Source organism: Callithrix jacchus, chromosome 1 (assembly GCF_049354715.1).
Source record: "Callithrix jacchus isolate 240 chromosome 1, calJac240_pri, whole genome shotgun sequence".
NCBI classification, from domain to species: Eukaryota; Metazoa; Chordata; class Mammalia; order Primates; family Cebidae; genus Callithrix; species Callithrix jacchus.
In genome coordinates, this window is record NC_133502.1 from 186,878,713 (window position 1) to 186,950,217 (window position 71,505).

General features: G+C 48.8%; 1 long non-coding RNA gene and 1 pseudogene across 1 annotated transcript; one reads left to right on the top strand and one right to left on the bottom strand.

The window, feature by feature from the left end:
• Positions 1 to 14,689: 14,689 nt before the first annotated feature.
• Positions 14,690 to 17,336, bottom strand: LOC118152014 (uncharacterized). The gene is made up of 3 exons (XR_004740384.3): positions 17,146 to 17,336; positions 16,742 to 16,802; positions 14,690 to 16,274 (listed from the first exon to the last, which is right to left on the bottom strand). It is a non-coding gene; the product is annotated as an uncharacterized LOC118152014 (long non-coding RNA).
• A 5,829-nt stretch (positions 17,337 to 23,165) lies between these two features.
• Positions 23,166 to 46,212, top strand: LOC100895795 (transient receptor potential cation channel subfamily V member 1-like; annotated as a pseudogene).
• Positions 46,213 to 71,505: the final 25,293 nt, after the last annotated feature.

The window sequence follows — 71,505 nt, forward strand, 5'->3', positions numbered from 1 at the left end:
AAATTAGCCAGGTGTGGTAGCAGGTGCCTACAATCCTAGCTACTCGGAGGCTGAAGCAGGAAAATCACTTAAACTTGGGACACAGAGGTTGCAGTGAGCCGAGATTGCACCACTGCACTCCAGCCTGGGTGACAGAGTGAGACCCTGTCTAAAAAAAATAAAAAATGTGGACACAAGCTGTAGAGTTAACATAAGGTTGTATCCCTTTATCACACCATGTACTAAAATGAGTGTTAAATATAAAAGTATACAAACATAAGATATAAAAAAATTCATAGAAATTGTAAAAAAAAATAGATGACAATATAAACTTGAGATGGGGAAATAGTTTCAAGCATAAGAGCAAAGCCATAAAATAAAATGTTTACATGCCTGACTACATAAAAGTATATACATCAAAAACATAATTAGCAGAAATAAGACAAATTTAATAAGGAAAATATTTGCAGCATCTGTGACAAATACTTAATGTGTGCCTTAACATAAAAAGAAAATCTCAACCTCACAAAAAAAGTGCAAGCTAAAACAACAATATGAAATAGAGATTCACTGATCACATTGGAAGGGTGTTTAAAAATGGCAATACTTAGGGTTGGTCAGGGTTAGGAAAGTGGGCCTCTCGCGCTGAATTGGTGATACAATCTGTCTAGCTGAGGGCTTGTCAATACTCATAAAAGTGTTGAAAATATGCACATACATATGGCCCATTTAGGAAAAGAGCTGTGTGAAGAACACATCAAATTATCGTTCTTAATAGTGAGAAGCTGGAAACAGCCAAATGGGTGAAGATAGAGGGTTGATAATGCAGTTATCAAATGATGTGTCCATTGCAAACAATGAAGCAGATACATTTATTCATCTGGAACTAAAAGATAAGCAGGCTGTGTTGGGGAGGAAGAAGAGTGGAATTAACAAGAAGGTTCTGGGGTGTGAAGGAGGGCAGAGGAATGAGTCTCGATGAGCAGGGAACAAGCAAATAAAGGGGAGGCCAGCTCTGGCAGGGAGGCTGACTCAGGCCCAGGCATTCTTGTTTTGAACTCGTCTTTCCGCTAGTAAAACTTGGCTAATGAGTCTTGCTAACCAAAGTACTGAACTCCCCCAGCACTAATTGGCCGCCTCCACTCTGTCCCAGTTTCTTCCAGACTAAGGACCAAAAAGAAAGTAAGTTTCTTTCCATGCATCCCTTCCCTCTGGCCTTATTAGCAGAGACACTAAAGACTATCAAATCTCCAGCCTTCCCTCAGCGCCTCAGCGGCATTATCCTGAACTCTCATCTGGGAGCTAATTAGGGATGCTGTTTGTGGAACTTGTAAGCACTTAACTCCCCAGTCCTAGCCCTGGCTGCCTCCGTGGGAACGTTTCTTCTTTTATTTTATTTTATTTTTGGTGGGGAGGAAGTTTTGCTCTTATTACCCAGGCTGGAGTGCAATGGCGCGATCTTTGCTCACCGCAGCCTCCGCCTCCTGGGTTCAGGCAGTTCTCCTGCCTCAGCCTCCTGAGTAGCTGGGATTACAGGCATGCGCCACCATGCCCAGCTAATTTTTTGTATTTTTAGTAGAGACGGGGTTTCACCATGTTGACCAGGATGGTCTTGATCTCTTGACCTCGTGATCCACCCGCCTTGGCCTCCCAAAGTGCTGGGATTACGGGCGTGAGCCACCGCGCCCGGCCTTTCTGTGGGAACCTTTCCATGACAACTTGCTGGATGCTGTCTCCCTAGGCCTCATTGAACTGGGGAAGTTGGCAAAGTTTATCAATGAGTGGCTGCTTATCTAACACGCCAAAATATATTGAAGTGGTGTGGAGCCCAAGAGATGAATCCTGCTCCCTCCCAGTGTGGGAGACACTGTGGCTTCTACATGTCTCAGTTCTCCACTGGCTCCTTCATGGAAAGTGAGGGCTCATGTGGGACAAAGGGCCTAGCACTGGCCAAAGAGCTAGAGTTTTGGACCTAGGGAGATAAATTCTTACTCTGGTTTTGATTAGAGAGAAGGCACAACTCTAGAAACAGGATAACTCCTTCAACTCAAAACCCAATGAAATCTCAACCTGTTCTACACTATACTTGTCAACTCAGCAATTCTGTACCTCAGTTCATTTAGTCCTCAGAATAATCATTTCAAGTACATGGTATGATTCCCATTCCTGTCTTATGGATGGGAAAACTGGGGCCCACAGAGAGGAAATGATCTACCCCGTGTCACACAGCTAGCAAGGAGCAGTGTTAGCCCAAAACCCGGGCCTCCCAACTTCTCAGTCCAATGCTGTGTTCCTTTGACCAAAGTTGACTCAATGCAACAAGGTGCATGAGCTTCCCAGCTTGCTGCCTGCCACACAGAAGATGCTGGATTTGTATTTATTTGTCCTTATAGTCTGGCCTTGACAACTACCTGTAAATACCAAATAAAAGTAACCCTTTCAGACCCCTGTCTTTGCAATTCAAGATTTTACAAACATATTCTAAAAGAGGTTGTATATTTTCTGGCTGATGTTCCAAGACTCTTTCCAAAGCTCATCTCTTTCTGTTTTACTTATTGCTACTTCTCAGGCCTTTACATCTCTTCCTGGCTACTGTCACCACCTCCAATTCAGGCCTCTCTCCAGTCGCTGAAGCCCAAGAAGGAGCTTCTGCCTGTAAAATCCACTGTGCATAAAGGTTTCTGGGTTTATCCATCTGTACTCAGCCATATTACCTGTCCATGTAATGGTCAATAGTCTCTTAATCCCTGCAGTTTTTGGCATCCTGTATGGGCTTGAGTATTTATTATGTAGTGGGTGAATGAAGAAAACCTGAGATACTTGGAAGTGACTGATTTTGCAGATAAAGAATCAAGACATGAACAGATCTGTAGTCTAAAAATGGCAGAGACTGAATTAAAACTTCAGCCTCCATATATTGTTTTTAAGGTTCTCTTCATTCAACTGTACTGCCTTTTGCATTTCTGAGACCCATTGCACCCACAGTCATTATCACTCTGTTTAGTTTTGAATTGTTTGCTGATTAACTGGATGCAGGGGGAAGACAAAGCTACTGGACCAGGAGTCAGCACCTGGAGGCTGCTCTACCTTCTAACTCTATGGCCTCTGGCAAGTCACCTAACCTGCCATCTGTGAATTAAGTGTAATAAAAACTGGCCTTCCTATTTTCTAATCCTGACCCCGGTTGTCACTGTGGGTTACATTCAACTGTGCTAAAAGTTCAAAGGAGAATGTAGATTTTAAAGTTGCTTTGTAAATATTGTTACATACTAATAAAATGATAAAATAAAATATACTATTGTTATAATTCTACTGAGTCCTAATAGAGCTTTTCTCTGGACTGGACACAGATGGTAAGATAAATGTGAAGAAGGAGGTATTGTTGAGATGCGTGTGAGATCATCTCCAGTAAACATATGTAGATGCCCATGGTGTATAAAGTGACATCTGCTGAGCTTGACAGATGGATCGTGGGCGTACTCAACAGTTCACAGTTGTGTTGAGAACTCACAATGTCTGAAACATGTTTCTTTGAATATGAGCTATCTCAGTTAGGATGGCTGAGCAAAAATATTGCTAGAAGTATCTTTTGGTGTCAGGAATCCATGGACTTGTATTTGCATAGATCGCACATCCATCCCAACCAGGATGAGTCACCACTTTGACTGGAAGTCCATATAAAGATTCAAAGCTATGCAACAAGGAAGTGGGTGCTGCGGGAACAGGTTGTTGATGGTGGTGCAGGATGAAGGGTTGGTGTGGAGTGGAGGGTGAAATTTCAGTCTTCAGGGATGGGAGATCGAAAGAGGAAAGAAAGTCTACCAGGGTTATTCTCTGAAGGATGAGAATGTTTGGTTTGACTTTTAACTTAGATGAGGAGAGACGGACAGGATGACTGATGACTACTTCATGTTTCTTCCGAGCCTCTGAATCTTGATCAAGTGCACAGGGTGGCCTTGTGTTGGACAGACAGGCAAACTTACTAGTTTTTTCAAAGGTGAGGATGGCAGAGGACACTCTGAAGGCTGGAGAGAAAACGCTACAGTTGACTCACCTTACCACTGCCCACTCCATTTTCACCATGAGCACTTTAAAAATTTTATTTAGTTAGTCATTGACAATTGGAACCTAATCAAAAAGAGCAGCATAGCAAAAGAAACCGTCAGCAGAACAAACAGACAACCTACAGATTGGGAGAAAATATTTACAAACTATGCCTCTGACAAAGCCTGATATCCAGGGAACTTAAACAAATCAACAAGCAAAACTCAAATAATCACAGCAAGTCTATGAACAAGGAGGCGTTGCCCGAGGCTGCTTTCCAGTATGGTTTCAAAATGTCCGAGGGCGGAAAACCAGGTGCTTCAAGGAAACCAGTGACAAAGCCGAGCTTGATTGCCAGTGGAAGGTTAGTGCAATCATTGGAAGAGGAAGAAGATGGAAGCTGTTGGGGTTGAACTCAAAAGACCAAAATACTAATCTCTGGTTACAACCAGAGACTCTCCACAAGGGTACACTCCACGCTGTGTTCTTTCTATAAGTTCCAGAGGTTGCAAGATGAATTTCTGTGGATGAATATAAAATTGTATTGTGTAATTACTTGGTTCCATTGAAATTGGTTAACCTGCACACACACACAAAATCAAATAATCTCACTAAAAAATGGGCAAAGGACATGAACAGACCCTTCTCAAAAGGAGACATACAAGCGGCCAACGAACCCTTGAAAAAGTGTTCAGCATCACTCTTCATCAGAGGAATGCAAATCCAAATCACAAGGAGACACCACCTCACACTAGTCAGTGGCCACTACTAAAAAGTCAATAAGCAACAGATGCTGGCAGGGCTGCAGAGAAAAGGGAACACTTCCACATTGTTGGTGGGAATGTAACTTACTGCAGCCACTGTGGAAAGCAGTCTGGAGATTTCTCAAAGAACTTAAAACAGAGCTACCATTTCGCCCAGCAGTCCCATTACTAGGCATATACCCAAGAGAAAATAAATCATTCTACCAAGAAGACACAAGCATGCATATGTTCACTACTGAGCTATTCACAATAGCAAAGATATGGAATTAACCCAGGTACCCATCAATGGTGAACTGGGTAAAGAAGATATTATACACATGCACCCAAGGAATACTATGCAGCCATGAAAAGGAATGAAATCATGTCCTTTGCCACGACATGGATGTAGCTGGAGGCCATTATCCTAAGCAAATTAACACAGAAACAGAAAATAAAATACCACACATTCTCAGCAGCACCAAGCTAAGCATTGAGTACACATGGACATAAATATGAGAACAAGAGACACTATGAACTACTAAAGAGAGGAGGGAGGAGGTGTGGGCTAAAACACTAGCTATCAGGTACTATGCTCATTACCAAGGTGATGGAATCTGTACTCCAAACCCCAGCATCACGCAGTATCACCGGGTAACAAATCTGTGCATGCATCTCCTGTATCTAAAGTAAAGGTTGAAATTTTAAAAATATATTTATTTAATTTTTTTCTTACAAAACTCAGTGGAAAACTTGGAATAATACCAGAGTAAATGGAGTAAAAACTGAAAGTCATTCCTCATTTTCCACAGCCCTCCCCAGTCCTGTTCCCCTCCACAGAGGGAATCATCACGTGCAGCTTAAGAGTTTTCTCCAGGACTTTTTCTGTCCATGCCCTGCTTACATCAGCATCACTTTCCAGATTTCATAATATAGGGTATACAACTTCCCATGTCAACACCTTCACTCTTCTTTTTAAACAAATGCATGCTTTTTACTTAAATTGTTTATGTAAAACATGAATTATTTATATTGGCATAGCAAGGTTAAAAACTCACTTTAGAAAATGAATCGCCGGGCATGGTGGCTCACGCCTGTAATCCCAGCACTTTGGGAGGCCGAGGCGGGTGGATCACGATGTCAAGAGATTGAGACCATCCTGGTCAACAAGGTGAAACCCTGTCTCTACTAAAAATACAAAAATTAGCTGGGCATGGTGGTGCGTGCCTATAGTCCCAGCTACTAGGGAGGCTGAGGCAGGAGAATTGCTTGAACCCAGGAGGCGGAGGTTGCAGTGAGCCGAGATTGCACCATTGCACTCCAGCCTGGGTAACAAGAGCGAAACTGCGTCTCAAAAAAAAAAAAAAAGAAAAAAGAAAATGAATTAAGGAAAGGCAAACACTGCGACACAACTTACCATCATTCATCTATTATTACTCCCCTCTCTGTAATGTGCTCCCAAGCCTTTGGATATTTTAGAATTTCCCAACCTGTAGTGTTATGCTCAGATTTTGCTAATTAAATGCTCCATTTCTAATTTTTTGCAAGGAGATACTTCTTTGGTTTTAGCTTTAGGGTATATATATTTTTTTTTTGTGGAGAAATGATATTGCAGTTCATGCACAAAGTCAGGAAAACTTCTCCTTGTTATGTCAAATTCAATGATTGTCTTTATTTCATCAGAAGAAAATTTCTTTTTAAAAAGAAATTCTCTTTCTATCTTTATACTATTCTAATATTGGGACCTTTAGCATATTTTGAGAATATCTGGCAGTCTCAGTGACTTCCCATGTGGAAGACAAATTTCTTATTTTAAGTCATGCTTTCTCTTGTCAGCTCACCCACAAGACGGCTTGAACACCAGCTCTCTCCTCAGCACTTTGTTGTGTGTTTGGATGACATAATAAAAGATGTGCATCTCATCCTTAAGGAGATTATAACTTAGCTGGGGAGACCAAAAGAAGCCTCGAGGAATACAGAGAAAATTATGATGCTGTCCTACTGTGTAGGCCACACTTTTTCGGAGGAGATTAAGAACATTGAATACAAGCAAAAGGATTCATGAACCACCTAAATCAGCACCTGTGGTCGAAAGTGAAGATTGGGCTGGGTGTGGTGGTTCACACCTGTAATTCTAGCACTTTGGGAGGCTGAGGTCAGGAGTTCGCAACCAGCCTGACTAACATGGTGAAACTCTGTCTCTACTAAATAAAAAAAATTATCCAGGCATGGTGGTGCGCACTTGTAATCCGAGCTACTTGGGAGGCTGAGACAGGAGAATAACTTGTACCTGGGAGGCGGAGATTGCAGTGAGTCAAGGTTGCACCATTGCACTCCAGCCTGGGCAATAAGAGTGAAACTCTATCTCAAAAAAATAAAAGAAAAGATGAAGATTGAGTGGAGAAGCCAGGAAGGGATGACAGAAGACCTTGCATACCTGAAAATGGTCTAGATTTGATCACAAAGACTTGGGAGCCTTTGGCAGATGAAATGACATGGAGCAGACATTGGACCATGAGATTAATGGGGCAGTGTAGACAGCACTGAGTTAGGGAGGAGCCCAGGGCTCAGAAACTGTTGGATGGAGGCAGCTATCTGTTAGAGGACAGTGGTATAAGAGAGTCCAGCATGATGCTCAGTGGGACCCGCGGCTGGCCAGATGTGGAGAATGACTGTGGATGCCTCTGTGTTCTGAGATAATCTCAGGCCCCTTAAGAGTTCTCTGCTGCCCTTCTCAAATAATTAATAAGCATGTCAGGCAAGGCCCGTCTTCAACTTCCAACTCTTTGACCAGGAAGTGCCTGAAGGATTTACAGAATAACTTCTAGAAATGGGCACTACAGCACATGAAATTGACTATCATTCTATTATTTCTCTCTAGAGTGACATAGTTTCACTCTGTTGTTAAAATCTCAGGTTCCAGTACTTACTCACCGATAAATTGCAAATGATGTTCCCCTCTAGTCTCCCTTCTTATCAGTCTCCTCACCTTTACTAATTATCTGTGCATATTGAACAGTATGTCCAACATAAATCAGTGTATTTTGCCATTAAAAATAAAACTTACACCCGGGCGCAATGGCTCACGCCTGTAATCTCAGCACTTTGGGAGGCTGAGGTGGGTGGACCACACGCAATCAGGAGTTCAAGACCAGCCTGGCCAATATGGTGAAACCCCGTCTCTGGTAAAAATACAAAAATCAGCCAGGCATGGTGGCAGGGGCCGGTAATCCCAGCTACTCAGCAGGCTGAGACAGGAAAAACACTTGAACCCAGGAGGCTGAGGCTGCAGTGAGCTAAGATCACGCCACTGCACTCCAACCTGGGCAACAGAGCAAAACTCCATCTCATAAATAAATAAATAAATAAATAGTTATTAATGCTTCTTCTCAGGGAACATATAATGATACATTAGTATGTTTCTGGTGGGGACCTGTCAGAATCGGCTCATGTACTGCCATGTACCTGTGTTGTCCCTACTAATAAGTAGCAGAAAGGGGCCACCAGTTTTGGGAACAGGTGTTTGATAGCGTTGCTCTGAAGATGTTTGCAGGGTGCTCTGACAGGTACCTACACTCTGCTCCTAGCATATGTCAAGCCCAAATTTAACTTTACAATACTAGACTTATTTCTTAAAGTAGAACCTTTTAAAAACCACAAGAGGTCGTGTGGTGGGAGAGAAAAACAGCCAGGAACATAAAAAGAGGAAAGACTTTTGATTTTGACTACTAAAAGGGCTTTATTTACACAACAAGGCCATTTTTTTATCAGTCACGCAGAACTGAAGAGCAATGGCTATTATCCCATGCTGTAGTTGGATAGCTAAGATTCTTCTTTTCCACCATGACAGCCTGGGTTCGTTTCCTAAATCAATCATGTTCCAGCTTGATACTTGGTACTTCTGAAATAGCAGGAATTCGCCGCAACTTAAATATGGTAAGGAGATTAAAAAATGTTTTTGAAGGAGCTCAATGGTTAAAGTCAGCTTAATTAAAAGCTAACATTCAAGGTGTGTATGTGTGTGTGTGAGCGGGGGAGGGGGCGCCACACTTGCATGTCTGTATTTAAAATATCTTCTTTTTTTTCTTCCTAGGACCTTGTCTTTTTTTTGTTTGTTTGTTTTAATTTTTATTTATTTTTTATCTTTAAGATTGTCTTTTTTTTTTTTTTTTTTTGAGACGGAGTTTCACGCTTGTTACCCAGGCTGGAGTGCAATGGCGCCATCTCAGCTCACCGCAACCTCCGCCTCCTGGGTTCAGGCAATTCTCCTGCCTCAGCCTCCTGAGTAGCTGGGATTACAGGCACACAGCACCATGCCCAGCTAAGTTTTTGTATTTTTAGTGGAGACGGGGTTTTACCATGTTGACCAGGATGGTCTCGATCTCTTGACCTCGTGATCCACCCGCCTCGGCCTCCCAAAGTGCTGGGATTACAGGTTTGAGCCACCTCGCCCGGCCAAGATTGTCTTTTTTTTTTAAGCAGAGTTTTTTTTCTTCTCAATTGACTGAATTCCATTTTCTTAATTTGCTTCTGCTGTCTCTCCTTTCTCTTGCGTTCTGTTGCGTGAGTGATCTAAAATAGTTTATAATAGCCTGGAGTTTCTTAAAGAAAATGGACAAAGTGACAGGCTTCCTTTTGGGAGAAATCTCTGTTTTTTTTCTTGTGGTAAACAATTAAGTTCATCTCAGCTCTTAAAAGAGTTGCTTTTGTATTGTGTCACCTGAATTTTGAACTAAAATAGCTATTGCCACAGAGGCTAACTATTCTTGGGTTTTTAAGAAAGAGTGTAGTTTAGTCATTAGAAGTGTCTTCGATTAAATTTTTTTAAATGAACTGTAAAACAACATGTGATCTAGTCTCATTCTTCTCTTTTTGGAGATGAAAGATTCAGTGTGGGCTCTGCCCAGAGCTCAGAGATCCAGTTAAAAGATAGGTAGTCCCCATTCAAATAGAACTGGTCTGCGCAATCCCATGAAAGATTTCTCTGATTTTATGTTTGATTTGGCATCCATCTTTTATCTCCATCTAGCACCAGCAGACATTTTCTCTCTGCATCTTGTGACATAAATTTTGGTATTTGATTTTCACCTGAATCATCTTCTTTAATATGCAAATTTAAGGCTATTTAGCCGAGACTGCCCAGGGTTGTAAAACAGGTTATCAAGCATTTGAAAGCCTAGCAGAAACATTTATATTGGAACCTCAAGAGAAGAAGAATTTGCCTCATAGGCATTTAATAGTACAAATTTATGGCTGGGCTGGGCTTTTAAAAAGTCTTATCTGAGACTTACCCTTCTGTAGAACAAAGTTTCATTAAAGTCAATTTAAAATCCTATACAAAATATACATATTCTTGCTGCACTGCATACAAATAACCAGGTTAAGTGTAATAAATCAAATCAGTCCTACTATGATTTGTCTTTAGTAAAAAACTGGAGAGAAAAAAAATTATGTTTTCAAACCTATAGTACATCTGTGTTTAAATTCTAGTCTTTCCCAATATTTTTCAATTTTTGCTATTTTCTACAGTTTGGACTGAATTCTAATTTTTCTTGGCTACAAGTCTGTAAAATAATGTTTTCAATTTTTTTCCTTCTTTTTTTCCATTTTTTTTTTTTCTAATTTGTAGTCAACAAAAACTAAACTGTGCGTTTGTAAATCCCTTTGAACTAAAGCTGGACAACTTAAACCTCAAAAGAAAATAACAGCAACCTATTGCCTATATTGATTTTTCAGGATTGTTCTTTGGTTTGTTGTTGTTTTTCTCCATTCCTCCCCCTATTTTCTCTTCAGAAGAAATGAGACTTCACAATCTGCTAAAAATGAACTTGCCTAATAACTTGGGACCTACCCATCTAGGAATAATAGCCATGAGAGATTAGATGAAACCTGAGACCAGAGACTTAGTTTCTTCTAAAATGCTTTTCCCAAAAGATTTTTTAAAAAAGAAAAGGGGGAAAATGTAAAAGAAGGATAAATCTTGGGGCCACAAAATCACTGAGGTAAAAGAAAAAGTCAGTCTAGGAACTTCTTAAGGCAAACCAGCCTCCCATTCTATTCAAAATCCCACTTCTGCTCACTGAGAAAAATGGGTCTGATTGCCTCCTTTGAAGAGGCTAATCAGAAACTCAAAAGAATGCGAATGTTGGTCTCTTACCTTCCTATAGCCTGGAAACCCTCTCCTGGCTATTTCTGATTTCTCTTCTTCTTCTTTTTTTTTTTTTTTCTTTTTTTTTGAGACGGAGTTTTGCTTTTGTTACCCAGACTGGAGAGCAATGGCGCGATCTTGGCTCACGGAAACCTCCGCCTCTTGGGTTCAAGCAATTCTCCTGCCTCAGCCTCCCCAGTAGCTGGGACTACAGGCACGCGCCACCATGCCCAGCTAATTTCTTTGTATTTTTAGTAGAGACACGGGTTTCACCATGTTTACCAGGATGGTCTTGATCTCTTGACCGTGATCCACCCACCTCGGCCTCCCAAAGTGCTGGGATTATAGGCGTGAGCCACCGCGCCCGGCCTGATTTCTTTTCTTTAATTGAGAAATAAGAGTTTTATATATTTCTGGTGTACAAAATGATATTCGTATGTGTGTACACATGATTGGATAATTAAATCAAGCTCATTAACGTGTATTCAATGTATTTTATGTGTGTGGTGAGAATAGTTGAAATTTACTCTTTTAGCAATTCTAAAATATACATTACTACTAACCTATCCACCACGCTTGCAACATCTCTCAAAAACATGCTTCTTTTAACTGGAACTTGTATCTTTGACCATGTACCTCCACTCTCTCCCACCCCAGTCTCATAACGACCATTCTACTCTCTGCTTGTGTGAGTTCAGCTTTTTAGATTCTGTATATAAATGACATCAGGCAGTATCTGTCTTTCTGTACCTGGATTATTTTATTCACCATAATGTCCTTTAGGTTAATCCATGTTGCCCCAAATAGCAGTTTTGTATTTTTTTAAGGCAGAACAGTATTTCATTATTAATACACACACAGCACACACCACATTTTCTTTGTGTATCTTTCAATGCATAAAAACACAGGTTTTTTCCACACTTTGACTGTTGTAATCAGTGCTGCTGTCAGTTTCACAAGTGAGAGTGCAGTTATCTCTTCACCATTTTAAACCCTTTGTATATATACTCAGAAGTGAGATTCCTGAACTGTATGGTAGTTTTATTTCTGATTTCTGGGGGATCCTCTATCCATTAGAGATGACTCATTTTCATTCCCACCAAGAGTATACATCTTTTCCCTTATTTTTATATCCTCATCAACACTTGTTAACCTTCATCTTATTAATGAAAGAAATTCTTACAAGCATGAGATGATAACTTACTGTGATTTCACTTGCATTTCCCTGACAATTAGTGATGTTGAGCACGTTTTTACATGTCTGCTGGCCGTTTATATCTTTCTTTGAACATATATTCAGGTGTCTTGCCCATTTTTGTTATTTTTATTTTTGCTATTATGTGAGTTCCTTACAGGTTGTGAACACTAACTTCTTAGCAGATGTATACTTTGTAAATATTTTTTCCAGTCCTGAAAGCTGACTCTTACTCTGTCAGTTGCATCCTTGTGCATAAGCTTTGTATTTGAGGTAGTTCCATCTGTCTATTTTTGCTTTTGCCTGTGCTTTTGTGGTCAAATTAAAAAAATCAGTGAATAGACCAGTGTTGTGGAGTTTCCCCTCTCTGTTTTCTTCTTGTCGTTTTGCACTTTCACATCCCACATTTAAGTTTTTAATTCATTTCAAGTCAAATTTTCTATATATTGTAAGATAAGGTTCCAATACTATTATCCTGCATGTGGATATCAAATTCTCCCTATATCCTATTTTAAATAAATTGTTCTTTCCCCATTGAGTGTTCTTAGCACTATTGTCAAAAATCAATTTACAGTCAATTGGTTGGTTTATTTCTGGTTTTGTATCTTGTTGCATTGGTAAGAGTGTATGTTTCTGTGTGGTATCATGTTTGGATGACTGTAGCTTTTCAAAATATTTTGAGAGCAGGTAGTGTGATGTCCGACTTCGGCATTGTTCTTTAGCTCATGATTGTGTTGCCTATTGTGATTTCATATAAATTTTAGGATATTTTTCATTCGTGTGAAAAATGTCAGTGGAATTTTGATAAAGATGGCACTGAATCTCAGGATCACTTTGAGTAGTATAGGCATTTTAATAATTGATATTTGGCCAGGCACGGTGGCTCACGCCTATAATCCCAGCACTTTGGGAGGCCGAGGTGGGTGGATCATGAGGTCAAGAGATCAAGACCATCCTGGTCAACAAGGTGAAACCCCGTCTCTACTAAAAATATAAAAATTAGCTGGGCATGGTGGTGCGTGCCTGTAGTCCCAGCTACTCAGGAGGCTGGGGCAGGAGAATTGCCTGAACCCAGGAGGCAGAGGTTGCGGTGAGCCGAGATCGTGCCATTGCACTCCAGCCTGGGTAACAAGAGCAAACTCTGTCTCAATTAAAAAAAAACTGATATTTATTCCAATGCACGAATAGGAGAAATCTTTCCACTTAGTGGTGCTAATATTTCTTTTATTAGTATAATTTTCAATGTACAGATTTTTTACTTCTTTGATTAAATTGAAAGCTGTCTTAATTTTTAAAAATAACTATTGTATATGAAATTGTTTTATTGATTTGTTTTCAGATGGTTTACTGAAAATATGTTGAAAAGCTACTAATTTTTATGTCAGTTTTGTATTTTTTTGGTGCACTTAAGTTTTCCTAAATATATTGCCATGTCTTCCGTAAACAAGGACAATTTTACTCTATTTTTCCTAATTGGGTGTCTTTTATTTCTTTCTCTCACCTAATTTCTCTGGCTAGCTTTGTTAGTACTAAGTTGAAATAGAAGAGATCAGAGCAGACCTCTATGTCTTGTTCCTGACCTTAGATATAAACATTTGACATTTTCACCATTAACTATGATGTTAGCTGTGGGCATGTCATATATAATCTTTATTGTGTTGAAATGAACTTTTTTGTAATTCAACGAATTATAAGGATATTTAATTTTGTCAAATATTTTTTCTGCATCTATTGATGTGATCATTTGGTTTTGTTTACATTCTGTTAATGTGGTCTATCCCTGGGATGCAGGTATTCAGCCATCCTTGCATCCAAGGGATAAATCTCTCATAATCAGTGAATGATTCTCTCAGTGTGCTTTTAAATTCTGCTTGCTAATTTTTTGTTGAACATTTTTACATGTATGCTCCTGAGGGTTACTGACCTATAATTTTTTTCATGTAAAGTTTTCTTTCTGGCTTTAATATCAGAGTAATTATAAAATCAGTTTGGGAGTATTTCCTCCTCTTCAATTTTTGGACTGTTTGAGAAAGTTTGCTATTATACTGTATTACTTTATGAACTTGTTCAAAAATATTAAAATGCTAAACAATTATTGTAAAATACATTCCAGGAAGTGTAGGAGGCAAAAAGAATCAGACAGCGTAATTAAAGCAGAAACCAAGCAATCCACCAGATCTCCCTTAGAAGAACATTCTTATGGAATCTCTAGACAAGAGACCATGAGGCTTCATGCAACTTCCTTCCGTGCAGATGGATTTATAGTAGCCTCATACTAGAGAGCGCTTTCATGTCTGTGAAACTAGTAGACATACTATGCAGTAGGCTCATATTATAAAGAGCTTTCATGTCTCTTCGCTGCTCTCCTAGAGCATGCCCTAAGATTCAACTGCAATAAATTAAATGTGTTAATAAAAAACAATCTTCCAAAATTAGCTACAGTGAAGAAATTATGCAAAAAAATTAGATAACGTATAAAATGCTTATCAATTTGAATAAAAACACTAACAGATCAGTAGTACATAGAAACAGAAAAGGAGATTGGAAAGGCATTTTAAATGTATGACCATAGTGCCTCAAGTACCAGAGCAGTGCCCCATGTTTACCCCAGTCCCGGGGCTGGGCAGTAGCAAAGCTGGGAGCCCAGTGCAGCTATCTGACTCCCAGAGCACATACTCAGCCCAAATTTCACTGTGCCCAGAGGCTCTCTACCCCTGCTACCTGTGCCTCACCATATAATGGCCTGTTTTTTCTGACCTTTAGAATGTTGTTAGCCTACTAGGTTAGGGGCTGCAACCGTCAGGACACAGAGGCAGCTGTGAGGCCATCAGGGGCCACACTACATGTTCCCTCCCATTTCCTGCCTTGGTGGAATCCTGCAGCCCCAGTGGTCACCATTGCAACAGGACATGACACAGATCAGGGCACCATGGTGACAAGTTCTCTGCAGCTGGCCACAAGAGAGCCTCTGCCTCTGTCCCTTTGCTAAGCCCTCACCTTTCCTCCTCACTGATCTGCTCCACTGAATGGAGCCAGGCCAGAAATTGCTCCTCAGACTGAAGGTGATAGTTTTCTGCAGCCATCTGAAATAATTTAAATAAATTGTTCTTTCCCCATTGTGTGTTCTTGGCACCATTGTCTCAGAGAGGACAGTGTCCTCCTAGAGGTAGAGAGAGGAAAAGGCGCTGATAGGGCATGAGTGGAAGATGCCGGAGGGGTCCTGGGGATGGAGGGAGCAGGGGCCAATCTCTGGGGCTGTTTTCCTGAGGGTGTCATTCTCCCCTGCAATCCTATGCAGCCCCAGCCTGTTCTCAGAGTTGGAGGCAAATAGCCCCTTCTCCAGGAATTGGTCCTTGACACCAGTCTCCTTCTCCTCTGAGTGTCAAAACCTTCCAATAAATCTAAGATGCAGAGGATGGAGCCCGGGGTGTCCCTAGGATGTTTCCATGGATGGTCTCTATGTCCACGTCTCCATCCTCTCCCACCATGAGACCCCCAGCTGCTCACCCTCCTGTTTTTCTCATTGCTAGTCACCTCCTGACCCACAAGGAGCCCCGTCTAGCCCCACCCCATGCTGCACCACTGCCAGAGCAACTGGAGCCAGGGCATGTGCACATGACAGGACTTGGACCTGCACTAGGCTTTGGTCTCTAGACGAGGGGTCATGGATGCTGAGGCTCTGGGACCTTTCACCCAGCCCTGTTGTATGACAGAAAAACTGGGACCATGTGTAGAAAGCAAGTGCTCAGCTACACAGGAACAGTCTGCCCTTGGAGGGGCCCAGTTTCAATCTTTCATGGGTGCTACCCAAAAGGAAGGCTGAGGTCAGCTCAGCCCACACCTCATGCAGCTTTGCAGTCAGGCAGCCCCTCAGTGTCATCACTCAGGGACAGGGTCTGACAGCTGCTGTGGAGCCTCCATCACTCAAAGACGCCTTGGGGCTGATGTCTCCCTTCACTGGCCCAGATGCGAGGCTCTCAGGAGAAGTTGTTTTCCGAGTGAGGGCTGAGATTTAAGGGCTCAGTCCAGGGCCCTCTCCTCCCAAGCCTCAGGATCCTGGTTTCCGCTGCACCACTCCCAGGCTCATTCATATCCACATAGTCCTTCAGGGGGCAGTGTCCAGCATTACCAAGTCACTGAAGAAGGTCCCCAGGAAGGGGACCACAGCCTGTGCCATTAAAAGAGGAGGTTAGTGGTTATGAGTGCCCCCAGGTACCCGCCCAAGGCCCTATCCTATGAAATCCCAACAACCCCTGTCCTCCAGGGCCCCCTCCCCAGGTCTCCCACTTGGAGCAGCCAAAGGCCCTCAGCTCCCTCTCCCAGTTATCTCCTTTCTCTCCTCCAGCTGGCCCCCAAGGCCACCAAGCATCACCTAGTAATGTTTATGGTGGGATTTTACCAAGACACAAGGGTATATGGTCCTTAGCCCCACCCTTCCCCATGTCCACTCTGAGCCTAGCTGTCCCAGGTTCTTGCTCTTGTCTGTCTAATGGTGGTGTTTTTGGCCCTGTGGCCACAGCAGGACAGGGCTGGGGAGGAAGCCCCCGCTCTCCTTAGTGTGGAGGCCTTCAGATGAAAGGGCGAAGCCCTGTTTTCTGACCACTTCCACCTCCTCCCTGCCACAGGCTCACTTACCTCTGTCTTTGCACCTCATCAGGCATTTTCTCTCCTGGGTGGCCAACTTAGGGATCCCCATCTGCAAGGTTAAGGGCCCAGCCAGTGAGGTGCTCCTCCCCTTCCCCAGTTACACCCTAACTGCACTGCCCTCAGCCTTGGGGCACTGGGCCCCCAGGAGAGAGGCTAGCTCCTCCTGCACCTGGAGGCCCTGTCCCAGCTGCCTTCACCCCACACCCCAGCACCACCACCCATCAGCCCATCAGAGTCGTGTTCTCTGGAATCTCTTGAGTGTCCACATCTCCAGCCAAGCAGCCATAGCGGGAAGGGGACAGGGTACCCTGGGAGACCTGTTTGAATGGCACTGCCTGTCTCAGCCCACTGGAATTTCTGCCCCATAAACTGCATTTGAGGCCACACTTTACCTCCCCAGTGATCTCCCAGAGGAATGTCCTGCACAAAACTCTCTCTTCATCCACTCAGGAACTGGTCTCCCAAGGCACCATCTCTGGCTGACAAGGCAGCGTCTTTTCTCAGAAAAGGAAGCCCTTGTGTCCTTTATTCCAGTCACCCACACACACCCTCCATTGGAATGGTTCTCCTCTGTGCATCAAGCCCTCCCAATAAATTAAAGACAAAGAGGATGGAGCCAGGGTGGAAGCTCATGCTGTCCCCTGGCCCCATCCCCATTACTCTGAGCAGCTGTGTGCTTACAGTTAGATTTCAGTTGGCACAGAGTTCCATTGCTGTGTACAAACACCTGAAAGCCTCCAGTCAGCTCCAACCTGTTCCTGATGGTTAAAAAACCCAAGTCCTGAGTTAGAAATTTTGGTCTAGAATTCTAGGACAGCTTAGAACCCCCGCCCCCATCAGCCTTTCCCTGTCTCCACTGTCTCTGAACTCCCAGAACCTCCCAGGATCCCTGAGGGTGCATGGCGAGATCTTTAGGGTCCATGGTCCACCCTGGTACTCCTATGGGGAGGATTTTAGTTCAACCTTCCCATCTGGACACTTTACCCCATGTCATCCTGAGCCGATGGGTCAGGGTGCTCTTCAGAGCAGAGAGGATGGCATGGAGCGAGGAGAAGATCCTGAGGCTGAGGCACTCCTGTGGAGGGAAGAGAATGAGCCATGAGGTCTGGAGTTGGAGCCCTGCCTGGTCCAGCCTCAGCCCCCTCTGCTGACCTCTCCCCTCCTGTATGAAGCTAAGGCCCAAGGAGCCACAGGAGGGAACCCCTGAGGCCCATTCAGGGACACACAGAGGAGGATTTTAGTGCAACCCATGGAGGAGCCCAGGTAGGAAGCAAGCAGCCCCCCTGGGGCCATGGGAGTTAAGGTCAAAGAACCACTGGCAGAAAGGGCCAAGGGGATGTGCAGGGCTTAGACCACAGAGGCCAACCCGGGGAGCAGAGAGAGAAGAGCCAGTTCCCATGTGCCCAGAGAGGGAATTGCCAGACACTCCTCTGGCTTACCCTGACCATCTTAATCCAGTGTTCCACCACCCTGGCCCTGGCCCTCAGGCTGTGTTCCCTGAGGCAGGAGCTGGTGACACAGCTGGTTGCACTGTGAACCTGGGTGGTGGTGGCACAGACAGAGGATGCCTTGTGATCCTCAGCCTTTCTGTTTTGCTATGCCCAGATGGAGCTCAGGCATTTTTAGGGCACCACATTCTTGAGGAAGCTCCTGAGGAGGGGTATAGTGTCACGGACACAGGACAGTCCAACTCAAGAGTCCACAGTCACAACATCAAGTGTTTTGGCAGAGTAAGGACCTTATCCACTGGCTATGGAAATGTGCACTGTTACAACTGCTTTTGAAAATTGTGGGCATCATATGGTAAATGTAAAGAAACCAAGTGCCCACCAACAGACACAGACAAAAGCATTGTGACATGTTTATTGTATAGAGAGTAATGCAACGAAGATAATATACTCACTTGTTAACCACAAGCAGAAACATGGGTGAATCTCACAAATAATGTCGAGCAGAAGAACTGAGACAAAAACGATTGTAGCAAGCTGTAGGATTCAGTTTACAGAAAACCACTAGTTACATTAAATTTTATATTTTTGGACATGCATGCACAGTTCGTAAAGCTTCAGAAAAGCAAGCGATTACAGTAAGTTCTGAGTGATGTGGTCTGCGAACATGATGCGCTCAGGGAAGAATTCCTTGCTTTTCTTGGTCGAAGTTACATTGTTTCCTGTCATTAGCCTTAGCGCCAAAGCTGTTCACTCCCTGTCATTAGTTAAACTACAAAGAGAATGAAATGGTTTGAGAAAGCTGGATAGTTTCAGTCTAAACTGTGGAATACATTTGATATAAATGAAACCAACAAAAGTTTATTAACTTACATTGTAAGTGTCTTAATATAGCCACTCAGGACCATTCTGACTTCAGTTCATTTCTCCTCATTTTATGTTTCTCCAAAGCATTCATTATCTAATATGAAAGAACTTCAAAAGCTGTATAGAAAGATGGAATGGAAACATAAAAACAAAAAATATATATAAATTTCATTTTTCATTTTTTTTTTATGAGACGGAGTTTCACTGTCGTTGCCCAGACTGGAGTGCAATGGCATGATCTCGGCTCACTGCAACCTCCGACTCCTGGGTTCAAGCAATTCTCCTGCCTCAGCCTCTTGAGTAACTGGGACTACAGGCGCGCACCACCATGCCCAGCTAATTTTTGTATTTTTAGTAGAGATGGGGTTTCACCTTGTTGACCAGGATGGTCTCGATCTCTTGACCTCGTGATCCACCCGCCTCGGCCTCCCAAAGTGCTGGGATTATAGGCGTGAGCCACCGCGCCTGGCCCTAAACTTCATTTTTCAACATAAGCTTCATCAAGGTCAAAACACATTTGAAATTAATGATGCCAGCCACTTACTCCATCCTTAAGAACTGGAAATTTAACCATGTCAATGCAGTCTTTTTTACATTCTTAAATTAAGACAAATGAATGTCTTGTATAGATTTTTTTTTCATGATTAAGAAACAAAAAGAAATCAGAAGGAGCCAAATAAGGACTCTAAGGTGGGCGCCTAATGATTTCTCATTGAAATTCTTGCAAAATTTCTCTTGTTTGATGAGAGGAATGAGTGGGAGCATTCTCAGGAAGGAGAAGGACTCTCTGGTGAATATTTCTTGGGAGATTTTCTGTGAAATATTGGCTAACTTTCTCGAAACACTCTTATAATAGGTAGGTGTTATTGTTCTTTGCCTCTCTAGAAAGTTAAAAAGCAAAATGCCTTGCACATCCCAAAATGTTCTCATGACTTTCGCTCTTGACTGGTCTGATTTGCTTTGATTGGCCTTCTTCCACCTCTCAGTAGCTATTTCATTGATTGTATTTTGTCTTTAGGGTCATACTGGTAAAGCCAGGTTTCATCTGCCGGAACAGTTCTTCAAGAAACACTTCAGGATCTTGATCCTACTTGTTTACAGTTTCCACTGAAGCTCTGGTCTTGTCTGCAGCTGATCTGGGTGCAAGGGTTTGGATGCCCATCAAAGGGAAGGTTGGCTCAACTTAAATTTTTCGATCAAAATTTTGTAATCTGAATCAGTTCAGATGTCTGTGTTGTTGGCTAGCATTTCTGCCATTAATCTTCAGTCCTCTTCAATTAGGGCACTAATAAGATAAATTTTTTCTCATAAATGGATGTGCGTGGGCTTCCACTGTGGACTTCATCTTCAGCATGGCCTTGTTCTTACTTAAAACAAAATTCTGACTTCAGACAGTCCATTTATTCTCATTTTACTTTTTCAAAACCATTCATTACCCAACATAAGAGAACTTCCATAACTTTTGGTAAAGCATCAGTGATTTCATTTTTCTTCCACCCAATCATCAACAGAAATTACTGATTTCCCTGGGTCATTGCTATCATAATCTTTTCCCAAAGCATCAATAATTTTACTATTCTTCCTCTGAGGCATCAAAATAAATTATGTTTTGCTATTTTAGCAGAATTTCTGTTGCTCTGATAAGGGCTGTTTCTAAATTGATATCCTTGTAGATCTTGTTCAGATATGTTATAGCAAATTAATATGAGTTTATTTTGGTGCAGAAATGAAATCCACGCATAGCTCTTTCATAATATGCATTTTCCATGAACTTTGTGAAGTCTCTCCCTATATTCTATGTCAAGGATGTGTTGTTGCTACTGGAATGTGTGCTCTCTGAAAGCAAGTGAGCTCTTGTATGTGATCTGGCACTTACACAGGTTCATCACAGGTTTCTGTTGTGGAACTTGAAAGAATTACGAATATAAAGTCAAATGATCCATTCAAAAAGACAGTGGGGGCTGCGCACAGTGGCTCAGACCTGGAATCCCAGCACTTTGGATTCACCTGAGGTCAGTTCAAGACCTGCCTGGTCAACATAGTGAAACACTGTTTCTACTAAAAATACAAAAATTAGCCAGGTGTGGTAGTGCATGCCTCTAGTCCCAGCTACTTGAGCAGGGAGGGGATGTTGAGAAAGGAGAATTGCTTGAACCCAGGAGGCAGAGGCTGCATTGGGCTGAGATCATGCCATTAATTGCACTCCAGCCTGGGTGACCGCAAAACTGTCTGAAAAAAATAAATAAATAAAAATAAAACAAAACAAAAAAAGAAAATGGGGGAATAAAAATGTCTCATATGCATTAAAAAGTAACACTGCGTTTCAGGAATGCCAATTCAGAGCACAGTGTAGCCTATTCAACAACTGTCACTCTTACAACCTAGTACATAAACACTTATATCTGTTCACTTTTTTGGGTCTTCATTTTTCTTGTAAGAGCGCCCATCAATATGTGAATGAAATATCAATGCTTTTCTTTTTTTTAATATAACTTTTCTTTGTAAGAGACAGGGTCTCATTCTGCTGCTTGGGCGGGAGTGCAGTGGCAATATCATTGGCGGCCCTGATTGCTGGGGCCATGAGAGTGTGAGCCAGCCTCTGGGGCATCTGCTTGCTTGCTGGGTGGTAGAACCGGGGGAGCAGTGCCCTGGCTGAAAGCAATGCACATGGGAGCAGTCAGGATGCAAGCTGATGGTAGCTGCAAGCTGCTTGGCTTGCGTAGTAGTTCCCTGGCCCACGAGACGAACCCCAGCTCCTATCCCAGAAGTACACAGTAGATGCTCCATGAACTCTTGGGCCGGGAACATGTGGGACAGTCATGGGATGGGAAAGAATGGGAGAGTGTGTGACTGCAGCACCGGGGACTGAACCAAGGGCTTTCGGTACCCTGAGGTCTTGGCCCTCTCCTATGGAGTTGGGGAGATGGGAGGAACCACCTGTTGCATGGCCATCCCTACCTGGCAGGCATTTGGCAGCCCATTTAAATCCTCCTGAAATGATTTCTGGTCAGGGCGTGGTGGCTCATGACTGTAATTCCACTTTGGGAGGATAAAGCGGGCAGATCACGAGGTCAAGAGATCACGATCATTCTGGCCGACATGGTGAATACCCATCTCTACTAAAAACACAAAAATTAGCTGGTCGTGGTGGCACAGGCCTGTAGTCCCAGCTACTCAGGCTAAGGCAGGAGAATCGATTGAACTTGGGAAGTGGAAGTTGCCACTGCACTCCAGCCTGGCGACAGAGCAAGATTTTGTCTCCAAAAAAAAAAAAAAGAAAAAAATTCTGAAAGGACACTGCAGCAGAAGCAGCAGTGGCAGGAACAGCAGGCATGGCCACAGAGCCATCACAGAAGAGACAAGGGTGTGGCTGCAGCAGCAGCCTGCGAGAGGGAGCCGGAGCTGCTTTTAACAGGAAGTGACCTAATTCCCCAGTACTCCCCTTTGCAGGCCAGCCCTTTTGCACTCCTAAGTCTCCTTCCAGGTCTTCCTGCCCAGCCCAGCTCCAGCCCCTCCATGTATCGGGCCCAAGTCATGGGCTGTCCTGGGATCACTTCTCTCTGCTCTCAGCTATCAGCTGTGCCTAGTCCTGTGGGGCTCCAGCAAAGGTACCTTCAGGGGAGAGAGGGAGAGAGGAGGCCTTCCAGAAAGACACAAGGAGGCCATGAGGAATGTGGGTCTCCATGTACCCTTGGGCCCTTTGGGAGTGGCTAGGGGAATCCAGGCCCACATCTCCATAATCTGAGACCACTCTAGGGTGGAGTCTGCATTCTCACTTGGAAGATCTCTGACAGAGTGGGTACGAGCTGCTCAGCCAGAAGACCCTCATGCCCAATTCCCACACCCTGCCCCTTGCCCCTCAGTCTCAGGCTCCCCCTCCCTGAGCCTGCAGGGCCCCACCTCAGGCCCACCTCAAGTTTGGCCACAGCTAGGCCAGAAAGCAGAAGCCGGCACAGTGAGGGGTGCTGGAAATAACTTCTCTGGCCACCACCCCTTGCTTCTGGCTTGAAGTGGGAGAGAAGAAAGCTGATCTTCCTCCTTTCCACCATCCAAGGCTTGTGAGAGATGAGGGATGCCCCAGCCTTCGTGGAGCACCCATGGAGGGAGAGAAGCAGCCTGTGCTGTCTGCACTGGTACAGGCAGGCTCGGTGGCGTAAGCCTGTAGGCCTAGCACTTTGGCAAGTTAAGCAGGAAGGATCCCTTGAGCCCAGGAGTTCAAGACCAGCCTGGGCAACACAGCAAAAGTCCATCCCTACAGACATACATACCTGCATACATACAAAAAGAGGGAGGAGAGTTGGGCTGGAAAGTGGGACAGTGAGCGGGGTGGCCCTGTAGGTTGCAAACTCACTGGGGTCTTCATGGCTCTGGGTTTTTACCCAGATTTTGTGGTGGTCCTCAAGTGATGGAGTCTCAGCTACCCCTTCTGTAAAATGAGGAGAAGAGTGAGGTTTGGAAGGCAAAGTCACCATGGAGGACTCAGAGGAGATTTCCCAGGCTGGTTCTTGAAGGTGGCATAGTTGGATTTTGGGAGCCTGGGATATGCCCACACAGGACAGCAGGCCCAGCAGTGAAAGCACATAGAATAGCCTGGAAAATGTTCTGGATGGAGACTGGGGGTGTTGCGGGAATAACTAAGCTGTTAGGGTTCTGCAGAGCCTCAAATCAAAAATCAGATTTCACAGAAGGAAATGCCCCATCCCATCTGGGAGGTAGAGCTGAGTCTGCAGCTCCCCAGCCTCTATCCCCTCTAGTTCTGGGAGGCCCCACTCTTTCCCTGGCCACATACACAGCAGCAGGTTTGGGAGCTGGAGTCTTCCTGAAGCCCCAGTGGCTGAATGATCTCCAACCCTGTCTCTCAGATGACCTAGCCCTTTGAAAAAGCCCATTTCCTTCTTGAAGCCTCAGCATCACAACTTTGGTGCTCCCTGTCTGCCAGCAGGATTAGAGAAATAATAATAAATACAATTGCTATAATTTTTCCAGTGGTGACTCAACACCAGCCCTATGGAGAGAAATCATGAATGTAATCCCGATGTATTACTCCCCTATGTAGTGCCAGGAACAGAGTGGGGCCACAACCCTATCACTGAATCCTCAGAGCCCTCCAGTTGGAATGTGAGAGTAGGGACTACTGACCCCACTTGGTAACAAAGAAATGGCTGATCAGAGAGAGAAGGCAATTTTGCCACGGACGCACAGCTGGTGGCTGAATGTGGATAGAGAACATGGGCTGTTGTCTGCCATTCCCAGTTCAGCCTGGCTGGGGCTATGGGAGGGAGATGTTGATCATTATCCTGTGACCAGCCATGCAGTGGAAGAGTGTCTGAGCTGGAGTTATTTATGGGGCATGTCTAGACTATGCATATTACAGGACCAGCGCCTGGGAAGGCTTGGGGGCTCTGAGGTTAAGGCAGGAGAAGTGTCTATTCATGTCCTTTGCCCACTTTTTAATGCAATTATTAGTATTTATCTTGTAAATTTAAATTCCTTATGGATCCTGGATATTATGTCTTTGTTCCCTTTTCTCCACAACCTCACCAGCATTTAATTTTTGACTCTTTAATTATAGCCATTCTGACTGGTATAAGATGAAATCTCATTGTGGTTTTGATGTTCATTTGTCTAATGATCAGTGATGTTGAGCTTTGCTTCACATGCTTGAGGCCCGCAGACATCCAGGGGCTTAACTGTCTCTGTGTGATGCTGTGCCTCAGTGGTCACATTCCTGAGGGGGCATTCTGTGACTTTTCTCTCATTTCACCGAAGCCTTACAATGGCTTCCATCATCCCCACTGTACAGATGAGGAAACCCATGCTAAAGACAGATGTCATTTGCCCAGGCCCTCACGGTAAGTAGAAGTCACTACTTAATGGTACAAATGCTCCCTAGTAAGATGCAAATACACAATTATGAACGGATGCAATCCTTTTTAAAAGGAGAGATTTGTTGACACCAAATACCAGCAGGGAAGAGAAACACACAGGTTCCATTTTCACTTTCGCACAGAAGGGGGCACATGTGGTTTCACTTAGGAAGTTGAGAACGTGAGAAACGGAGTGTTTAAACGTGTTACTCACAATGCAGAGTACTAACCGCTACGGAGAATCACGGCCTTAAACGCATCATTCAAAACCAGGAAAACAACCGCTAGCAGAGGCGCCAAGCAGCACAGAGCTTCCAAAACAATTCAGAAAAGTGCACACACCGCAGAAGCATTCCAGGGTCGGCAGCACACAGGTGGAAAAACATACAGTTAAGATTATGGAAGGAAACGCTGAGAATTAAGATGGACGGGTGTTTAATGTCTCATGTGAAAACACGGCGCCTACAAAAGACACTTCCAGAACAAGCGACTTAGGAGACACAACCAGGTGCGCGGAGATCCAGCAAGCAACTCGAACGAAAAGGAAGGGTTGTAACATTCACATTCATTTCAAAGTGTCTTCCTTTTTTTTTTTTTTTTTTTAATAGAGATGGGGTGTCACCATCTTGGCCAGGCTGGTCTCTAACTCCTGACCTCACCTGATCCATGAATCTCGGCCTCCCAAAGTGCTGGAATTACAGGTGTGAGCCACCGCACCCGGTCCCTTTGATTTTTTCTCTTGAGATGGAGTCTCGCTCTGTTACTCAGACTGGAGTGCAGTGGTATGTTCTCAGCTCACTGCAATCTCTGCCTCTCAGGTTCAAGCCATTTTCCTGCCTCAGCCTCCTGAGTAGCTAGGATTACAGGTGTACACCACCGCGTCCGGCTAATTTTTGCATTTTTGGTAGAAATGGGGTTTCACCATGTTGGCCAGGCTGGTCTCGAACTCCTGACCTCGTGATCCACCCACCTCAACCTCCCAAAGTGCTGGGATTACAGGTGTGAGCCACTGCGCCCAGCCAGAGGAGTAGCTTTTATGTCATTTTTCCCCCTTTTAGTTTGCCTTGGGGTTACCTGTGTCCTTGACAAGCTCCGAAGGACTGAAGGCTGAGCAGAGACCAGGGTATGAGACGGGGTCGTTTTCTGGCCTGCAGTTAGCTGTCCCAGGACTCTGTCACTGCCAGCACTGAGAAGACCCTCAGGCTCTATGATCGCAGGAGTATCTTTGAAGCCATGGCTCAGAACAACTGCCAGGAGCTGGAGAGCCTGCTGCTGTTCCTGCAGAAGAGAAGTACCTCACCGACAGCGAGTTCAAAGGTGGCCCCGGCATGGGCTCTGGGGAGGTCCCCAGCCCCAGCCGGCCTGACCCGCCCTCTCTCTGTCTTTCAGACCCAGAGACGGGGAAGACCTGTCTGCTGAAGGCCATGCTCTACCTTCACAGTGCGCAGAATGACAACATCCCCCTGCTCCTGGAGACCGAGAGGCAGACGGACAGCCTGAAGGAGTTCGTCGATGCCAGCTACACCGACAGCTACTACAGGGGTGAGGAGGGCAGTGGGCTGGGCACAGCTCAGTCTGGCACACAGGGAGCCAGGAGGGCATGGCTGTGCCTGGGCCTGCTGGCTCCCCTGGGTTCCTTACTCCGTGTCCCAGCCACTGCATTGGTGACTCCGAATCCTAGGGGGTCCCTGCCTCCCCCATCTAATGTCTCCTCCCTTGGCCCTGGGAAGTCCCTGCCTCCCCCACTAACTGGAAGGTCCCTGTCCCTGGAAGTCACAGCCTCTGGCCTTTCTCTCTGTGACTGTTCCTTGCCCTGGGGGCAACCTTGACTCCTCTGGCTTCCAACTGGTATCTCGTGTTCCTAGGGGTCTCCTGCCTCAGGGCCTCACTGGGCCCCTTGGGGGATCCTGGCCTGGCCTGGCCTACTGCAGTGGGGGATCCTCCAGGCACTTTCTGCCCAGATCCTCCAGCAGCAGCTGCTGCCCACCCAGAGCCCTTCTCAGCACCTGCCCAGGCAGCCCCGAGGGACTGCGATCACAAGCCCACCATGCTCATCCTCCGCAGGCCAGACGGCACTGCACATCACCGTCGAGAGGCAGAACATGGCACTGGTGACCCTCCTGGTGGAGAACGGGGCAGACATCCAGGCTGGAGCCAACGGGGACTTCTTCAGGAAAACCGAAGGGTGGCCGGGATTCTTCTTCGGTAGGGAAACTCTGTGGCCGACCCTGCCTTTTTGGCTTTTGCTAGGGGGAGGTTTGGGCAGAGACAGAGGGAGTCCTGGCGGGTGGCTCGGGGATAGCTAGATCTCCCTCCTGAGGCCCACCTGGGCCTGCATTCGTGCAGGTGAGCTGTCCCTGTCCCTGGCCACCTGCACCAACCATCTGGGCATCATGAAGTTCCTGCTGCAGAACTCCTGGCAGCCGGCTGACATTGGCGCCCGGGACTCAGTGGGCAACACTGTGCTGCACGCCCTGGTGGAGGTGGCTGACAACACGGCCGACAACACCAAGTTTGTGACGAGCATGTACAACGAGCTTCTCATGGGGCCCAGCTGCACCCCATGCTGAAGTTGGAGGAGCTCACCAACAAGAAGGGGATGATGCCACTAGCTTTGGCTGCTGGGACAGGCAAGATCGGGGTAGGAGGGGTCCAGCCCAGGCTGCTGCGATTCGGGGACGCTGGCATGGGAGGGGACTGTGGGCTCGCTGCGGAGGCTGGCATCACTCTCTGTGCATACGGGACTCTGATTCTGTCCCACCAGCCTGCAGGACTGTTAGAATAAGTCCGAGAAATTGGGAGCCTCGGGTAGAACCCTGCATGGCTGATGTGACTATTTTGGATTTCCAGCTCTGAGTATCAGCAGCAAGACATGGTGGGGCAGGGTGATGAGCGATGGAGGTGGGACAGAACAAAAGCTGTTGTGGTGGGTGCTGTGACTCACGCGTGTAATCCCAGCACTCTGGGAGGCCAAGGCGGGCGGATCACCTGAGGTCAGGAGTTCGAGACCAGTCTGACCAACCTGGTGAAACCCCGTCTCTACTAAAAATACAAAAATTAGCCAGGTGGTGACAGATGCCTGTAATACCAGCTACTCAGGAGGCTGAGGCAGGAGATTCGCTTGAACCCAAGAACCAGTGGTTGCAGTGAGCTCAGATTGCGCCACTACACTCCAGTCTGGGTGACAGAGCAAGACTCTGTTTCAAAAAGAAAAAAGAAAAAGAAAAAGCTGTTGGTGTTTTTCCATGACAAGCAGGAACTGCTTTAGGTGACAACGCTGGTCTCCAGCTTCTGGCCTCCACTGATCCTCCCACCTCAGCCTCCCAAGTATCTGGGATTACAGGCAGAAGCCACTCCACCTGGCTCTCATTTCTTGCATTCTCTTTATTTCTTTCTGGCTTGAGGTTTTTGAGAACGAAACACCATGTCCTTCATGGTGAGATGGTAGAGCTGAGGCTGTGGTGAGGCGATACCGGGCCTGCTGTAGTGCAGGTGGCATCTGAGGCAATGGCTGGTTGATTTTTTATTTTTATTTTTTAAGACGGAGTTTCGCTCTTGTTGCCCAGGCTGGAGTGCAATGGCGCAATCTTGGCTCACTGCAGCCTCCACTTCCCAGGTTCAAGCGATTCTCCTGCCTCAACCTCCCAAGTAGCTGGGATTACAGGTGCCCACCACCACGCCTGCCTAATTTTTTGTATTTTTAGTAGGGACAGGGTTTCACCATGTTGGCCAGGCTGTTCTCAAACTCCTGGCCTCAGGTGATCTGCCCACCTCAGCCTCCCAAAGTTCTGGGATGACAGGCAGGAGCCACCGTGCCCGGCCTGCTGGTTGATCTTAATGGTGGTCAGGAAGGGGGTGGGGACTTGCCTGGGGCTTGGGTGGGGCCACCAGCTGGGCTGGGAAGCAGAGCCGTTGTTGGGGTGCTGTCTAGGGCTGGGCCCCGGCTGGCCTCTGATGGGCTCCTGATCCCCAGGAGCAGGTCTTGACCTATATTCTCCAGAGGGAGATGCAGGAGCCCGAGTGCAGGCACCTGTCCAGGAAGTTCAGAGTGGGCCTATGGGCCTGTGCACTGCTCGCTCTACAACCTGTCCTGCACTGACACGTGTGAGAACTCGGTGCTGGAGGTGATCGCCTGTAGCAGCAGTGAGACCCCTGTGGACGGTCGGGCAAGCCAAGGAGGGCCGCTTGGCCTCTGCACCCCAGCCCGATCCCAGCCCCATCCCAGCCCAATCTCAGCCCCATCCCAGCCCAATCTCAGACCCAGCCCCAGTCCCAGCACAATCCCAGCCCCATCCCAGCCCCATCCCAGCCCAATCTCAGCCCCAGCCCCAGTCCCAGCCCAATCCCAGCCCCGTCCCAGCCCTAGCCCCAGCCCCAACCCCTGCTCCAGCTCCAGCTGGCATCTCATGAGTGAAAACTACTGCCTGGGCCCAGGCCCTGCAGCCTCAGATCCCCATTCACGCCCACTGAGTTTTCCCTAAGCAGAGCAAGCACACACGATGATCATCCCATCAAAATGGAAATGTTGTGGAGGTACCCACACAAAACGGACCCGCCTTTGATACTACATCAGAATGCGTAGTTTCATTTTGCTCACATAAATGGGATCAGGCTATACAGAATATACAACTTTTTTTTTTTTCACTTCATGGTGGGGCTTGTAGATTTTTTTGGGGGCGGGGGGGACAAGGCTTTGCTCTCGTCACCCAGGCTGGAGTGTATTGGCGCCATCTTGGCTCACTGCAACCTCCACCTCCCGGGTTCAAGTGATTCTCCTGCCTCAACCTCCCAAGTAGCTGGGATTATAGGTGCCTGTCACCATGCTGGGCTAATTTTGCTTTTTTAGTAGAGATGGGGTTTCACCATGTTGGTCAGGCTGGTCTCAAACTCCTGACCTCAAATGATCTGTCCACCTTGGCCTCCCAAAGTGCTGGGATTACAGATATGAGCTACTGTGCCCAGCCGAACTTATTTTATCTTATTTTTTGAGATGGAGTCTCACTCTGTCACCCACGCTGGAGTGCAATGGCGTGATCTTGGCTCACTGCAACCTCTGCCTCCCGGGTTCAAGCAATTCTCCCACCTCAACCTCCTGAGTAGCTGGGATTACAGGCACCCACCACCATGCCTGGCTAATTTTTATATTTTTGTAGAGATTATTTTCTCCATGTTGGCTCGGCTGGTCTCGAACTGCAGACCTCAGGTGATCCCCCCGCCTCGGCCTCCCAAAGTGCTGGGATTACAGGTGTGGGCCACTGTTCCCAGCCTATTTGAACTTTATGAAAATCTCTGAATATGAGACATTTGCCCTGAAGCATATTTGTAATGATGGCGTCTGGCATTGTGTCCTCCCCCTGCAGGAGGGCCTCCTAGTTCCCTGCCGCCCTGCCGGACCCAGGCTGGAAATGTGAGAAGTGAGGACCCAAAGGCTCTCTCCTGCCTGCCCTCAGCCCCCATGCCAGGCTCCACCTGAGCCAACTACTTCCCATTACGGAGGGCTCTCGGGAGTGAGTTACGTGGGCACAGTCTGCTGGGCAGTGCTGTGGGCCCTTCAGTGAGCACTTAGAGCTTGTCACTTTCACCCCATTCCCTGCGCCTTTGGGGACACTGAGGCCAAGAGGCCAGGTCCCTCCATGAGCTGCAGCAGTGCTGGGACCAGCCCCGGGCTCTGGCGGCTGCTGGCTCAGACCTCTGGTGAGCCTCAGCTGTCCTGTGGGCCGAGGGCGGTCCTGCCTGGACTGTGTGGGTAACGTAACTGTGGGGAGCACCACAGGCTGGCATGGGTGTGCCAGGCTGCTCCTGCTGCGGGAGGGAACCTCACTTCTCTCTGCTCCCTCTAGAATCGCCACGACATGCTCTTGGTGGAGCTGCTGAACTGACTGCTGCAGGACAAGTGGAACAGATTCGTCAAGTGCATCTTCTACTTCAGCTTCTTCATCTACCGTCTCTACATGATCGTCTTCACCATGGCCGCCTACTACAGGCCGGTGGTCGGCTTGGTGCGGCCAGAGGCTCAGCCTCGTGGGCAGGGCTGCAGGTGGTGGGGAAGGGGCGTGGACATTCCGGGCAGACCTCCCTGACCCCAGGCCCAGGCTCTGCCCTGGACTCCTTCCCGGCTTGCTGGAACAATGGAGGGATCACCTGTGCCCATTTCCCTGCCTCAGGCTGCACTGGGGACCTGCCCCTTCCCTGTTCTCAGTCCCTCTCCTTTAACCTAAGGTTCTGGGGGCTGAGTATGTGGTCACTCAGGTCCCTGATTTCAGAATAGGTGTGCTTGATTAGAAAGCATGCTGGGGCCCGGTGTGGTAGCTCTCACCTGTAATCCCAACACTTTGGGAGCCTGAGGCGGGGGGATCACCTGAGGTCAGGAGTTCGAGACCAGCCTGGCCAACATGGAGAATCCCTATTTTTACTAAATATACAAAAATTAGCCAGGCGTGGTGGCTCATGCCTGTAATCCCAGCTACTCTGGAGGCTGAAGCAGGAGAATCACTTGAACCAGGAGGCAGAGGTTGTGGTGAGCTGAGATTTCACTGTGACACTCCAGTCTTGGAAACAAGAACGAAATTCCCTCTCAAAAAAAAAAAAAAAAAAAAAAAGAAAAGAAAAAAAGAGAAAGCATGCAGGAATTAGGGCTTGGGACATGGCTCACCCCTGGCCTGGGGGTCTGCAGGGATGTGGCTGGTGTAAGCCCAGGGCCCACCATCGTCCTGCTTGCCTGCCCTCTTTTATTCACTCACTTGCTCATTATTCATTCCCTGGATTTAGACTTTTGAGCACTTCCATGCCAGGCCCTGGGCCATCCATCAAATCAGCCTAAGGCCAGACTTTTGCCTCTGCCAAGAGCCGAGAATTCCTGGAACTCCTGGACTGCTCCTTCACATGCCGTACCCAGGCACTTAATTTGCTGCCTTTGTTTCCAGGGCACTTTGCAGATGTACTTTATTAAAATAATTTTTTTTTTGAGACAGAGTCTCGCTCAGTCCCCTAGGCTGGAGATCAGTGGTATGATCTTGGCTCACTGTAACCCCTGCTTCCCAGGTTCAAGTGATTCTTGGGCCTCAGCCTCCTGAGTAGCTGGGATTATAGGCACCTGCCTCCACACCCAGCTAATTTTTGTATTTTTAGTAGAGACATGGTTTCACCATGTTGTCTTGGCTGGTCTTGAACTCATGACCTCAAATGATCCACCTGCCTCGGTCTCCCAAAGTGCTGAGATTACAGGTGTGAGCCACCATGCCCAGCAGCAAATTTGCTTTAAAAACTCAACTTCATAATTGCATGAAATCCTATTTCTATCCACCTGTTAAGGCCACATAATGACTTCCTTTTAAGAGAAACATGCTAATAAGGCAAGCTAGTGAACTAGCGCTTATGAAATCTGGATGGTGACCCACTCCAGGAAATAGCAACTGAAACACAAGGGTGACACCTATGCAGGTGTGCAGACGATCCCTCCCTCCACGATCAGTGGGCATTCCTGACACTTGTGGGAGACCAGGAGCTGGCCATGGGTTGGGGGGCAGCTGGATGCGTATGGCGTGTGGTCTGTGAGAATGCCTCCACCTGTCCATCACCCTGCTGTTCATCACCCTGCTCCCAGCCAGGAGGAGCTCCAGGCCTGCCGGGACACTGTTTGGAAGGCAGCACAGCATTGTAAGATGCTCTGCTTGGCACATAGAGGCTGCCACTTTGGGGAATCAGGCCCACAGTGGGGCCTCCTGGCAGGTGCTCCCCTAATAACACGCTGTCTCTGTGTGTCCTTCCCCTGATGGAGGCTGCGCCTTCTGGGCAGGAGCTATGTCTGCATCCCAGGGCTTGGTACGTGGTCAGTGTTTGTTGAATGAATGAATGATTTCATGGAGTGACCAACTTCCCTGCATCTCACAGCCTCCCTTTAAGATGGAAAACACTGAAGACTATTTGTGAGTTACTGGAGAGATTCTGTGTGTGTTAGGAGGAGTCTATTTCTTTTTCCGAGGGGTAAGTCTTCCTTCCCACGTTATGAGTTTCCATTATCACCAAGACAAGAGCAGCCCTGACCACTCACTCACTTTTTTATTCATCAGACACCTAATGGCCCTGCTTGGGGAGCTCAGAGATGCTGAGCCGAAGATGAGAGCCCTTCAGGCAGTCACGGGTGGGAGGGTGCTCAGGGCGTCTCCACAGGCCCAAGGCAGGCAAGCTTGAAAACAGACACTCCAGCCTCTCCACAGAATGTAATGTTTAATTACAGAGGCAGAGTGGAGGCCTCTTAAGTGAGGATCATGACTGGTAGTTATTTAAGCAATCGAACCAGTCTGTGAAAGCTCTGGGCAATGAAGGAACTCTCCATGCATACTGGAATTGCTTTTGCTTTTTTTTCTGTCACCCAGGCTGGAGTGTAGTGGCGTGATGTCAGCTCGCCACAATCTCCGCCTCTTGGGTTCAAGTGATTCTCCTACCCCAGCCTCCCTAGTACCTGGGATTACAGGCACCTGCCACCACCCACGGCTAATTTTTTTGTATTTTTAGTAGAGACAGGGTTTCACCATGTTGGCCCAGGTGGTCTTCAACTCCTGACCTCAAGGGATCCACCCACCTCAGCCTCCCAAAACGCTGAATTACAGGTGTGAGCCACTGTGTAGGTAAGGAATTGTTTTATTTTTAACTGGAAATTCAAACATGTGGAATCCTTTGCCATTTTTTTTTTGTAATGCAGGATTAATCTTTTCTTTGAATGTGGGACCCACTGTTTCAGATTTTTCATCGCCTTTCTTGCAAACACCATATTTATATCATCTAAGATTTCTGGTTTCAGCTTCTTTAAAGAAGAGTGAAAACTTAGATGCATAAAAAATGTCTGAATGTAGAATTTGAGATGATCGTGGTTGTTTTTTTTTTTTTGGCTCCAGAAACCCTTGTAGTATTTTAATTTTAATTTTTATGAGATAGGGTCCTGCTCTGTCACCCAGGCTAGAGTGCAGTGGCACAATCATGGCTCGCTGCAACCTCTGTCCCCCGGGCTCAAGTGATCCTCCCACCTCAGCCTCTGGAGTAGCTGGAACTACAGGCAGGCGCCACCACGCCAGGCTCCATTGTGATTTTTATCCCCCAATGTTTTTGGTGTAAGCTATACCCATTTTTTTTTAAGTCCCTCATCTTTATGGGATTGTTCTGTCATTGAACTTTGCCTTCACAAAGCCACCTTTCTTTTCACACTCACAGTTCACGTTACAATAAAGCACAATGCCACTGTAGGTAGTAAGTGTGGCGGGATTGGCAAGAGCGGGGTTGAACTGTGGGAGGGAGTGGAGTGTGGGGATGTCCTGGACAGGACTCCTGGCTGACAGTGGGAGCTTCTTACAAGAATTTTTATTTTAACGCTTACTTAAAACTAAGAAAAAAGTATGCTTGGGGGGTGAAAAAATTAAAAAAAAAGTGGCTCATGCTTGTAATCCCAGCTACTTAGGAGGCTGAGGCCAGGAGTTTGAGACCAGCCTGGGCAATGTAATGAGACTCTGATCTCTTTTTAAAAAATTAGGAAAAGGCCAGGCATGGTGGCTCATGCCTGTAATCCAAGCACTTTGGAGGCCAAGGCGGGCGGATCACCTGAGGTTGGGAGTTCAAGACCAGCCTGACCAACATGGTGAAATCCTGTCTTTAAAAAAAAAAAAAATTAGGAGAAGGCCAGGTGTGGTGGTTCACACCTGTAATCCCAGCACTTTGGGAGGTTGAGGCAGGCGGATCGTGAGGTCAAGAGATCGAGACCATCCTGGCCAACATGGTGAAATCCTGTCTCTCCTAAAAATACAAAAATTGGCCGGGTGTGGTGGTACGCAAGTGTAGTTCCAGCTACTCAGGAGGCTGAGGCAGGAGAATTGCTTGAACTTGAGGTGAAGGTTGCAGTGAGCCAAGATCACGTCACTGCACTTCAGCCTGGCGACAGAGCAAGACTGTCTCAAAAAATAAATAAATAAAAGAAAAAAGAAAACAAATTCGGAAAAAAGCACCAATTAGAAAGAATAAAAAAAATTGCCCAATTCGGTACACAACTGATAACATTTTGATGATTTTCCTTCCTGTCTGCACTTCTGGGTATATTTGTAAATCCACTGTGTATTTTTTGTTTTTGACACAGAGTCTCACTCTGTCACCAGGCTGGAGTGTAGTGGTGTAATCTCAGCTCACTGCAACCTCCGTGTCCTGGGTTCAAGCGATTCTCCTGCCTCAGCCTCCTAAGTGTCTGGGATTATAGGCGCCCATCACCACATCTGGCTAATGTTTTGTATTTTTAGTAGAGACAGGATTTTACCGAGTTACCCTGGATGAAGGTCTCGAACTGCTGTCCTTGTGATCCACCCTCCTCAACCTCCCAAAGTGCTGGGATTACAGGCGTCAGCCAACGTGCCCAGCTCCACTGTGTACTTTTAGCAATCAGTACTGATGGGGTCACCTAGTGTTACCCCATAGGCCTGATCCATGCCGTCCTACCCTTTCTGCAATCTGCTTTCACATGCTTCACCACCCCATCATGGCGCCATTTAGGAAGTTTCTGACTGCTGGCCGTCTAGCCACATCAAGCATTGCTGGGGACCTTCCTCTGTCTGTTTACCTGCAGATTCAGTACTTCCTGCAGAGGCGGCTGTCACTGAAGACCTTGTTTGTGGACAGCTACAGTGAGATGCTTTTGTAAGTGACACTTGCACTCATTTCCAGTCCAGTCCCAGGTGACAGCAGTTGGTTATCACGTGAGCTCTCATTTACCCTGGGCCTGGCGCATAGTGGGACCTCAGTGAACATGTTGAAGGAATGGCAGAAGGCACTCCATGGATCTTTGTGGGCCGGGTGGGGTGACTCATGCCTGTAATCCCAGCACCTTGGGAGGCCAAGGCCAGGGGGCGGGGGTGTCTCATGAGGTCAAGAGATGGAGACTATCCTGGCCAACATGGTGAAAAATACAAAATGTCTCTACTAAAAATACAAAAATTAGCTGGGTGTGGTGGCACATACCTGGAGTCCCAGCTACTCTCCAGGTGGAGGCAGGAGAATTGATTGAATCCAGGAGGCGGAGGTTGAAGTGAGCTGAGATTGCGTCATGGCACCCCCACCTGGCAACAGAGCAAGACTCTGTCTCAAAAAAAAAAAAAAAGATACTTGTGGGATGAACGAATCCTGAGGGCCACTCTGTGCTAGGTGCCAGGGATGGATGAACTGTGCTGTGAATTACAATCCAAGTGAGAATACCCTTGCTCACCTTTCTGCTCATTGTCCATTCACGAGGTTGGCCCTGGAATACTGGATGAAACAGACATGGTCCCTGCCTTCAGGGAGTTTCCTGTCTTTAATGGGGTGGGGCTTCCTTGACCTTGGCACTGTTGCTATTTCGGACTGCATAATGCTTAGTGTGGTGGGGGGGGGGCTGCCCTGTGCCTTCTAGAATATTTGGCAGCATCACTGGCCTCTACTCACAGATGCCTGGAGCTCTTCCCTGTCCCCCAGTCTTGACAATGAAGAACCTCTCCAGATGTGGCCAAAGGCCCCTCACTTGTTTGAGGGGTGGTGCCAGAATCGCTCCTGGTTGAGAACCACTGCTTTAGGAGGGGACAAATGAGTGAAAGCACCGTTACAGAACAGTGTGGATGGTGCAGTGGCTCACACCTGTCATCCCAGCACTTTGGGAGGCCTAGGCGAGCTGATCACTTGAGGTCAGGAGTTCAAGACAAGCCTGGCCAACATGGTGAAACCCCATCTCTACTAAAAATACAAAAATTAGCTGGGCTTGGTGGTGGGTACCTGTAGTCCCAGCTACTCAGGAGGCTGAGGTGGGAGAATCACTTGAACCTGGGAGGCAGAGTTTGCAGTGAGCCCAGGTTGGGTCACTGCACTCCAGCCTGGGTGACAGAGCGAGACTGTCGGAAAAAAGAGAGAGAATGCCTGGGCTGAAGGAATCAGGACAGCCTATCCCTAGCCCCTGTAGTCTGGGCCTCTGAGCAGCCTGTGGCCTTTTGTTCTGGGGGCGCCTGGCCTCCCAGTTTCCTGTGATGGAGCTTTCTGCCCCTCCCCTCCAGCTTTGTGCAGTCCCTACTCATGCTGGCAACCGTGGTGCTGTACTTCAGCCACCGCAAGGAGTACGTGGCTTCCATGGTGTTCTCGCTGGCCCTGGGCTGGACCAACGTGCTGTACTACACCCGCGGCTTCCAGCAGATGGGTATCTACGCCGTCATGATAGAGAAGGTGGGTGCCCTCTGCCCCAGGGGGTCTCTTCAGACCTGGCTTACCTTGTGGGCATGGGAGATGCTGTCTCATGAGCTCCACCCATCCACTCTGTCTTGCCCAGGAAGGGGCTGGCTTAGCTCCCAGCCCATTTTCCAAGAATCAAGCAATCTGGCCTTGACCTGGCTGTGTGTGTTGGGTATCCTGAAACCTGACCCCTCTGCATACCAGACCTCCATCTCCCGACCAGAACAAAGGCTATGCGGGAAGAGTGGATGCTCCCTCAAGACCCCCAAGCTGAGAAACAGCAAACCAAACCCTCCTGGCGTTCTCAAGATGCACCCCCAGGCTGACAGGCCCGGCCCTCCCCTCAGCTCCTCCTGTGCCTGGACTCGGCTCGGATGAGCCCGCTCTCTCCTGCAGATGATCCTGAGACCTGTGCCATTTCATGTTCATCTACATCATCTTCTTGTTCGGGTTTTCCACGGGTAATGGGCTTGGTCAGGTCTGCGGGGAGGTTGCAGTTCCTGCTTGCCTGGGCCTCCTGAAGACTCTGCCAGGAGCTGAGTGAGGAGGGTAGGCAGGTGCATGTCTGTGGTGACAGAGAGGGTGGGCAGAGGACACACTGAAATGAGCCGTAGAACTTGGACAAGTGATTCATAAAATATTTTAAGCAGGCCGGGCACGGTGGCTCAAGCCTGTAATCCCAGCACTTTGAAAGGCCAAGGCAGGTGGATCACAAGGTAAGGAGTTTGAGACCAGTCTGACCCACATGGCAAAACCCTGTCTCTACTAAAAGTACAAAAATTAGCTGGGCGGGGTGGCGCATGCCTGTAATCCCAGCTAGTCAGGAGGCTGAGGCAGGAGAATCTCTTGAACCCGGGAGGTAGAAGTTGCAGTGAGCTGAGATCACAGCCTGGGTAATAGAGTGAGACTCCATCTCCAAAAAAAAAAAAAGTTGTGAGTAATTTCCCAGGCCAGAAGGGTGCTCGCCTGTTGTGTAACATTTTGGCTCAGTTGTTTTTTTCAACTTTTAATTTCGACATTATTTCAGACTTCCAGAAAAGTTGCAAGAATAGAACCAATACCTTCTCTGTACTTCTCACCCAGATTCCCCCAAATTATCACATTTATGTTATCACTTTCTCCAGCCCTGCACATGCGTGTGCACCCACACACACACGTATGCCACACGTGAAAAAGACTCAGAGTAAGTTGCAGATATGATCAGCCCTTTACCACGAAACACTTCAGTGTGTATTTCCCAAAAGAAATGACTTATTTTACATAACCACAGCTGAAGGATCACGGGCAGGAGGGTCACATTGATTCACGCTGTTATTGAACCCACAGCCTTTGTTCCAATTTCATCAATTGTCCTACGAAGGTCTTTAGCAGAAAATGAGAATCCTGGATCATGCATTCCGTTCCATTGTTATGCTTCTTTAGTCTCCTTTGATAATTAATTGACTAATTAATTCATTATTTTTCGAGACAGAGTCTCATGCTGTTGCCCAGGCTGGAGTGCAGTGGCGCCATCTCAGCTTATATTCAGGCAATTCTCATGCCTCAGCCTCCGGAGTAGCTGTGATTACAGGTGCTACCATCCCTGGCTGATTTTTTTTGTATTTTTAGTAGAGATGGGGTTTCACCACGTTGGTCTAAGGCTCCTGACCTCAAGTGATCTGCCCGCCTCGGCTCCCAAAGTGCTGGGATGATAGGTGTGAGGCACCGCGCCCGGCCTTAGTCTCCTTTATGTGGGGCAGTTCCTGGGGCTTCCCTGGTCATTTGTGGCCTTAGAGTCTGTAATGAGTAGAGGCCAGTGGTTCTGCACAGTGTTTCTCAACCTGGGTGTGTCTGACGGTTTCCTCATGATTACAGCCAGGCGTGTGCTTTCAGCCAGAGTATCAAGAAGCGCTGTGTCTTCAGTACTTTTTTTTTTCCGTGATCCGCCTGCCTCGGCCTCCCAAAGCGCTGGGGTTACTGGCGTGAGCCACCGTGCCCGGCCCTTCAGTACATGTTATTGGGAGTCACATGACATCTGTCTCACCTCTGGAGACGTTAGCTTTGATGACTTGGTGTTGTAGTTCGGCCAGACTTTTCCACTGTAAAGCTACTATATTTACCTGTGTAATGGATACTTTTCAGGGAGACGCTGGGAGGCTGCGCGAACGGCCAGGCTTCACCCAGGAGTCAGCATCCACTGACAAGTCTTACCTGACTCACTTCATCCCATCACGGGACCAAATGATGACTTTGTTTTTTTTTTTGAGGTGGAGTCTAGGCCTGTCACCTAGGCTGGAGTGAAGCGATCTCAGTTCACTGCACTCTGCCTCCTGGGTTCTGGCAATTCTCCTGCCTTGCCTCCTGAGTAGCTGGGATTACAGGTGTGAGCTACCCAAAGGGCTGGGGTGACAGGCCACTGCACAGCCTCCACATCATTTTTTGAGCACTTGAGTCTGCTGTGATGCTCATCCAAGTCCCAGAGTTACATGGTTCACAGGGCGCACCTTCCCTGTCCCCACCCTGCAGTTTGCATTAGAATCTCTGGCTGGGAGGGATGGGCAGCTGGATCTGAGGGCCCTGCATTTCAGTAGGTACAGAAGGGACTGACTGGGTCAGTGGGGGTTAATGGATACTGGTACATAGAACTGCCGCGGAAGCTCTCAGGCTCTGCGCCCCACTTCCCAAAGAAACATGCACAATGTCCGAAGAGGCCAGTCTGCTCTGAGCTCCTCAGTGCTCAGAGTTGCATAATGGACCTCTAAGGGATGCAGGCAGACAGGGTGAGACGGACAAAGCAGGTGTGGAGCCAGAGCTGACAGGTATGGTTAAGCAGGTTGTGCACTGCACAGAGGTGGTGGCTATATGCACATTGCACATATAGATTTATATATGTATATATGTATTTTTCTAATAGATGATGATAAAGTTCATAAAACAGTATATTGTAAAAAAATTTTTGATGGTTTTAGAGAAGTGCCTTAAAAATAACTTCTCACAAAGGTGCCACATGGCTGAGCAGGAGGGTGTATGTTGGGGACTTGGGGTATTGGCTTCTATGCAGCAGCAACCCACCCTCCCCATGCCTTGTAGCGGTGGTGACGCTGATTGAAGACGGGAAGAATAACTCTGCCAAATGAGTCCACATCGCACAGGTGGCGGGGGTCTGGCTGCAGGCCCCCCGATAACTCCTACAACAGCCTGTACTCCACGTGCCTGGAGCTGTTCAAGTTCACCATCGGCATGGGCAACCTGGAGTTTACCGAGAACTAGGACTTCAAGGCTGTGTTCATCCTCCTGCTGCTGGCATATGTCATCCTCACCTACATCCTCATGCTCAACATGCTGATCGCCCTCATGGCATGAGACCGTCAACAAGATCTCGCAGGAGAGCAAGAACATCTGGAAGCTGCAGGTCGGGGGGGGGGATGGTGGGGGCGGGTGAGAAGCCAGGAGGGCGAGGGTGCTCTGTCCACTGCCTTACATAGCTGGGCACGTGAGCCCTGCAGGAAGCCCGACCAGGCCAGAGGATGCAGCCTCAGCACCTCCCTCTGTGAACTCCCAGCAAGCTCCCCTGGCCAGCATCTGCTCAGGGCAGATTAGCTCAGCTGGTGTTTCTAGACCACATGCTTGGCTGTGGCCTGGGTGGTCCTGGAGGGAAGGAGGAAGAGGGCTCAGCCCACAGGGTGTCTGCCTCAAAGGAGCCTGGTGTAAGGAGGGCACCAGAGGCCAGACAGGGGAGCAGCTAGCATGGGGCAGGGCTGCCAGCTACCTTTCTGAGCCCTGTCGCCAACATCTGCATTCCCCAACTACTAATAAGAAGTTTCGTTCTTATTAAGAAGCACTTTCTCTGTTGTAGGGACTGTACTGTCTGTCCTACCTGAGCTCATTTAATCCTCACAACAGCTCTGGGAAATGGATTCTATTACTGTTCCTTTTTTTTTCCCCCCTGAGACAGAGTTTTGCTCTTGTCGCCCAGGCTGGAGTGCATTGGTGAGACCTCGGCTCACTGCAACCTCCGCCTCTTGGGTTCAAGCGATTCTCCTGCCTCAGTCTTCCTAGTAGGTGGGATTGCAGGTGCCCGCCACCACGCCCAGCTAATTTTTGTATTTTTAGTAGAGACAGGGTTTCACTACATTGGCCAAGCTGGTCTCGAACTCCCGCCCTCAGGTGATCCATCTGCCTTGGCCTCCCAAAGTGCTGGGATTACAGGTGTGAGCCACTGCGCCGGGCCATACTGTTCCATTTTCGAGTGAAGGCACTGAGGCATAGGTGTAGCAAAGCTGGGTATCTGTGCACAAGGCCACATAGCCAGTAAGTGACAGAGCCAGGACCCAGCCCAGGCGGTCTCAGCCGGGGCCCTGCTGTCAGCCCCTTGTGAGCTCCTCAGGGTGGGGTCGGGGGCATTCCGTTTCATGCCTTGGGCTGCCCTGCGTAGGCCCAGCAGGCACCGGTAGCAGCTGGGCAAGTCTGGGCTGGCCAGGCTGGGCTCCCGGCATAGAGCATGTCCCCGCCAGGGTCCGGAAACAAGGCCAGCATGGAGGGCACTGAATACCGGCCCAAAGGCATCTGGAGCTGAGAGAGCCCCTGGGGAGATGAGTCCTGGCAGCCATGGGGCCCTGGGATGCAGCCTCTGCCCCTCAGGCCTCTGCCCTTGCTGTCCCCCTGCAGAGAGCCATCACCATCCTGGACACAGAGAAGAGCTTCCTGAAGTGCATGAGGAAGGCCTTCTGCTCCGGCAAGCTGCTGCAGGTGGGGTACATACCTGATGGCCAGGACAACTACAGATGGTGCTTCAGGTAACGCCAGGCTTCACCCCAGTCGGAGCTTGGGAGCTTCGGGGCTCCCCATGGGCACAGAGGCTGCCTTGGGGCCTGCTGGGCCCGTCATGAACACGGTGCTCTCCCAAGGCCAGCTGTAGGGATGAGGCCCGTCCAGAGCTCAGCTGTGGGTGTGCACGGGACCCATCTGAGATCTCAGCTGGTGGGGCCCAGACACAAAATTCCAGAAAATTCCAGGTGCCCAAAGGGGTCGTCTAGTGAGCAGTGTCAGAGCCTGCCATCCAATATTTAAAGTCCGTGGGCCTCCAGGGATGGTCAGAGATCACATCTTTGGGGATAGTGTCCAAAAATCAAGTCCTCTCTGCCCTCCCTACCCACTGTGTCCTGATGTGTGTGCTTCTTGGGCTGGGCCTGTGGGCAGGGCGCTCAGACCAGGAAGCTGTCCCAGCTCTCAGGCTTCCCTGACCCCTCGCCCTGCAGGGTGGACAAGGTGAACTGGACCACCTGGAACACCAACGTGGGCATCATCAACGAAGACCCGGGCAACTGTGAGGGTGTCAAGGGCATGCTGAGCTTCTCCCTGCGATCAAGCAGAGGTGAGGTGGGTGGGGCCGGTGCTTGGCGCCTCCTCGGCTGGTGGCCCAACATTGGCAGGGGGAACCTTGCAGGCCCTTGCCGGGCTCCTCACCCCCCAGGACCTGGGCACTGAGCAGCCCCTGATGTCAGCCATGTGCACGTTGTCCCGGGCTGACGTGAGTGCCTCACACATGCTGATGCAGCTGACGGCACGCTGGGCCCATGTAAGCAGCTGGGCCAGCACCTCCGGCCCACACACCTATCCTCAGCACCCCGGGGGATGCAGCCAGCCCTACCCTGCCTCCTTGTGTGGGTCGCCCTGCCTCCTTGGCCCGGATCCTCACCCTGCATGTGTGCATGCCACGTCAGAGCTCTGTGGGGCTGTGCAGACATGCAGGGTGAGGATGTGTCACTCATGAATACATCCGGGCAGGTAGAGAAGAGGGGAGGGAGAGAGAGGAAAGGGGATGCTTTCAGTAGAAAAACCCCAGGGAGGCCAGGTGTGGTGGCTCATGCCTGTCATCCCAGCACTTTGGGAGGCGGAGGCGGGTGGATCCCCTGAGGCCTGTAGTTCGAGACCAGCCAACATGGTGAAACCCCATCACTACTAAAAAAATTCAAAAATTAGCCAGGCATGGTGGGGGGCACCTGTAATCCCAGCTACTTGAGAGGGTGAGGCAAAAGAATTGCTTGAACCCGGGAGGCGGAGGTTGCAGTGAGATGAGATCAAGTCATTGCACTCCAGCCTGGGCAACAGAATGAGACTCTGTCTCAAAAAAAAAAGAAAAAAATAGAAAAACTCCGAGGAAAATTACTACCAGAAAGAAAACTGTTTAACAGTTACTGGTAAACATTTAATAGAAAACATTAAAAATGTCTAATTGACATTTAAAATGTTTTACTTAAAAGTGAAGCAGGCCTAGTTTATAGTGGACACATTTTGAGTTATAATGACAACCCTGCACACTTTGTTTTGAATTACTTTGTATTTAATTGTAAAAAATTGTGGTAAAATACGTATAATTTTAAGTGTACAATTCAGTGGCATTAAGCGTATTCACATTATTGTACAACTATCACCACTTTCCAGAACTCTTTTTTTTAGATGAAGTCTCACCCTGTCACCTAGGCTGGGGTACAGTGGCATGATCTGAGCTCACTGCAACCTCTGCCTCCCAGGTTCAGACAATTCTCCTGCCTCAGCTTCTGGAGTAGCTGGGATTAGAAGCGCCTGCCACCACACCTGGCTGATTTTTGTATTTTTTTTAGTAGAGACAGGCTTTCACCATGTTGCCCAGGCTGGTCTTGAACTCCTGACCTCAGGTAATCCACCCACCTTGGTCACCCAAAGGGCTGGGATTATAGGTGTGAGCCACCATGCCTGGCCTTTAAAAATTTTTAATTTTTAAAAATCTTTAGCTGCTAAGTTTGTGTTATTTTTTTTTAATTTTTATTTTGAGACAGAGTCTGTCTCTGTTGCCCAGGCTGGAGTGCAGTGGCATGATCTTGGCTCACAGCAACCTCCGCCTCCCAGGTTCAAGCGATTCTCCTGCCTCAGCCTCCTGAGTAGCTGGGACTATAGGTGCACGCCTCCAGGTCTGGCTAATTTTTGTATTTGTAGTAGAGACGGGGGTTTCACCATGTTGGCCAGGCTGGTCTCGATCTCCTGACCTCGTGATCCACCCGCCTCAGCCTCCACAGTGCTGGGATTCCAGGCGTAAGCCACCGCACGGCAGGTTTGTGTTGTCGCAGGAGAGGCAATTGTTTCTGCTGCCTAATGTCCTATCCCTGAAAAACATCTGCTGCCTGTAGGTTGCCTCGTTCTGTGATTGCTGACAGCAGGATGGCTAGCACAGTACTAGATACTCCATTATAGCTGGAAGGGAAAATCCGTTTTATCAAAGGCTCATTTTTAGAAAATTGCTGGAGGCCCATCGGTTTTGCCACAGGCCTTCTGCAGTCATGTGATTTCCCTGAGTTCAGTCGGAAGTTCTCCCCGCGTCACTCCACCATGCTTATTGATGAGTTCTTGGTCAGCTGTTAACTGGTCTGACTTTGTCAGCGAGCTCCCGAAAGGCAGCTTTGCGTGTGATTTGAGCGGCTCTTCAGCGTCACTCTTGCGGATCTTTGACGGATTCGCTGTTTTACTTTGCAGAATTTGCATCATGTTTGCATGACGCTGTTGACAGTTTACAACATTGCACAGACATTGTGATATTTATAAACACATCGACCCAGTGACAGGGATGGACGTGTGAATTGGGACAGAGATGGGGGATGGTTGGAGATTGCCTGACTTCACATTTATAATTTCTTTTCTTTTTCTTTCTTTCTTTTTTTTTTGTTTGAGACAGAGTTTTGCTCTTGTCGCCCAGGCTGGAGTGCAATGGTGCCATCTCGGCTCACTGAAACCTCTGCCTCCCGGGTTTAAGTGATTCTCCTGCCGCGGCCTCCTGAGTAGCTGGGATTACAAGCATAGGCCACCACACCCAGCTAATTTTATACTTTCAGTAGAGATGGGGTTTCTCCAGGTTGGTCAGGCTGGTCTTGAACTCCTGACCTCAGGTGATCCGCCCACCTCAGCCTCCCAAAGAGCTGGGATTACAGGCATGAGCCACTGTGCCCGGCTGTTTTTCTTTTCTTTCTTTCTATTTTTTTTTTTTTTTTTTTTTTTTTGATATGGAGTCTTGTTCTGTTGCCCAGGCTGGAGTGCGGCAGACCTGGACCCAGAATCCAGCTTCCTTGGTAGTGCTCATCACCCAGAGCTGCCCTGGTGTTGAGCCACTTATGGGGCAGGCCTCAGAGTTGTTCTTTGGAGATCTCCTCTCCCTCCCACTTGGGCAGGGAGGAAATGGAGGCCAAGAGGGGCAGGCGATGGGCTCTCTTGAGTCCGCAAACAAGTCAAGCTGGGGTAGAGGAAAAGAATTGAAGGATTGAAGGAGCCACCAGAGTGCATGAGGCTCTCTGAGCAGTTGCGGGAAGAGGACATGGCATGATCCAGCTGCCGCAGGGAGCACTCGCATGCCTGGGCCTCCTTTTATCCCAGGATTTGTGAGGCCAAGAGGCAAGTGTTTTGCTGCATCCAAGGTAGTAATCGTGTTTACCCTTCAGTTTCAGGCAGACACTGGAAGAACTGTGCCCTGGTTCCCCTTTTAAGAGAGGCAAGGGCCCGAGACAGGCACTGCTCAGCCCGAGGAGGTTCATCTGCAACAGTTTTCAGGGTCCCTTAAGCCAGAGGATGCTGAGGTCTTCAAGAATCCCATCACTTCTGGGGGGAAGTGAGGACCTCACACAGAAAGCGCCGTAAACACTGGGCCCCCAACCGCCTCAGGGGGCTGCTAGGGGAATTCCAGTGCTCGATCAGCAGCATGGCCTGGTCCGGGCCTGCTCAGCATGTTCCCAAGTCTGCACTGGACAAGTGTGGGAAGCATTGTTGGAAGCACAAGGAGTGAGGTCCATCCAACCGCCACTTTCCCCAAGTGAACCTCCGAACAGGCTTTCGAGTTCTTACTCACTTTATTCAACAGTGTGGACTGTCAGTCTCTCTGGGACATGTTACGCCCTTGTTTTCTTTTATTTTTTTTCTGAGACAGAGTTTCACTCTTGTCTCCCAGGCTGAAGTGCAGTGGCGCAATCTCAGCTCACTACAACCTCTATCTCTGGGTTCAGGTGATTCTCCTGCCTCAGCCTCCCAAGTAGCTGGCACTACAAGCATGCACCACGAAGCCCAGCTAATTTTTGTATTTTTGGTAGAAATGGGGTTTCACCATGTTGGCCAGGCTGGTCTGGAACTCCTGGCCTCAGGAGACCTGCCTGCCTCGGCCTCCCAAAGTGCTGGGATTACAGGCATGCGCCACTGCACCCAGCCTTCTTTGATTTTATATTACTAGGAGCAAAAGTAAATGAAGCCCAGGAAAACACCTTTGGGAACAAAAACCTTCCTTTGCTGGAAAATGCAGAAGCCTTTCCTCTCTGTAGCGTGCTGGCTTTCCTACCTGCCCAGGGTGGCCTGGGGGGCATTGTTGTTTACTCCCCAGGAAGGCAGGGGAGGCCACTCCCAGCTCTGGCAGAATCAAGCTGCTGCAGGGGTGCCTTCTTCATCCTTCTGGATGATGAATCACAGCCTCAAAAACAGTAGCTCTATCGTTGTTCAGGTAAAAGTACAGAACCACATCCCAAAGGTACCTGGTAAGAACGTTGGAAAGATCTTCCAGATCTTCCATTTGCAGGGCCCCCAATCCTGCCTTCCCACAACGGTGCCTGCTTCCCCTCTATCCATACTGGCATCCTCAAATAAAAGTATACGCATATATACATATATGGTGTTCAGGCTGAAGTTTGTGCGGGGTAACGGGCTGGCATAGCTCACTGGCCCTGTGTAGGCTGCTTGTGCATGTGTGTGTGCACACGTGGGGGTGTGTTTGGCTGTGTGCATGCATACAGATGCACATGTGTGTGTGTGTGTGGCTGTGTGCATGCATACAGGTGCACGTGTGTGTATATGTGTGTGTGCACTATTCCATATGGCTAGGAACCTCTAGCAACTCTTCAGCTGTTACCCGGAGTGAGGACACTCCTTCAGGCCTACACCTTCCACAGTCAGCAAAGTATGGTCCGGGGACCCACCCTGGCCTCCACCTACTTTTTTTTGTTTTGTTATGTTTTGATTTTTTGAGACAGAGTCTAACTCTGTCGCCTAGGCTGGAGTGCAGTGGCGCCATCTTGGCTGACTGCAACCTCCGCCTCTCATGTTTAAGCGATTCTCCTGCCTCAGCCTCCGGAGTTGCTGAGATTACAGGTGCCCAACACCACGTCCAGTCTAATTTTTGTATTTTTTTTTTAGTAGAGACAGGGTTTCACCATGTTGGCAAGGGTGGTCTTGAACTCCTGACCTCAAGTGACCCACCCACCTCAGCCTTTCAAAGTGCTGGGATTACAGATGTGAGCCACCACACCCGGCCATGCCACCTGTTTTTGTAAATAAAATTTATGTTTTTTGGGGGACAGAGTCTCACTCTGTTGCCCAGGCTGGAGTGCAGTGGCATGATCTTGGCTCACTGCAACCTCTGCTTCCCAGGTTCAAGCAATTCTCCTGCCTCAGCCTCCCCAAGTAGCTGGGATTACAAGTGTCTGCCACCATGCCAGGCTAATTTTTGTATTTTTTTTTAAGTAGAGACAGGGTTACACCACGTTGAACAGACTGGTCTTGAACTCCTGAGTCAAGTGATCCACCCACCTTGGCCTCCGAAACTGCTGGGATCACAGGCATGATCCACCACGCCCAGTCATGCCACCTGTTTTTGTAAATAAACTTCTAGTGAAACACACCTGTAGTCATATATTTACATATTGTCTATTGTTGCATTCCTGCTACAATGCAGAAATGAATACTTTCAACAGATACTAAATAGTTTGCAAAGCCTAAAATACCTAAAACATCAAACATGTACTATCTGGCCCTTTACAGAAGAGTTTGCTGACTCTTCCTTTACGGAATAGAGCTTAAGTAACAAATACCCGGGAAGAGAGATCTGTTCCAGACCCGAGCAGCTTGTGCTAGTATCTGTGGAGAGTAGAACGAGTTATATAGTTGTGGAGTTATTGGATGTGGGTTCATGAATGGATGGGTTTTGGCTGAGGCTGGGGCTTGGGCCCTACCAAGAGAGGTATTTTTGGGGGAATACTGGAATCCTTCTTCCCCATTCTTTTTTTTTTTTTTTTTTTTGACCTGGAGACTTGCTCTGTTGCCCAGGCTGGAGTGCAATAGCTTGATCTTTGCTCACTGCAACCTCCGCCTTTTGGGCTCAACCTCTCGAGTAGCTGGAATTACAGGTGCGCACCACCACGCTGGCTAATTTTTGCATTTTGGTAGAGATGGGGTTTCACCATGTTGGCCAGGCTGGTCTCGAACTCCTGACCTCAGGTGATCTGCCTGCCTCAGCCTCCCAAAGTGCTGGGATTACAGGTGTGATTCTCAGTGCCCGGCCCCTCCTCCCTGTTCTCTAGCTTGGTGTCTGCCTGCCCACAGGGGTCCCCACAGAGGAGCCGAGAGCTGGTGCCCAGGTGCCTGCGTGTGACCATGGCAAGTGAGCCTGGAGCCTGCAGGAGGGAGGGGAGGATGTGGGGAGTGTTTATGAAAGTGCTCCATGTGCATCGTCCTTTAAGTCTCCTAATAGCTCATGAAGACACTATTATTAGTTCCGTTTTATAGATGAGAAAATCAAGGTTCCAGCAGTGAGTAAGGCCGCACAGCCAGTAAACACAAGGACTGGATCTGACCCCAGGCAGTCTGACTCCAAAGCCTGGGCCTTAACTGCTGTGTCAGGCTGTCTGGCAGAGAATGTGCAGGGGCAGGCCGGCCTGTCCTGGGCCAGAGGGAGTCGGGAGGGCTTCTCACTTCCTGTGTGGGCCTGGGACTCTGTGCTGTACCTGTAGGCCTTTCCTAGAAAATGTGTGGGTGTCAGACAGCTGCAAACTTCTGCAAATTGGATTCGCTTTATGTGTTTGCTTTTCGAGACAGAGTCTTGCTCTGTCACCCAGGCTGGAACGCAGTGGTGTGATCTTGGCTCACTGTAACCTCTGCCACATGGGTTCAAGTGATTCCCCTGCCTCGGCCTCCTCAGTAGCTGGGATGACAGGAGCCTGCCACCATGCCTGGCTAATTTTTGTATTTTTAGTAGAAATGGGGTTTCACCATGTTGGCCAGGCTGGTCTTGAACGCCTGACCTCAAGTGATCCACCGGCCTCGGCCTCCCAAAGTGCTGGGATTACAGGCGTGAGCCCCGGTGCCCAGCCAGCCTGAGCAGCTTTTGAATTTACTCAGAGCCGGAAGGGATCCTGTGGGTGTACTTTCCCAAAATGAATGATAGAAATTTTTTGTTATTAGATTAGAAACCTGAGATTGTTCAAGGAAGGACATACCCACAATTGGTATGTTTCCCTCCCTCCCTCCCTCCCTCCTCTTTCTTTCTTTCTTTCGAGATGGAGTCTTGCTCTGTTACCCAGGCTGGAGTACAGTGGTGCAATCTTGGCTCACTGCAACCTCCGCCCCACCAGGTTCAAGCGACTCTCCTGCCTCAGGCTCCCAAGTAGCTGGGACTACAGGCACGCAGCACCATACCTGGCTAATTTTTTTGTATTTTCAGTGGAGACGGGGTTTTACCAAGTTGGCCAGAATGGTCACGATCTCTTAACTTCGTGATCTGCCCACCTCAGCCTCCCAAAGTGCTGGGATTACAGGGTGAGCCACCACACCCGGCTTCTTTTCTTTCTTTTTTTTTTAAAAATTCATAAGCTTTATTTTAATTTTTTTTTTTTTGAGACAGAGTCTTGCTCCATTGCCCAGGTGGGAGTGCAGTGGTGTGGTCATGGCTCCCTGCAGCCTCAAACTCTTAAGCTCAAGCAATTCTCCCATCTTAGCCTCCTGAGTAGCTGGGTCTGTATACATGAGCCACCAGGCCTGGCAATTTTTTTCCCCCTGCAGAGACGTGGTCTTGCTATGCTGCTCAGGCTGGTCTTGAACTCCTGGCCTCAAGCACTCCTTCCTCCTTGGCCCCACAAAGTGCTGTATTGCAGTGCCAGCCATAGGACCTGGCCAGCTTTATTTTTAGAGCAGCTTTAGGTTCCCAGCAAAATTGACACAAAAATGATATAGAGACTTCTCATACACCTGCTGTCCCCACATACCTGCAACGTCCCCAACTACTGGCATCCTGCACCAGAGCAGTGCATTGTTACAATTGGTGAATTGACATCGATACATCATTATCATCCCAAGTCCACTGTGGGGTGGTAGCTCACGCCTGTAATCCCAGCACTTTGGGAGGCCGACACAGGCAGATCACCTGAGGTCAGGAGTTCAAGATCAGCCTGGCCAACATGGTAAAACCACGTCTCTACTAAAAATACAAAAATTAACTGGGCATGGTGGCACATGCCTGTAAAACCAGCTACTTGGGAGGCTGGGGCAGGAGAATTGCTTGAACCTGAGAGGTAAAGGTTGTGGTGAGCTGAGATCAGATCGTACCACTTCACTCCAGCCTGGAGAACAGAGTGACTTCATTTCACACACACACACACACACACCCAACAAAAAACAAAGTCCACTGGGGTCACTCTTAGGGGTATAGATTCCATGGGTTTTGACAAATGTATGACCTATGTTTACCATTATAGTATCATACAGAGAAATTTTATTGCCCTAAAAATCCTCCATGCTCCACCCTCTCCCCAAGCCCTTGAGCTCCTGGCAACCACTGACCTTTTTCTTTTTTCTTTTCTTTTTTTTTTTTTTTTTTTGAGACAGGGTTTTGCTCTGTCACTCAGGCTGAAGTACAGTGGTGGGATCATAGTTCACTGCAGCCGTGACCTCCAGGGCTCAAGCAATCCTCCCACCTCAGTCTCCTGAGTAGCTGGGGCTACAGGTGAGAGCCACCACACCTGGCTCATTTTTGTATTTTTTGTAGAGATGGGGTTTTGTCATGTTGCCCAGGCCAGGTCTCAAACTCCTGGCCTCAAGCAATCTGCCCACCTCGGCCTCCCAAAATGCTGGGTTTACAGATCTGAGGCACCGTGCCTGGCCAGCCACTGATCTCTGTCTCCATGCCTTTGCCTTTTCCAGCATGGCATGTAGTCGGCATCATCATACAATACACGGCCTTTTCAGAGTAATTGATTTCACTTAGTAAATTATGCATTAGCGTTGCCTCCATGTCTTCTTATGGCAGGAGAGCTCATTTCTTTTATTGGAGGATAACATTCCATTCTCTTGGATATGCCATGCTTTTTTTGTTTGTTTGTTTGAGACGGAGTCTTGCTCTGTCGCCCAGGCTGGAGAGCAGTGGCACAATCCCTGGCTCACTGCAACCTCTGCCTCCCAGGTTCAAGCAATTCTCCTGACCTAGCTTCCAAAGTAGCTGGGATTACAGACGTGTGCCACCACACCCAGCTAATTTTGCATATTTAGTGGAGACAGGGTTTCACCATCTTAGCCAGGCTGATCTCAAACTCCTGACCTCTGATGATCCACCTACCTCTGCCGCCCAAAGTGCTGGGATTACAGGCGTGAGCCACCGTGCCTGGCTGGATGTACCACTCTATCCATTCACCTACTGAAGGACACTTCGGTTGCTTCCAAGTTTTGGCAGTTATGAGTAAAGTTGCTATAAACATCCATGGGCAATTTTTGTGTGGACCTAAGTTTTCAGCCTCCAAGTAAACACCAAAGAGTGTGACTGCTGGATTGAATTGTAAGAGTATGTTTAGTTTTGTAGGAAACCACCAAACTGTCTTTCAAACTGGCCACAATGTTTTGCGTTCCCACCTGTGATGACTGAGGCTTCCGGTTGCTTCTCGTCCTCATCAGCATTTGACAATGTCAACATTTTGGGTTTTGGTCGTTCTAATATGTAGGTAGCGGTCATTTTCTTCCTCTTCTTTTTTATGTTTCTCTCTCCCTCGCTCTTTCTCTGTGTTTCATTTAGACTTACTAGCATGGACCAATGTGTTGTATGCATTTACACTAGAGCATGCTACGCTTTTGCTCTGATCATATTTCTTTTTCACTTTTCTGTTCTTTTTCTTTTCTTTCTTTTTTTTTTTTTTTTTTTTAGATGGAGTCTCGCTCTGTCACCCAGGCTGGAGTGCAGTGGCACAGTCTTGGCTTACTGCAACCTCCTTCTCCTGGGTTCAAGTTATTCTCTTGCCTCAGTCACCTGAGTATCTGGGACTACAGGCGTGCACCACCACACCTGACTAATTTTTGTATTTTTCTTAGAGACGGGGTTTCGCCATGTTGGTCAGACTGGTCTCAAACTCCTGGCCTCAGGTGATACACTCGCCTCAGCCTCCCAAAGTCCTTGGATTACAGGCGTGAGCCACCATGCCCAGTCTCTGTTCTTTTTCTTTATCAATGTTCTTATAAAACAAAATGGTAAAAACAGGAATGAAAAAAATGTTTTATATCAGGCTATCGATTCATATATTTGTGCTTTTTAAGTGTTTTGTTTTTTTGTTTGTTTGTTTTTTGAGACGGAGTTTCGCTCTTGTTACCCAGGCTGGAGTGCAATGGCGTGATCTTGGCTCACCGCAACCTCCGCCTCCTGGGTTCAGGCGATTCTCCTGCCTCAGCCTCCTGAGTAGCTGGTACTACAGGCACGCGCCACCATGCCCAGCTAATTTTTTGTATTTTTAATATAGACGGGGTTTCACCACGTTGACCAGGATGGTCTCGATCTCTTGACTTTGTGATCTACCCGCCTCGACCTCCCAAAGTGCTGGGATTACAGGCACACGCCACCACACCCGGCTTTAAGTTTATTTTTAATGGACAAATGAAAATTATATATATTAACAACATACAGTGTGACGTTTTGATTTACGTATCATGTGGAAGGGCCACATCAAGCTGTCCAGCACATGCAATGCCTCGCTTTTTGTATGATGAGAGCACTTCAAATCTACTCTCTTGGCAGCCCCCCGCCAAGTCTGTTGCTCTCTCTGTCTTCACATCCTTCCCTCCATCACCTGGAAGCAGGATGAGCCACACCCAGAATCCACTGTGGGCAGCTACTCATCTCTCCTGGGACCCTCTCCCTGCCACTGTTGGGGTCAGGGAAGCCTGCCTGGCTGCCCTCTCCCTCCTTACTGCACCAAGGAGGGCATTTCCTAGAGTGTGTGAAGGGCTGGCCTTCCTTGCTAGCCCCACCCGCAGAGTCCCCTTTCCCCTTCTCCCCTGTGGGGGTGGAACTCATGGGCTTGCTGCTTGGCTTGATATCTGCAGGGTTTGGGAATTTTGGGGGGCGGGAGGGTCTGCTCAATGCTGCCAGGTGTGTCCTCTGTAGGGTGTTTCACAGAGGCAGTGACAGCCCCTGCATCAGACAGATGGAGGCTGCTGGCTAAGGCATCTGCTCTGACCTCAGTCTGGCAGCTGGACATACATGCAGCACCTTAGTGCTGCCTGAAAGTCAGACCTTGGAGGAGTGGGGTTGGGACAGGAACACCCAGAGGCTGCCCTCTCCCTCTCCATCTCCCGCTGGCCTCCCACCCCAGGCCCTGGCCCCATCACCCCTGCTTGTGCCAGTTGGGAAGTTTCCTTCTCGGTACTGCAACCTCTCAGGCTCTGTGTGTTCTGTCCACTGCCAGTGCAGGATCTGTGCTCACGGTGAAAGGTGGGCACAGCATGGCTTCTGGCTGCCACCGTGGGTGAGGAGTTAGACACTGGTGGGCAGCAGCACCTTCATCCTTCCAGGCTCCCAGGCACTGGGGAGGCTGGGATGAGCACTAAAGGTCACCTGTGCACTGGCCATCGGGGCGGGCCACGAGAGGTGGGCACCTGTAGACTGGAGGCCACACACCCCTGTGGCTGCTGTGTGGACGCCAGACACAGGACAGAAACCTCACCCAGCAAGGGTCAGCCAGAGTTCATACAGGCAGAGGCACGACCGTGGTGGGCGGGCTGTGGGGGCTGGCCCAGCCAAGGGGTCCTGTTCCTTTCCCTCATACTGGTGACAGTGTCCCCACCAGGCCACAGGCCATGAACCCTCTGAGGCTGGGCCACACTGCCCTGTGGGACTAAGGAGTCAGGGCTGCCCCAGTGGTCTGGGGCCACTCAGTGGGCTGCAGTCTGGCTTTGTGGCCCGTCTCCGCTCGGCCCACTGAGTCTCTGTGCTGCCTGAGCCTCTCGCCGCTCCTGGAGTGCTCTGTGGCCTGGCCTCTGAGCTGCTGCTGGCGTGGCTTTCTCCTGTGGCCTCCTCCCTCCTTCCAAGTCTGCAGAGGCTTCTCTTTCCTGAGTCCACCTGCTGCAACATCAGAGAAACTTCCTCCTGCCTGGGGGTCTCAGCCCTCTTTGTCCTGATCCATGCCTGGTGGGTCACGGTTCCTGCCTGAGCCTGTGTCCCCTGTGGCCGTGTGTTCCCAGAGGGTGAACATGGCCTTCTCCAGTTCTGAATCCCACATTGCCCACCTGCCTCCTGGCCATGGCCTCTCCTGTGGGCTCTCTCAGTTCCATGCGTCAAATGGGGTTCCCTGCAGACCACCCAAGGGGCAAAAGCAGCTGCTCCCGTGTGCTTGGGGTGGGACTGGGGTGGGCTCAGGCTTCCTAAGTAGTGACTGTGGCTCCATGGGGTGACCTGGCTCCTGCTGCCTCTCCCCTCCTTCCTTGCTGGGCACAGAGCACACCTCTGGGTGGGAGACACAGGCCGTTTTTCATCAGCTCCCACCTGCCCTTTGAGAGAAGGTATGAACACAAGCAAAATGGACGTACTGACAGGTGGATGGAGCCTCATCCCCAGGTGCCTGGGCCATCAGAGGCACGCCAGGACCGGGCTGAGTCAGGAGAGGGCGCCTGAGGAATGGGGTGGGAGGCTATGCTCAGCCCCAGCTCAGGCTTTCCCGGAGTTTCAGGCATGGTGATAAGATTTCAATCGTGAGTGGGAGCTTCAGGACCCCCCTGACCTCAATGGCAGAAGCAGATTCCCCCACTTCACCCACACCTGCAGGCCTGGTCCGCCATTATCGACTCCATGTGCTGCTCTCCCACGGCTTCCCACTGCCTCCGGCCGCCTCCCGGGCTGGGCAGGTGGTGATGATGAGGTACTGAGAGGGTCACAGCTGGGGATTTCCCTGCCCGGTCAGGAACCAGCTCCAGCCACATCAGCAGGGACTTCCTGCTGGGACCCAGCCAGGTCTTGCCTGCATCTTGCCCTGGGGAGCAGGTCTGCGGTTTCTGAGTGACAAGAGGCAGACAGGGCCATTCTGACCTCGCTCCACCCACTTCAGAGCAGCAGCCTGGGCCGGGAGAGAAGGCACAGCATCCTCCTGCCATGCTTTGGCGTTGGAGACAGGCTTCCCCGGCAGTGGCTGGGAGGACACATTAAGACGACAGAAACAATGATAGCTAAGAGCAGACATGGGTCACTGAGGTCTTGCTATGCACTGGAACTGTTCTGGCTCTCTCTTCTTCCTTCCTTCCTTCCTTTCTTTCCTTCCTTCCTTCCTTCCTTTCTTTCCTTCCTTCCTTCTTTCTTTTAAATGGAGTCTCACTCTGTCACCCATGCTGGAGTGTAGTTTTTCAGTCTCGGTTCATGGCAACCTCTGCCTCCCAGGTTCAAGTGATTCTCCTGCCTCAGCCTCCCGTAGCTGGGATTATAGGCACCCACCACCCTGCCCGGCTCATTTTTGAATTTTAAGTAGAGACAGGGTTTCACCATTGGTCAGGCTGGTCTCGAACTCCTGACCTTGTGATCCACCCACCCCGGCCTCCCAAGGTGCTGGGCTTACAGGTGTGAGCCACTGTGCCCAGCCTGCTCTGGCACTTTCTACCCTCACAGGATGGGAGGAGGTGGCCCACAGTGGGAGAGGGACCCGCCAGCATCTCACAGAAGCCCCATGGTAACCTTGCAAAGTGGGTTTATGAAACACATTTCACAGATGAGGAGATTGAGGCTCAGAGAAATGACTTGTGAAGGTCAGACAGCCAGGAAGGGATGAGGTGGACCCTGAGGCCTGTGAAGCGTGGCTGCTGGTGGAAAGTGTTAAATGGGGACTTCTGTCCCCGAAAGGCCTCATCCCAGGAACTGACTTTTGTTTTTTTGAGAGGGAGTCCCACTGTCTCCCTGGCTGGAGTGCAGTGGCACGATCTCAGATCACCACAAATTCTGCTTCCCAGGACCAAGTGATTCTCCTGCCTCAGCCTCCCGAGTAGCTGGGATTACAGGCGCCCACCACAGCACCAGCTAATTTTTGTAAATTTAGTAGAGACGGGGTTTCATCATGTTCGTCAGGCTGGTCTCGAACTTGCGACGTCGTGATCAGTCTGCCTCAGCCTCCCAAAGTGCTGGGATTAAAGGTGTGAGCCACCGTGCCTGGTCATACAAAAACTGACGAGGGCTGAGTCCTGGGGCTAGGCACCCTGAAGTCAGCCAGGCATTCTCTCTCAGGGGACAGAGCAGAGCGCTGACCCTCCACTAAGCCCTCCCACCCCTGTGATCTCTTCCCCTCTTCATGGCATCCTCGGAAAGCAGGTATTATGATTCCCATTTCCTTGCTGGGAAAACTGAGGCCTGTGATGGGATGTACCTGACCAGCATCAAATGCCAGAGCTGGACGAGTTGGATCCAGAACTTCGATCTTGGCATCTGGTGCCTCCTCTGCCTTTTCCCTAGTGGGTGTTAGACTGTTGTGTGGGTATGGGGGTGACTCACACAGGCCACGTGGGCAGGAGGGCACTGCACCTGCGGATGGTGGGCATGGCCCACCTGATGCCTAGGGCAGGTGGCCCAGCCAGTTCTGCCTCTGATGCCTCATTCCAGCCATCCCTCTGCCTGCCATGACAGCTTCCCGCCGCTGCAGCCACAGTCCCACCCGGGGTCCTTGGGTCCCAGACATGTGGTGATAGTGCAAGAGTTGCCGCGACCACCCAGAACCTTACCAGGTGAGTTCCCCCTGCACGAGGCAGCTGCTGATCTCCAAGGCCCCTGGGGAGCCCAGGGGTCCTCTGGGCTGTGTCTGCCCTTGGCCAATAGGCCTTGGGAGGAGGCTTGGAAGGAGCTCAGGCCCCAGCAGGAAAAGCAAAGCCGTGAGCTCTCAGCTGTAGGGTTGTGTGAGGATACAGGTCCCTACCGACTCAGGCACGTTTTTCTGAGGTTTGGGAATCCTAAGGAAGGAGGGAGAACATCTCAGTATCACCCCCGTTTAAGGGCAGAGGTGAGGCTCCTGGCTCCCTAGGCCAGCCCAGGGATGTGGCTTTCTGGGACAGGAGAGTAATGGAAGTTCAGGATGGGAGGAGGTGGCCCACAGAGGGAGAGGGACCAGCCAGCATCTCACAGGTGCTGAGTCATCAGCTGCGGCTCCGAGGCCTGCTCTGTCACCCAGGAAAGGCCATTTCAGCGTCAGGGACTGGGAGAGAGAGGAAGGGTCAGGGCATGAGAGAGTCCAGCGGGTAATAAGGCAGGGTTTACGGGGTGACTCAGGGAGCTAATGACAGCTGCTGTGGCCCTTGTCCAGGGTTCCCTGAGCCTCTCCTGCCCCAGCTGCCTGGGGCCGTGTACATTTGTCTGCCCAGGAAAGGGAGAGAGCAACCAGCTGGCAGGGCCATGGAGTCCTTGCGGACCTTTTGGCCCACTTCTTAAAAATGAAACCCAAGGTCCAAAGGGGGGCAGGAGATGCGTCCGTCCTCTGCCTCCTTCTTGCTTGGTGCATCCCAGCCTTTCAGTCCACCACAGGCCACGTGGGGCTGGGGAAGCCACAGAGGCTGCCCTGTCCTCATCAGGCCAGGACTGGACATGACAGGGCTGGTGCCCAGCTTTCCCTCCCCGGCCTCAGGGTGCCCACTCTTCAGGGCTCAAGCTCCCCTCACCACTGCCACCCCATCCTGGGCCTGCTCCCTTTGAGTTGGAGGGTGGGGGGCTCTCTCCAGCCTGCTGACACCCGGCTTGGCTCCAGACACTTCCTCCAGGAAGCCTTCCTATTGGAGTAGGATAACCAGTGGCCCCAGTTCCACCCCACCTGGCTTCTTCTTACAGGAATATATCTTCCTGCCCCTACCTGTGTGTCTCCAGGTGAATTCCCTGTGGGTGACTCAAGCTGAGAATGGCACCCCCTGACTGCAGTTACCACCTGTTCAAACAATCCTTTCCCGGCCCATGTCATCGCTCTGTGGCCAGCTTCCCACTTCTCCATCCCTATGGCCACCGCAGCAGCCTCCTCCGGGCCCCTGGCTTCTGGTCTCCTGCACCCTCCACTGTAGCCTGCTCTCTCCTATGTAACCCAGAGCCCCTGAACCCAACTCCTAGCAGCCTCCGGGAATCAGCCACAGCTTTTTTAATGTTTAATAAAATTTTATTTTTATTTTTTTGAGTTGGAGTCTTACTCTGTGGCCCAGGCTGGAGTGCAGTGGCACAATCTCTGCTCACTGCAGCCTCCACCTCTTGGGTTCAAGCAATTCTCCTGCCTCAGCCTCCTGAGTAGCTGGGACTATAGGTGTGCACCACCATGCCCAGCTAATTTTTTGTATTTTAGTAGAGATGGGGTTTCACTATGTTGTCCAGGCTGGTCTTGAACTCCTGAGCTCAGGTGACCTGCCCACCTCAGCCTTTCAAAGTGCTAGGATTACAGGCATGAGCCACTGCGTCTGGCTAAAGCCACAGCTCTTCTGTGGCATTTGAAGACTTCATGAGGCCCAACCTGCCTGCACTCCTTTCACTGGCAGGGTCCCTGCGAGCTCCCAGGTTCTCCAGCCACAGCAGCTCCTGCCACACCTGCCACTCCTGACCCCCCACCCAGGCTGTGCCCTCTGCTCGCCTGCCCCTTGTCCACACAGCAGCCTGTCAGATCTTTCCAGGTCTTGTTGGAAGCTGTATCAGTTCCTCTTCCCCAGTCTGCACACCCCTCTGAGCTCAGCCCATACGGAACATCAGTAAAGCAGGTCTGGACTGAGGGATCGGCCTCCTCCGCCTGGGGCCGGGGAACTCAGCTGTGCCCCGCAGGTGAGAGGTGAGTCTCATGGACAGCCAGCCATCAGCCGGTTCCATGCAGCTTTGGGCGGGTGGGGGAGATGATCGCTGTGTTGGCTGCAGAGACCACCTGGGCACTGCAGAATCCAAAACACCTGAGGAGCTTGAAGCTCTGTTATTAGGAACATAACATCTAGAGCAAAGGAGGTGATAATCTTGCTCTGTGAAGGACAAACCTCTTTAAGAGCAGCTCTGAACACAAAGTCCGAGAGGGACCTCAAGAAAGCAGGGCTAGTGCTCAGGAGTCCACCTGGGGACTGGTCGGCTGGAGATGGTGTCTTGAGAGAGGCTGGGAGCGTGGGGGTCTCTACGGGATCACCATGGCGGTCCATAGCATCAGGGGTGCTGGAGCAGGGGGCTGGGGAAGCTTTGGGGACAGCTTCTCTGTCCTTGAAGAAAGGTTGGTGACCTGGGAAGGGAGAAGTGAGCTTCCTGTCCTAGGGAGTGTGACTGGGAGCTGGATGCTGCCACATGCGGATCCCAAGCCCTGGACGCTCCCCTCATCCCCTTGGCCTGAGCATCTACCCTGTGGTTGTGTTCCAGCCATGAATGCCTACCCCAAGGAGATGGTGCCTCTCATGGGCAAGAGAGTCGCTGCCCCTGGTGGGAACCCTGCTGTCCTGCGAGAGAAGAGGCTGGCGAAGACCACTCCCACAAAGAAGAGGTGGGTCTGGAAGGCCCGGAGCTGGGATCCTGTGAGGGGCACCAGCAGGGGCCTGGCCTTGGGAAGACCCGAGACACTCAGTCTCACCTGGGGTGGCCTGCCATCCGGTGAGGTATGGCTGGGGGTGGCATGGGCAAGAGCACAGCATACTTCGGTGGTCAGTGGAACTGGCACAGTCAGGGAAGCCTCTGCGGAGGGATCGGGGGTGCTGAGGCAGGCGCCATTCGGAGGAATCCTGAGGGAGGTGAGGGATGGCTGGAGCTGTCCTTGAGATGCAGGAGCAAAACGCCGGGTGGAAGTTCCGGGTGACCTGGACCCTCTGCCAGGCACAGTCTCCACACACCGAGGCTTTCCATCTGCTGTGCCGCAGCCAGGTTATTAGAGCTGTACAAGGAGGGGAACAGCAGCAATGGCTCCAGCCACAGGGTGACGGTTGATTGGGATCCAGTCAGCACAGTGCACAGTGCAGCCCTGGCATGCCGCGCTTTGCAAGTGTCAGCACTGAGTGTTTTTGTTACCATCACCATCCTCATCATCGCCCTCACTCCACGGGGCCTCTGGGAACTTGGCAGGGCTGGGACGATCAGCTTTTCTTCTTCACTGTGGACATGGAGGAGGCCTGGAGCAGAGAAAGGACCTCTCTGGGGTCACCTGTCCCGCCTCTCCACGGCCCCCAGCATAGATTCTGCACCCATAGCTGATGTGGTGCTTCTCCAGCTGTCTGCCAACCCAACTCACCTGTGCATCCCCTGAACCCGGGGTGGCCCTGCCCCTTCTGCCTGTATCCCGGGCCTGTTTTGGGCCAGGGGTGAGCTTGGTGCTTCCCGTTAGTTGGGGTTATAATCACTGAGGTGTCCTATCAGCCTGTGGGTTGGGCTCAGGATTAGGAGTTTAGACATGGAGAGAAAATGCCCACAGATACTCAGTCTGGCAGAAGGGGAGTCGAGGAGATGGTGGGAGGTGCCCAGAGACTGGTGAACCAACTAGTGGGGCCTTAAGAGTGGCAGGTTACTCTGATCCTGTAGGCAGTCTCAGGGGACTTCCTGGAGGAGGCGGTGCTAGAGAGGATTTGGAGAGGAAGGAAAGTGCACCTGGGGCAAAGGGATGGGGAGCAGTGCTCAGGGCAGGGCCACTGAGGTGGAGAGTGGGTGTGGCTGGAATGCTGGGCAGTGGAGTTGTCTATGGGGAGATGAGTCCTGTTGGAGCTGGATCTTGGGGGTCAGTCAAGGAACTTGGATGATCCTGAGGGAAGTGGAAGCCATGGAAGGCTTTTATGTGGGAGGGAGGGCACGGCGAGATCTGGATTTTGGAGAGGTGACTCTGGGGGATCTGTGTGGAGGACGGATTGGAGGAGAGGCTGATGGCAGGGAGACCTTAAGGAGGCCTTGAAGCCCAGGTGATAGGTGGTGACAGCTGAGCTTGGGTGGTCAGGGCAAAGCGGAGGGAGCAGCACAGAGAGGTGTCAGCATCACGGGGTCCACAGGATCCCCCACAGGAGGTAATTGAGAAGGAGGAATCCCAGCAAGAGGGCCTGGAGGGATCGCGGGGCCATCTGACACAGATCCAGCCAGGAGGAACTAGCCAGGCTCAGCTGTGAAATGTTGGGGAAGAGGTGCCTGAGGGGCACCCAGGTGGAGGCTCCATCTTGGAATACAAGAGGGAAAACTGCTTGGAAGTGGAGACCAGATAAGTGTTGTACGGGGCCATGCGGGCAGCCTGGCCTGGGTGGGCTTGTCCAGGAAAGGACAGAGACATCCCTGAGCTAGCTGGCAAAGACCAGCTCCCTGTTCCCCTCCCCCGCTCCTTCCAGGGGAGGTTTGGACTTCGGGAAGAAATGGAGGACAGAGTTCCCGGAAAACTCCTTCCTTCCTCAGCAGGCCCCATCAAGCCACCTTTTCCAAGCCTATCCCTCCATTCACAGACTCATCTCCGAGCTCGGCTCTGCAAAGCCTCAGCCCCACCAGAGCCGAGGGTGTTCTGACCTTTGCCGCTGGAATTGGTGTCCACTCCTCTGCCCAAAGGCTCTCCGAGGGTCCTCATGGGAAGGTTTGGACATCCTCCTCAGAACTGAGTAGAGGACTTGGTCCTAGAGATAAACAGAAAAGAAAAGAATAAATTAAAGGCTGGGTGCAGTGGCTCTTTCAGGCCGGGCGCAGTGGCTCACGCCTGTAATCCCAGCACTTTGTGAGGCCGAGGCGGGTGGATGACTTGAGGTCAGGAGTTTGAGACCAGCCTGGCCAACGTGGAGAAACCCCATCTTTACTAAAAATGCAAAAAATAGCCAGGTGTGGTCGTGGGCACCTGTTATCCCAACTATTCAGGAGGCTGAGGCACGAGAATTGCTTGAACCCAGGAGGCGGAAGTTGCAGTGAGCTGAGATTGTGCCACTGCACTCCAGCCTGGGTGACAGAGCAAAACTGTCTCAAAAAAAAAAAAAAAAAAAAAAAACGAAAAAAATAACTTACAGGTAAAGAAAGAGGACAATGCGGACCCCTAAGGAAACAGGCGCTAATGGTGGAGTCAAAGACACTGAGGGTGCAGCAGGGAGAGACTTTGGACCTGGGAGTGCTGGACCATCCCTCTGTTCCCCAAGAGGAGCTGTCATCTTGGCTTTGTTCCTGGACCCTGGAAAGGTGACGCCCTGGAAAGGGTCAGAGACACAGACTGATGGAGGCGGCGGGGGCAATGGCCTTGCAGGGCACAGAGCACTTGGGCACTTCTTGGGACAAAGCAAATGGCTGGACAGTCTCCTTCCCAGCCCTGGGCTGCTCAGGGATAGTTCTTTGACTTCAGTGGAACAGAAATGTGGTAGAAATGGTATGATCTGCTCAGCTGGGTCAACCACAGCCAGCTGGTGGCCTTTGGTCAGGGCAGAAGGAAGGAAGAAGCAAACAGCATCTACAGCAGGTCAGGAGCTGGGATGCCATGGGGTGAGGCCCTGCCACGTGCTTATGATGGGGGGTGGGATGTGGCATGTCCAGTGGCCAGGAGGGCTGGTACACCACGGACCCACATTATCTAGCGGCTGCTCTGCCGCAGGAGTCAGGTCCTTGCCCAACAGCTGGGTCCTCCCAGCCTGCTCTTTTCACCGTCTTCTCACATGTGGTGTTCAGCTGCCAAGGGCTTCCTACTCTAGACACAGGTCTCCCTTCTCCCTAGACTTTCTCATGTCGTTCTGCCTTCAGGGCTTTTCCCAAACCAGAGGCTGGTGTCAAGATGCAGACCAAATCCCACCCTCCCAGCCAGAAGGCTCTTCTCTTGGGGATGATGTCTTAGCTCTGGTTGAGTTCTCTGAGCCCGGGGCCCTGGAAGGTTCATTTCCTACCTTCTGTCTCCCTGAGTTTCCCGCACAGACAATATTAGTAGTTTTTGAGTAAGCAAATGAGTCCATTAAAGAGCAGGCAGGAAAATGAGAGGAGTGGGTGAGTGGGTGAGCCAGTGAGCAAGCAGCCTGGTGGCTCAGCATAGCCCTCCCATGCACAAGGACACTGTATGGAGTGATGGGGAAATGATTATTCTTTCCCTTGGGCTCTCAGCCTCAGGTCTGGAGTGGATAGAAACTCTTGTGACATGGTTTTCTGGACCCAATTTGGGCCCCTGTGGACTCTGGGAGGCAGCCTTGAGTAGGTAGGGAGGCAGGGCAGTGAAAAAGGGCTGCCCCTTATCTTGTGAGAGATTGGGGCGGGAATGAGGCTCTGGAGAGGTAAAGACTTTAAACACTTGAGAGCACAGTGGAAGTCACCTGAAGGATGCAACCTCCCAATATTGCAGTTTAAGGTTATGTTGATTTATCTGCTTTCTGGTCCTGTCCACCTAGCCTACCCTCCCAAGTGCTTATCTATCCATCCATCTATCATTGATTCACCCATCTGTCATCTATTCACCCATCCATCAATCATTTATTCATCTATCCATCCATCATCCATCCACTCATCTGCCCATCATCTATGCATCCATCCATCATCTGTCCATCCATCCATCATCCATACCCATCCCATCATCCATCATCCATCCACTCATCTGCCCATCATCTATGCATCCATCATCTGCTCATCCATCCATCATCCACACCCATCCCATCATCCATCATCCATCCATCCATCCATCATCCATCTATTCATCCGTCATCCATCCCTCATTCTATCATCTCTCCATTATTCATTCATCTATTTATCTGGGCATCTATACAACCAACCATCCTTCCTTCCACTCACTTGTCCTTCACTCATTATGTATCTTCCTACTCATTAACTGATGAAGTATTTTGAGTGTTAGGACCAGTGCTGGGAATCAAGGGTAATTTATTGTTCTGATGCATGTTCTTTCTGTACAGTTTGTTGAGAGTCCTTATCACGAAGGGATGTTAAATGTTACTGAATTTTTTTTTTTTTTTTTTTTGAGACGGAGTTTCGCTCTTGTTACCCAGGCTGGAGTGCAATGGCGCAATCTCGGCTCACCGCAACCTCCGCCTCCTGGGTTCAGGCAATTCTCCTGCCTCAGCCTCCTGAGTAGCTGGGATTACAGGCACGCGCCACCGTGCCCAGCTAACTTTTTGTAATTTTTAGTAGAGACGGGGTTTCACCATGTTGACCAGGATGGTCTCGATCTGTTGACCTCGTGATCCACCCGCCTCGGCCTCCCAAAGTGCTGGGATTACAGGCTTGAGCCACCGCGCCCGGCCAAATGTTACTGAATTTTTAAGCATCTATTGAAATCATATGATTTTTGTTCTTGATTCTGTTAGTGTAATATATACTTTTTGTTGATTTGCTTATGTTGAACTATCCTTGAATCGCTCTAATGAATCCCACTTGATCATCATGAATGATACTGTTGTTGAATTTTGTTTGCTAATATTTTGTTGAGGATTTTTGTGTCCGTGTTCATCAGGGATACTGGCCTGTAGTTTTCTTTCTTCATCATGTACTTGTCTGGTTTGGGTATCAGAATAATGCTGGCCTTACGAGTTTGAAAATATTCTTCCCTCTTCAATTATTTGGAAAAGTTTCAATATAATTGGTATTAGTTCTTTAAATGTGTGGTAGAATTCAGGAGTAAAGCCATCAGGCCCTGAGTTTGTTTTTTGTTTTGTTTTGCTGGTAGACTTTGAAATTACTGCCACAGTCTCCTTGCTCATGACTAGTCTGTTCAGGTTTTCTGTTTCAATGTGGCTCAATCTTAATAGATTCTATGTGTCCAGGAATCTATTCATTTCTTCAAGGTTTTCTAGTTGTTTGGCATTTGGTTGTTCATAATATCTTAATAGTTTCCACCAGTGCTTTTTTTTTTCTTTTTGAGAAGGAATCTTACTCTGTCACTCAGACTGGAGTGCAGTGGCACCATCTCAGCTCACCGCAGCCTCTGCCTCCTGTGTTCAAGTGATTCTCCTGCCTCAGCCTTCCAAGTAGCTGGAATTACAGGTGCGCACCAGCATGCTCAGCTAATGTTTTATTTTTACTTTTATTTTTAGTAGAGATGGGGTTTCACTGTGTTGGCCAGGCTGGTCTCAAACTCCTGACCTCAGGTGGTCTGCTCACCTTGGCATCCCAGAGTGCTGGGATTGCAGGTGTGAGTCACTGCGTCTGGCCTTTTTCTTTTTTTTTTTTCAATAATTTTTATTTTGGAGATGGAGTCTCTGTCATGAAGACTGGAGTGCAGTGATGCTATCCTGGCTCACTGAAACCTCTGCCTTCTGGGTTCAAGTGATTCTCTTGCCTCAGCCTCCCAAGTAGCTGTGACTGTAGGCATGTACCACCACTGTTGCCATTAGGAGGAAAAAGGGCAGGTGTTCTATTGGAGACTGTAGTTAATACTGTACATTTCAAAATAGCTAGAAGAGAGTTTCGAATGTTCTTACCATGAATAAATAATAAATGTGTGAGGCGATAGAGATGCTAACTGCCCTGATTTGGCTGTTTGTTTTGTTTTGTTCAAGATGGAGTTTTGCTCTTGGTGCCCAGGCTGGAGAGTAATGGTGTGACCTCAGCTCAGTGCAACCTTCGCCTCCTGAGTTCCAGCGATTTTCCTGCCTCAGCCTCCCGAGTAGCTAGGATTACAGGCCTGTGCCACCATGCCTAGATAATGTTTATACTTTTAGTACAGATAGAGTTTTGCCATGTTGGCCAGGCTGGTCTTGAACCCCTGATCTCAGGTGATCCACCCACCTTGGCCTCCCAAAGTGCTGGGTTTAGAGTCATGACCCACCACATCTGGCCTTTAACAATTCTTTGTACTTCTGTGGTATCAGTTGTAATGTCTCATAATTGCCTCTGTTTTTATTTATTTGAGTCTTTTTCTCTTCTCAGTTTAGCCAAATATTTTTCAATTTTATCTTTTCAAAAAATCAACCTTTTGTTTTGTTGGTCTTTTGAATGTGTTTTTTTTGTTTGTTTGTTTGTCTGTTTGTTTTTTGTTGAGACAGAGTCTCTGTCTGTCTCCCAGGGTGGAGTGCAGTGGTGCAATCCTGACTCACTGTGACCTCCTCCTCCTGGGTTCAAGTCATTCTGCTGCCTCAGCCTCCTGAGTAGCTGAGACTACAGGTGCCTGCCACCACGCCCAGATCAGTTTTTGTATTATTAGTAGATATGGGATTTCATTATGTTGACCAGGCTGGTCATGATTAATTTTTTTTAAGAGACAGAGTTGGGCCAAGAGTGGTGGCTCATGCCTGTAATTTCAGCACATTGGGAGGTGGATGGGGGTGGATCACCTGATGTCAGGAGTTCAAGACCAGCCTGGCCAACTTGGTGAAACCCTGTCTCTACTAAAAAAAAAAAAAAAATTAGCTGGGTGTCATGGTGCATGCCTGTAATCCCAAATACATGGGTGGCTGAGGCAAGACAATCGCTTGAACCAGGGAGGCGGAGGTTGCAGTGAACTAAGATCACACCCTTGCACTCCAGCCTGGGCAAAAAGAGTGAAACTCTGTTTCAAAAGAATGTGACAGGGTCTTTCTCTGTTGCCTAGGCTGGAGTGCTGTGCCATGATCATAATTCACTGTAGCCTCAAACTCCTGGGATCAACTGATCCTCCTGCCTCAGTGTCCCAAGTCACAGGGACTACAGGTACATGCCACAGGTACATGCCAGACTAATTTTTTTTATTTTTAGAAACAGGGTCTTGCTGCGTTACCTAGACTGGTCTTGAACTCATAGCTTCAATCTATCCTCCTGCCTCAGCCAACCAAAGTGCTGGGATCATAGGTGTGACCCACTGTGGCTGGCTTTCTATTCTCTATTTCTGGGAGATAAGCTTTTTTAGTTTTCACATGTGTGAACATGTGGCATTTATCTTTCTGCGCCCAGGTTATTTCACTAACATAATGTATTCCATAATGGCTCACCCATGTTGATGTGAATGACAGGATTTCATTCTCTTTTAATGGCTAAATCACATTCCATTGTATATATCTAGTCCACATTGTTTTATCCATTCATCTTTTGATAGACACTGATTCTCTATCTCAGGTATTATGAGTAGGGCAACAATAGGCATGAGGGTAAACCTCATCTGTAAAATGGGTATATATCAGTAATTAATTCACATGGCTGTGTAAGGATAAAAAAGACAGTATATATAAAAGGCTTCCTCTGTGGGTACCAGCCTGGCATCAGGGGCTGAGGGTCTCTGCTCAGTGCTGGCTTTTACTGAAGTGGGCCTGATCCTGGGTTGCAAAGCAAAGTATTATGAGAGCTTCCCTGTCCTTCCCCAAGAGGGCATTATGGGTTAGGATTTGGCAGTCCATTTTGAGGAAGAATGGATACCTGTGGGACCCAGGGTAGGGTCCCAACCTGGAGCTCTATGAGGCATCTCCCCAGTTATCTCCCGCTCTTTGGCATCAGAACAGATTACATGAATACACATCCCCCCTTCTTGAATCCTTACTTACCCGCATTGTATTTTCACAGAGATCCCACTGTGCCTGGCTTACTTACATGAGCTCTTCCTGGAAGTGAGGTTGTGCTGTCCCCAACATGGGCCTGGCAGTCAGGCCTTGGGGTTTTGGAGTGATCAAGAATGGGCAAGGCATTTGGGCTCCTGAGACGAACTTGTCAGTCAGTCCTGGCTGAGTCTCCAGCAGATCTTGTTGGAAAGAAGGAAGCAGACAGCAACATGAAGAGGAAGAGAAGCAGCCCGGAGAGCATCCCGGAGCCTGGGTCTACCCTCATGTCATTAGCCCCTCTCATTTTTCTCTTCCTGACTGCATGTCAATGCTTGCCTCACCCCTGTGCTCTGAAGCAGCAGAGCTTTGTGGCTGATGGCACCTGCTTTCTTGTGCCTGAATTTCTGCATCTTTTATATCAGGATGCAGCCTGGGCTCTAGGAAAATCTTATTTCTAAAAAACAAATAAAAATGGGGATAATAATAGCACCAAACACCTGGGGTTGTTGGGAGGATTAAATGGGGTGATCTGTGGAAACTGCTTTAAGCCAGTGCTGGGTGTCTAGTGACAGTTAGCCTTAGTTCCCATATTTACTGCTGAGGTAACTTTGTACCAGTCTGTCTGGAAGCAACGTGCTCCTGATGATCTGGGAGCAGAAATCTGTGCTCACCTGCAAACCCAAATCTTTACTTTTTTATTGCCATATCTCATAAGCCAAAGCCCTTTTACCTTAAAAATTCTGACTTTACTGCTACTTCCTCCCTCTTAAATTGCCTACCTTGTGGGGTCTGCAGAGCCTAAGGTTGGGTTGGAAGAGAGGAGGCTGGGTGCTAGGCTTCAGAAAAATGCCTTTTGTTTTTCTCCTATTCTGGTAAGTTCCTTCTGACTTTCAGCCTCTCTGGGTGAGATTGTATTAGGTGAATGTTCCCCAAACCTGCCTTCTAATCTCCTGCCTCCCTGTGGTGGGTACTGGGCAGGGACCTCTCCACTGGAGTTGGACATAGACAAATTGGGGAGTTCCTCTTGTCCCCTGAGACCCACAGATGCACATTTGGACTCGGCTCCATGGAGAACACTTTGAATGAGAGGAACCCATAATTCTCAGTTACACTTTCTCTGATGTTTCTTTCTTTTTCTTCCCCAACAATTGCTTGTACTACTCATTTGGCAGTGAATAATTTACATTTTTGGTGACATCTCATTTTTCCTAACTGACTATTAAAACTTCTTTTTATTGAACTTTTTTCTCTCTCTGTTTCTTTCCTTCCTTCCTTTATTTTTTCCCTCCTTCCCTCCCTCCCTCCCTCCCTCCCTTCCTTCCTTTTTTCTTTTGATGGAGTTTTGCTGTGTGGCCCAGGCTGGAGTACAGTGGCATGATCTTGGCTCACTGTAACCTCCACCTGCCAGATTCAAGCAATTCTCCTGCCTCAGCCTCCCAAGTAGCTGGGATTATAGGCACCTGCCATGATGCCCAGCTGAACTTTTTGTATTTTTAGTAGAGACAGGGTTTTTGCCATGTGGACCACGCTGGTCTCCAACTCCTGACCTCAGGTGACCCGCCTGCCTCAGCCTCCCAGAGTCCTGGAGTTACAGGCATGAGCCACCACACCCAGCAGTTTCAAATTCTTTACCTAGGCCTTGCCCTCAGTATTTTTTCTCTTCCCCTTACAGGCCTGGTTGGTTTACACAACACTGGACAGACCTGCTGCCTTAACTCCTTAATTCAGGTGTTTGTAATGAACTGGGACTTGACCAGGATATTGAAGAGGTAAGACTATTCTTCAGGCTGATAAACATGTGTATTATTTCATTTTTAATATATTCAGTTATTCACAGTGACTTGAACTTTTTGAGATGTTCTCTCAAAAGTTGGCAGAGAGAAGACCTGTTTCTCCATATTCTGGACTACACATTATTTCTAAAACTTCTTAGGTTGGTACAGGGTGGGGCCCAGGTATTGGTACTTTTTAAAAGCACTCCTTGGGTGATTTTAAAGCGCAGCCAGGATTGATGGCCACTGACTCGGTTAAAGAGAGAGTTGGAACTAGACTGATGTTGGGAAGGAGTCAGTGGACAGTACACACCTCCCTTCCCCCAACACTCACACAATGCTCTCTCTCTCTCTCTCTCTCTCTCTCTCTCTCTCTCTCTCTCTCTCTCTCACTCCTTTCCTGCCCTGTGCTCTCTCCTTTGTCCCATCCAGGTAGTGCCTGTAATTAAATGAGTCATTGCCAATCATTGCCAAACCACAAGGACAGCCCTTCGTGTTGCCCTTTCTTCCCAGGATCTAACCCAGCATGTGCCTCTGCAGTTTGGAGAGCTTTCGGCTGGACGTTTGTTGCTTGCCTGAGATGTGGAGCCAGGACCTCCTCGTGCATCTGCTCTCTGCTCTCCCATGACTGCTGGGCAGAGTGCAGAGGGGCTGAGGCAGCAGTCATGCTGATGTCCCTCTCTAGAGGGTCTCCTGTACAGCACATTTACTCATGTGGTGCTTCTCAACGTTGGCCACACATTGTAATAATCTGGGGAAATGAAACATTCTGAGAACTGGGCCCCACCCTCCAGAATTCTGGTGTAATTTGTATGGGTATGGCCTGGATATGGTGATTTAAATTTTTTCCAAGTGATTCCAGTGTGCACCTAGCTTCAAAAACTACACGTAAGGAAGTTTCCATCCATTCTTTTGTGGCAGGATCAGGGTGTCCAAGGGAGCTGACAAGCAGAGGAGAAGTGTCCCTTTCCAGCTGCTTTTGCTGCAGAAGATGGAGGACAGCCGGCAGAATGCAGTGCAACCCCTGGAGCTGGCCTACTGCCTGCAGAAGCACAGCATGCTGGTAAGGTGCCATCCTGCTGGGCTCCTGCCTGCTGATTCCAAGCGGGTGGGAAGCTTAAAGGCAGAGTGAAGAGAGGAACTAACAGCCAGTGAAGCAACAAGAAGCAAGTTAGCCTGGACATCTCAGATTATAGAGACATTTGTGTAAGAGACACACATTTTTGGAGGTGCAGAATTGATATTATTTATGGACATTTTACTTCCATACCGCCCTTTTTCTGCTTCTCAGTAGCGTAAGCAAAGGCTTATCCTCCAAGCTTATTCAGCCACAGTTAAGGAACTGCAGGAAAACAGAATAAAGGAATAAAAAGCAAAACCTGTTCTACAAGATAATTCATAAATAGGTTGGGTTTTTTTAAGATAGCAGTATTGAGATGTGCATCACATACTGTAAAATTCATCCATTTAAAAACATACAATCCAGAGGTTTGTAGTATATTCATAGAGATCTGCCTTCATCATCACAATCTAAGTTCATAATATTTTCATCACTCCCTAAAGAAATCCCATACTTACAGATTTTCTGTTGTGTATAACACACTGCTTTTCTCATGCTGCTTTCAGAATCCTTTGTCTTTAACTTTTTAAATCAATTATGATGTGGCTTGGTGTGGGTTGTCTTATGGTGTCCTTTGGGCTTCCTGGATGCAGATTTCTATTTTGTCCCTGGTTTGGGAAGTTTTCTGTCATTACAGCTATGTGTTGCTTAACAACAGAGATGTGTTCTGAAAAATGCATCAGTAAGTGATTTTGTCATTGCGTGAACATCATGGAGCAGACTTCACAAACCTAGATGGGGCAGCCTACTAAACACCTAGGCTATATGCTATGGCCATTGTGCTTCTATGGTCTGCCAGTGACTGAAATGTCAATCTGCCACTCATGACTGTTACTTCTTTGGATAAACTTTCTGTCTCTTCTCACTCTCCTCCTTCTGGCACTCTCATAATGCCGATTTTGGTCTGCTTCATGTCCCACAACTCTGTTAAGATATCTTAAGATCACTCTTTTTCTTTTTTGAAACAAAGTCTCACTCTGTCACCTAGGCTGGAGTGCAGTGGCATGATCTCGGCTCACTGCAACCTCTGACTCCCAGGTTCAGGCAATTCTCCTGCCTCCACCTC